Source organism: Ovis canadensis, chromosome 11, assembly GCF_042477335.2.
Source record: "Ovis canadensis isolate MfBH-ARS-UI-01 breed Bighorn chromosome 11, ARS-UI_OviCan_v2, whole genome shotgun sequence".
NCBI lineage: Eukaryota > Metazoa > Chordata > Mammalia > Artiodactyla > Bovidae > Ovis > Ovis canadensis.
In genome coordinates this window covers 49,102,078-49,173,334 of record NC_091255.1, presented here as the reverse complement: position 1 = coordinate 49,173,334, position 71,257 = coordinate 49,102,078, and the positions used below count along the sequence as shown (strand labels likewise).

General features: G+C 50.4%; 1 protein-coding gene across 1 annotated transcript; it reads left to right on the top strand.

Annotated features, from left to right (window-relative positions):
- Positions 1 to 50,544: 50,544 nt before the first annotated feature.
- TNS4 (tensin 4) lies at positions 50,545 to 70,231 on the top strand. The gene is made up of 12 exons (XM_069543428.1): positions 50,545 to 50,983; positions 57,482 to 57,905; positions 58,992 to 59,416; positions 61,913 to 61,999; positions 62,330 to 62,455; positions 63,868 to 63,960; positions 64,053 to 64,130; positions 65,313 to 65,384; positions 66,258 to 66,426; positions 67,218 to 67,286; positions 67,541 to 67,567; positions 68,020 to 70,231. The coding sequence occupies exons 1-12, from the start codon at positions 50,545 to 50,547 to the stop codon at positions 68,159 to 68,161; spliced, it is 2,151 nt and encodes a 716-aa protein (XP_069399529.1). The 3' UTR covers positions 68,162 to 70,231.
- The last annotated feature ends 1,026 nt before the right edge of the window (positions 70,232 to 71,257 follow it).

Here is a 71,257-nt window from a genome sequence, read left to right as displayed (position 1 = left end):
CGGTCCCCAACAGGCTGAGCCCACTTCTGACCACAGTTCCTTCCAGGAAAGGAGGTTTCAACCACCCTTCGAAGGTTCTTCCCAACCCCTGATTGGCTGGCCGAGCCAGTGCCTGGCACAGAAGAGGTCAAAAATGTTGGTGGAATCAATAGCGAATTTGGGGTCTTCCCACACCTTTGACTCATAAGTTTTCACTCTGCCCAAAAACCCCTGCGCTGCAGAGATATGCCCGGTCCGACGGGCCCTGCTATGGAAAGAGTGCTGGTCATAGAGGAAGGGTACGGGCACCCTTTCAGACTCGCTGCCCTGGGAGAGTCCCAGGCAGCAAATAGATGACCCTGCCTTCCAACGTCCACCCCCGCCCCACCCAGGCACCCGGTCAGAGCTGTCCGGCTCTGACGCGTGGGCTCCTCTGCAAATAGATGCTGTTTCCATGGGAACTGAAACCCCCATTTGTTTTTCCTCTCAGACACTCTGTAATTTCCAGCATGACCTGTGCAACGTCAGTATCGTAACCTCATGGCAAGCTGCTCTTCCGAGGGTGTATCCAGAGCAGGCAACTGAACTGACCCGAAGAGGTCACAACAAGCTCCCCCTGGCCAACCGCAACACACGAGAAGGGCCTCCCGTGATCATGGGCACCAGCCCCCACCCACCGCCCCGCTGCAGAGAGGCCCGCAGAGCAGGCAAAGCCAGAGACTAGTCCTTGATCTTCCTGAGGGAGGCCTGGGGTGTGGGGTGAGGGGGCACCGACGGTGACCCATTTCCAGTAAGAAGTGGGAGGGAAGAAAAAGGTCTCAGTCTGGCAGGCAGGGCCCTGGCGATGGGTAACAGATGATTTCTAGCTGCAGGGGGAGGGGAGGTTGCAGCAGTTGGATCATCAGCCTCTATTGTCTGAGCCTCTGAGGAAACAGTCACAGAGGCGAAAACAGAGCGGAAAAGGGGTCTCGGGGTGCTGAGAGGGTGGGGCTGACAGGTGGACGAGGCAGTGGGGAGCTGGACGAGAAGAGGATGGACAGGCCGCCTTTCTTGTAAAATGTTCTGCTGTCTGGCCCCCATTCCGCTCAGGCTCGGATCCTGAGGAGGCAGGTCCTTCCCCCATTGAGCCCTGAGAAGACTGCAGCCCCAGGTGGCCCCAGCACCTTGGCCACAGCCCCCGAGACACCCAGGGCCAAAGAACTCAGCTGAGCCCCCTCAGACTCCTGGTCCCTGGAGGCCAAGGCTGTGTCTCCTACCATCTGCAAGGGCAACAGGGAAAGTTCTCTCTGGGCCCCAGGGGCCCCTGGAAGAGGAGAATGAGCAAGGGCTGGAGTCTAGAAGCCTTTGAACTAGGCTCTTGACCTCACTCTCACTCCGAACACCCTCGTCAGCAAATGGGGCATAATAATAATAACGCCCACTCTCTCCCCTTCCAGGGCTGTGTTGTGGGCAAGGTGAGGAAACTTGGTGTGAAAGTGCTTGACACCCAGAGACCTTGTTATTATGGTTATTTTCACCTACGGGGAGAGTCTCACCCCACCCGGTTTCACCCCAGGCTTCCAGCCCACTGCCCACCCCTTCATGCAGAGCCCCCAGCCGCAGGCCAGGGAGCTCAGGCCTCATTCCCCGATTACTCAGTGGGGTCCACCAGGCAGGCCTCAGCCCCAGCCAGTGGCAGGAGTGCAGGGAGAGGGATGCTCGGAGGGAAACAGGATGTGGCCAGGCTAACAACTGCTTTCCGGGGACCCCGAGGCTCGGGGAGCCCAGCCCTCACCCTCCTGCCCTCCGCCGTGTGCACTTGTCAAAGCCACGCCAGCCCAGGACACCTCTTTGCTGCACTGTGCGGTGAGCGACAGCACTCAAACCACTGACCTGATTTCCTGCAAAAGGGAAAAGATAATAGGGCACTTCCACGTGGGCGGCACACACAATGGAAACTTTCTCTGTTTCCTTGACAGGAACCCAGCCCTGAGAGAGAGAGAGAGAGGCTGAAGTTTCTGTGTTTGGAGCTCCCTGCAGTCCCAGAGCCAGGTGTTTACCTGCGGCAGAGACCTGAGTTCCTGGAGCCCCTCGGCAAGGGGCCAGTGCCTCAACACCGTCTAAGACTCTATGAAGCCTCCGGAGGGGAGATAGGCTCCAGCAGGGTAGGGCCGTGGACCAGGCCCCTGCAGACCACCACCTCCCCCACCCCCACTCTGGCTCTGTGCTGGGCCCCCACAAAGGGATTCAGAAGAGCTCCATCTCCCCTCCCCAAAGGATCTCTCAGGTCCTGGGTAGACATGTTTGCTAAATGAACAAGTATCTCTAATCCTTGTACTTTCTCTACATCCAGGGTCCCATGGGCCTCAAAAGTATCTTGGGGCCAGATCCTGCCATCTGTAAGGACTGAGGTCTTCTCAGGGTAGGTTCTCACGGATGGGTAACTGTCCTTATCATCTATCAATCACCCTCATAGGCGACCGCCTCCCTCTGGGCCTGGGGCAGCACACAGAGGAGCTGCTAAGTGGACGGGCTGGTTACCCACCAACACGTGGTCGTAGAGAAGCATGGCATCAGAGCAGAAGGGACACCAGAGTTCACCAGCCAGCTCCTTCGGGACAAGCCTAAGGCCCGAAGTGTCCTTAGCCCTCACTCCCAGTTATCCACCCTCACTACTCAAGCTGCTGGTCCTGACCCGGGAGCTTATAAGAAACGCAGAGGACCAGCACCTTGGAATGATCAATTGCAGGCAGGGACAGACACAGACACCAGAAACCACTGCCATCACAGCCACCAGGTTCAGAGCCCCACGCCGCACCCTACATCCGTAATGGCGAGAAGACAAACGGGACGTCCTTCTCCCGGACCTGAAACCACAAGTTCGTGATCACTCGCAGCAGCATCTCAACAGAAAACTCCAGACTTCTGGGGGAGGAGGAGGAGGGCTGAAGGCGGAGAAAACAGGACTTGGGCACATTAGCACCACCTAAACCAGAGGACGCTGGGAAAGGAAGGCTGTACTTTCACATACTATCGAAGTGAAGAGAAAGTGTTAGTCACAAAGTCATGTCCAACTCTTTGCGACCTCATGGACTATAGCCCATGAGGCTCCTCTGTTCGTGGAATTCTCTAGCCAAGAGTGCTGGAGAGGCTTGCCATGCCCTTCTCCAGGGGATCTTCCCAGCCCAAGGATCAAACCCAGGTGTCCTGCATTGCAGGCAGATTCTTTACCATGTGGGCCACCAGGGAAGCCTCCTATCAAAGGAGGATAGAATGGAGACTGACTCCCCTGTATCTACAAGATTTTATATTTATATTTAAATGCAATCAGTGTTCCCCGCAGGACCTCTTTTCCTTACTGGCTTTGTCATTCCTGAATTCTTAGTCTGATTGGTCTCTCAATTGGCTGGCTTTGGTTTTCAAGATATTTTTATTCCAACAAGGACTCATAGAATTACATTCCATGATTTCTTTTATGTTTGATAATGTTTCTTTATAACCATTAGAAATAAAAGCAATTTTAAAGGGCTTCTTTAGTGGCTCAGACAATAAAGAATCTGCAATACAAAGGACTCTGGTTGGATCCCTGGGTGGGGAAGATCCCCTGGAGAAAGGCATGGCTACCCACTCCAACATTCTTGCCTAGACAATTCCATGGACAGAGAAGCCTGGCAGGCTATAGTCCATGAGATCGCAAAGAGTTAGACATGACTGAGCGACTAACACTTGTAACACTTGCCAGGTAAAAAATAAAAAGAAACGCAGATGCTCAGGCCCCAGGCCTTTAAATCTTTTGACAAGATCCCTAGTTGATCTCTCAGCCCAGGTGTGGGACTCCTAGGAGTTACGTTCTGCCCACAGAGCTGCAGAACCCAGGACAGGGTACAGCCAGCCCACCCAAGTCACCACTGCTTTCCTCTCCCAGCCAAGCGAGTCAGATGAGGTTGACATAGTTGTAACCTCAGCGGGTCCTAGCTGTCCGTGTGGAAGATGGGCAGGAAATGACAACTCCACCCCGGGCGTGGAGAACCTGCAGGCTCTCTCCTGCCTCTCACCCCACCTTCTTCCACCTTCCAGACTTTGCTCTTCTTAAATCAAGGCGCAGCCAAAGGAAAAAAAAAAGAAGGATGTTTTGGACTTCCCAGGAGGTCCAGTGGTTAAGACTCCATGCTTCCAATGTATGGGGCATGGGTTTAATCCCTGGTCAGGGAACTAAGATCCTGCACGCTGCGTGGTGTGGCCAAAAGACTTAAACAAATCAATCGAGGGACAGTGGTGGGCAGTGGACTACACGCATGTTGTCATCTGGCTTGACCTAAACTTTTAAGGACTTTTGGTTCACCTGCTTTCTAGCAGCTGATAATGAAGGGTTCCAGTTTCGCCTGCCCCTTGGCGTATGTCCCTTGGTTAGCCCTATTCCAGGCACCAGTGCATGCGTGCATGTATGTACACTCTGTCGTGTCCCACTCTTTGCAACCCCATGGACTGTAGCCCACCAGGCTCCTCTGTCCATGGGACTCTCCAGACAAGAATACTGAAGTAGGTTGCCATTTCCTTCTCCAGGGGGATGTTCCTGACACAGGGATCGAACCCATGTCTCTTGTGTCTCCTGCATTGGCAGGTGGATTCTTAACCAACTGAGCCACCAGGGAAGCCCTCCAGACCCCAGACTAGAGTCCACATTTGGGCCTCTGATCCCTGCAGGCAATCTGCACTCCAGCTGAGCCCCAACTGAGCCCCAGCCGACTTCAGGGAGGGGAGCTGTGTTGGGAAGAAGGCAGTTTGTCTGAACCGGAAAGCCATTGACAGCTATCAACACCCCTAGGGTGTGAATATCATTGATTCATTTATTGCTGTAACATCCTAGTGCGAATTAGCTGTTGGCTCTTCTTTAGTTGGCTGGCAGAGAGTGGGATGGGACATCTGGACTGTCTGAGTTTTGATAGAGGAAGCAGCCTCAGGAAGGAGAAAATACTGGTCCAGTTAGTTTCCAACCCTCTCGCCCTGCTCCATCAGGCCCCGCTCCATCCTAGGGCAAAGGATGCAGGGGAAGTCTCCACTCACCACAGACGTCTGCACCTGTGGGTGAAACTACCAGGTTCCTGTTTTATGCAGTCTCCTGGCCTGGGATTCTGAGGGTTCAGTGAGGAGGGGCGTTGCCTCCATCTAACCATGGGTCTCCCATCTCAGAGCACTGCTTTTAAGGCAGTCATCATATTTCCCATGAGGAGGGGAGAGAGAGGGGAGGAAAACTGACATTTAAGGGATTCATTATGGGTTGGTCACATGCTAACTGTGTAATCAGCAGCTCATTCAGGTCTCACAACACTGTGAGTTGGTACTGCTATTATTCCCATTTTACAGTCAAAGAAACTGAGGCTGGAAGAGGTTAATAATGTGCCCAAGGGCACCCAGCTGTTAAGTGGCTGAGCTAGGATTAGAATCAAGATGTTCCATCACTGGCCAGGTCCAGAGAGATGAGGCTGTGAATTGGTTTGCTCTTCTTCCAAGACCAGCTGATGGAGGTGGGGGCTCTAACACCTCGTCCTGAAGGCTCTCTTCCTCCTCTCTCTCCTCCTGAAGAAAGCTAGCAAAAGGAAAGGGAAGATGCCAAGCTAGCCCACGGAGCACAGGCTGGGGACCTGGATTCCTGCCCCTTTTCTGGGTCCAGTATTAGCCTGCATTAGCCTGGGGCCAGGGTTCCCTGGGCCCCTCATGTTAATTCCTGGCCTGTCACTCCCGCTAGGACTGTCACTTTCCAAGGCCTACCTGCCTCTGGTGCTCCAGCAGGCACAGACCTGGGGCAGGGGGAGGGTCCAGCTGGGCCTGGAAAGGGGCCAGGGCTCCCTCCAACCAGGACAAGTAGGCACAGGATGAGAAGGGACAGCGGCGGCCTCTCCAGGCTGAGTTGTCAGCAGCCTGGAATAGCTGATCCCCCCTCCCCTGAGCTACGCCAACCCTATATTTAGGAAACAAATATTTATTGAATATGTCATCACATTTTGCTATGAGCAGCGTTGCTGTGATGCTACGTCTCTTTGAGGAAACTAAAGCCCAGAGAGGTTGACCCCCACACACAAAGTCTCACGGTCAGTGAGGGTACTGAAGCTGACAGGCAAGCCCAGGCCTCTCTGGCCCTCTCCCTCTGGCCTGATACCAGCACCTTCACCCTTTAAAAGTAAGACTTGAGGATTTCCCCGGCGAGCCAGTGGTTAAGGTTTCACCTTCCAACGCAGGAAGTACAAGTTCTACCTCGGGTCAGGGAGCTAAGATTCCATGTGCCTTGTGGCCAAAAAGTCAAAACATAAAACAGCAATATTGTAAGAAATTTAATAGACTTTAAAATGGCCCTCATCAAGAAAAGAAAAAAATATATTTTTTAAAATCTAAAAAAAGAAAAAAAAATTTTTTTAATTAAAGTGAGGCTTGATTTTGGAGACCAGAAGCAGAGTCTCTGTGCTCCCAAGTCCTCCAGCCACTTGCCTGTGGTCAGTGCTGCTCTGGGCCTGACTGCTGCACTGCACTGAAGCCTGGAGGGTCTCACCACAGGGCAGGGGCAGCTGGGAAGGTATAAAGAACAGGCCAGCAGCTACCTTATTGTCCTTCCTCTGCTCAAAAGCCTCCCAAGGCTGTCTAGCACCTACTCAATGAATGCATACTTCCCACACAAGCCCTCCTCAATTACCTCCACAGTCTCAGTGGCCCCCAAGACTTTCAGCCAGTTCTCTTGTTTCACCAAAACTGGACTGATCTGTGTTTCCCCCAGGAGACCTGAATTTCCCTCTCCCTCCACCTCTGCACATGCTCTTTCTTCCCCCTGAAGCCCCCCTCCTTCCAGTCATCGCCACCTGTCAGAATCCCATATCTCCTGCGTGGCCCATTATAGACGTCACTTCCTCCAAGTACCCTTTTAATGTGAACTCGTCCCCTTCACAGGGATTTCGAACACCTCACTCCCCCAGGCTATTATGAGCTCCAGAGTGCAAAGTCCTGCCTTGTAGCTGTCACAGTGCCGGCTCTGGGCAGGGGCCTATCAGACCTGGTGAAACTGATCACAGAGCTCTCTCGGAAGCAGGCGTTGCATCTACAGAGGCCTGGGGTGGCTCAAAGTGAGACTCAGACTTCCTGGGGTGCAGGGTTTTCTTCAACAGGGCTCAACCCCTCTCCCAGGCTGCTTAAAGGTGCCAGCTCTGTCACCAGGAATCAGGAGAGATCTGGGAACAGCTTACGAAGCCAAGGAATGTCCCACCCACAGCATCTGGAGCCACTTCCTTCCTAGAAGGAGAAGAAAGGAGAAAGAGGAGATCCAACCTCCTCCGACAGGGGCGTGTGTGTGTGTGTGTGTGTGTGTGTGTGTGTGTGTAGAGCTGGGCTCCAGGTGGGAAAGGAGGCTGCCAGGAGACAATCGGGGGCCCTGGAGACCCCTTCTCCCTTCTCTGCTCCCTCCAGCCTCTCCTCTGTGAATCCCAGACTTTTGTCCTCCACCCCTTTTCTCTCTCTTTCCCCACCTCCACCTCCCCTATCTCTCACTCCTTCATCGCCATGACCACCATTCCCCTGGACTCCGCTGCAGAAAGACCACGCATGACTCTGAATTTCCGCCCCTTATCTCACCATCCCAGGCCTTCCTAACAGTCTGCCAACACCTCTCCACCCCTTCCCGCCTCCAGCTCTCCCCCTCCCTGAGCTCTCCCACCTCTTGACTGTGTTCCTGTGATTCCCTCAGCCCGCAGTGACTTTCCCCACCCCACCCCGTGCTCTCCATCTAACCCTGTGCATGACTTGCCTCTCCTCCAAGGTCCCCTCGGATGGCACTGCCTGGCTCCCAGGTCAGAATACATCGCCCTCTTCCCCAGGCTCCCACCCACCCAGTGCTCACTACACTCTGCCCTGGATAGAAATAGTATTATTAAAATAATAGTAATAAAAGCCTTTGTTTATCCACAAATCCTCTTCCCCTTCCATAGGAGAAAGCTGACCCTGGAAAGTGGTTCCTTCCTGGGGGAATTTCTCTCCCAATCCTCACGGCATTAACATAAGGCAGTACAGGGAATTCTCACCAACAGAACATGAGAGGAAGAGACTGTTAAGAAGTTGGTGCACCTTCTCAGTGGAGCCACATCTCTTCCCCATCCACTGCCTGGATGCCAGTGGCCAAAATGATACTGGAAGCCACATGTTAAAAAGGGCAGTGCTGACAGCAAGGTTCCGGGATGAGGCCCTCTGCCAATCTGGCATTTCTTAAGACCATTACAAGAGCAAGAAACAAATTTCTATCGTCTCTAACTCGACACATTCTGGGCTACCTGTTACACCAGTTAACCTATCCTGACCAATGCAAGTCACTGGCAATTTACTGAGAACTTACTATATGCCAGAAACAATAAATGCTTTCACAGTCATTGTCTCAGTTAATCCTCACAGCACTTCTACACGGGAGCTACAGTTAAGTCCCCATTTTATAGATAAGAAAACTGAGGCTTAGAAAGGTTAAGAAACTTGGTCATAGTTCCCCAGTTAATAAGCTGCATTCTAACCAGAACCAGAGTACAGAGCCATCGATGGTGAGTGTGGTACACAGCAGATATTGGGCCCTTGATTATTGTCACCGGGAAGGTCCAAGCGGGGTTCTGATCACACCTTCCCCCCTGCAGAGACAAACGTCACCCACACCAGATGATTTTAAATGTGATTGCCTTTTAGCTCCCATCTTCTGAACATGCAAGGTCCCACACAGAATGGAGGGCATATCACAGACATCACTCAGGTCATTTCAGAAGCCCTGCCAGGCAGGCATTTTGTTGACCTGGAATTGGGCTCTGGGAAGCTAAGGGACCTGCCCCAGTAGCCCCATGTGGAAAGAGCGAGGTCTGTTGAGCTCTCACCTCCACCCCCTGTTTCACGCCTCTGCCTTGTCAGGGGAGGGGTGCGGGGGGAGCAGCACGTGCGGTGTGTGCACGCTCATGTCCTGCGTGCATCCGTGTTTCACTGCCTTCCATCACTCAGTCTGGTTTTCATTTCTGCAGGGAGCGGGGGTGGAGTCTGAAAGAAGCGTGGCAGGAAAGAGAATTCCTCAGGCTGAGGGAGTAAAAGATCAGAAAACATCAGAGTCCGCAGAAACTGTAGCTGTCATGGCTAACCCGCTGGCTCCATCCAGGAGGAAAGGGGCCCAAAGAAACAGATTTGCTCAGTGAGTCGGGATTAAAATCTGCGCTTCTAAAACCCCACCAGTTCTCTTTGACCAAGCCCTCTGTTCTCCAAGCAGGAAGGAGCTAGAGCATGCACTGTTACAGGTCTCAGGGATCACCTCCTCCAGGCAGCCTTCCTTAGCCTCTCTACCACTCACCCACCACAGTGGGTGCAGTGGGCTTATTCACCCAGCAGACTGGAGAGGGCAGAAACAACTCTGCCATTGTCACTGGTGCCCCTCCAGACCTCATGAGACCTGACACATGGTAGGCGCTTGATAAATGTCTGTGGAACTCAATGTCCAAATGAATGTATGGACAAGCCACTTGATTATACCTGCAATTATACATAATAATAGCCTCCGTGCTTTCATTTCTCAAACCATATAGTCTCAATGGAACCCTGTGAGACCCCGCTGACAAAAAGAGTGGCATCAAGTGTATGCACATAAGCACACGTACCCAAACCGTGCATGTGTGTAGGTGTATAGAGACACACAGATCCCATCCCCTTCCTAGGCAGCAAGGAGGGTGCATGACATGCCATTTCCTGCTTTATCTGCAGAGACAGAGGCCTCCCCAACCCCAACACACACACACACACACACACACACACACACACACCTGGTCCTTCGCAAGTGTAGGGCCAGTTTTCCCTTTAGGCTATGAGTGTGTGGGCAATGGTTTCCAACTTTTTATGACCCCCGTGGACTGGGGCCCACCAGGCTCCTCTGTTCATGGGATTTTCTACACAAGAATACTGGCTGGAGTGGGTTGCCATTTCCTCCATCAGGGGATCTTCCTGACCCAGGGATCAAACCTACTTCTCCTGTGTCTCCTGCACTGCAGGAGGATTCTTGACCACTTGAGCCATTGGGAGAACCTCCCTCTAGGCTGCTGCTGCTGCTGCTAAGTCGCTTCAGTCGTGTCCGACTCTGTGCATGTGGGATGGGGGAGAGCAAAAGAAAGCCGGCTGTCCACAAGGGGGCATCCAGAGACCATTGACTCCATGTCTCAGACAGAGTTACTACTTAATTGGCCTCAGAGAGACCACAAGATCCACAGGAAAAACTGAGGAGCCTGCCTGGGGTCTTGTGCAGGAGCCCAGAGGGAGAGATGGTCAACCACTGGAGTAGCACGACGGAGAGATGGAAATGGAGGCTCAGTCGCTCAGTAACTGAAATGCTGATTATGGTCACGCTTCATATGTATTCAGTGTTTGTCTGATCCATGTTTGCACTGTCCCACGTGCAAACATTATTAACATGTAATAACTCATTTCATCTGCATCGCACCTCTGCAAGGTGCAATATTACTACAGCTTTTGTTTCTTAGATGATAAAACAAATGACTCAGAAAGATTAAGTAACAGAGTCAGAATTTGAACTCAGGACCTGTGGTTCATCACTGACTCTGCCAACTGCTCACTCAGCTCCCTGGGTGTCAGTTGGGCCTTCAGACCCCCTACTTCTAACCCAGGACTACTCACTGGGCTCCAGTCTCTGAGCTCTTTCTGGACGTTTCTGAAGGGCCTGGAGGCTGATTTCATAGGCAAGCATAACTTGTGGTCCTGAAGCTACCCCCTCATATGCTGTAAATTGTTGATGTTGAATTGGCATAACACCTCGGAAAGCAATAAAGCAATTCCTAGCAACACTCATAAAGCCGTTTTTCCCCCCTGGAACCCAATCATCTCATGCCTGGGAATTTATTCCAAGGAAATAATTCAAACGGAAGCCAAGTATTATCTGCATAAATCCGTGCACTGAAGTCTTTCTTTAAAGGTCAAAAACCGGGAACCAGACTGGGGAAGTGGTTTAGTAAACTGGGACGTCCACACAATGGGCAATCAAGCTGGAAAACCGCAGCTGTTAAGACTGTGACGGGAACAGGGAAAATGCTTTTACTATACAAGGCGTCACCATCACGCTCCCCCCGGACAAGCTAACTCAACAAAACATGCTTATCAGACAGGGAGAGAGAGAGAACTGTTCCTGTTAGAAATAGATTTTTAGCCTCCACTGCCCTCAATGACGTGGAAGAGAAGCTGAAATATAACAGCATCAAACAAAACAATCTTTGGCTTTGGAGTTTCCAAGGTCCCAGCAGCTGACAATCTACAGGATTTTCTGAGAGCAGTTTTCAGGATTGGTTATTAGTGACTTGCACATTTCACACAGTAATGTGATACAATTCTTCATATTAACTTCTGTAAAGATAACTGACAGGGGTTTTGTTTTCTGACTGAGCCCTAACAGATACAGTCCGTGGACTCAAAGATATCTCCCCGACATTGATGAAAAAAAAGGAAACTTCAAAATTAAAGTGCCCATCACTATGTCAACTTATGTGAATATACGTATTAGGATGGTGACAGGTATGGCTGGCCTTTTCCAAATTAAACTCAGTGCTCATTACCTATTGCTGCAAATTATCATGAAGCTGAAGGTCATGAATCCAGGTATAGCTTAGCTGAAGCCTTATTTTGGTGTCCGTCGTAGGTGCCAGTCAAGGTGTTGTCCAGGGTTGTAGTCGTCTCAAGGCTTCACTGGGGAGGGTCCACTTCCAAGCTCACTCACGTGGCCATTGGCAGGATCCAGTTCCTCGTGGGCTGTTGGACTGAAGGCCTCAATTTCCTGGCTGCCTGGTGGCTGGAAGCCGCCCTCAGTTCCTTGGCACACGGGTCTCTCTGCTGAGCAGCACCATCGTAACAACCGGCTTTGTCAGAGCAAATGAGAGGGAAGAGACATGGAGAGTGAGACACGAGCAAGATGGAAGTCAGAGTCTTCAGGGGCCTGGTCCAATGGTTAAGACTCCACGCTTCCAATGCAGAGGACACGGGTTCGGGAACTGAGATCCCACATGCCATGGGGTGTGCCAAAGAGTTTTTTTAAAAAAGAGTAGTATCCTCTCATGTTTGCTATATTCTATCTATTAGTAGCAAGTATATGGGTCCAGCCCACACTCAGAGGGAGGGGACCCTACAGGACATGTGGTATGCCTACCACATACTTGAACATTTATAGAATCTTCTCAATAACAAAAACAGTATTTTCAAACATTCCTTGTCTAATCTGATATTTTCTAAATTTGTCAGCAAATTCCCACACCCATTTCTCACCAGCCACAGTCCTCCCGTCCCCTGCCTGCAAGGAACCAAGGTTCACAGCTTCAGATCTAGCAGAAAGCCCCCCATCCCAGCCCACACTTCCACCTTGGTGGGGAGGGGGCAGCTGTAGGAGGAGAGGGGCAACCAGGCACTTCCGGAAGCCAAGTGTCAGAGGAGGGCAACCACCAGGGCTCCACCTTTGAAAAAGGCACACATGGGCCCTGCCCTGAGGCATTCGCGGGGCTTTTATTTTTCATTCTCATGACCTTTTTTTTTCATTCTTTTTTTTTTTTTTTTCCTTAACCAGCCCTACAAAGTTGGCCAGAAGTGGCTCATCTACTCTCCTGGGCTCAAATCACTCTTTTCTTTTCAAGCACACCAACCTTGTCTCTGCTCTTAGGCCAGACTCTCTCCCTCCTCACTGTATTCACTTGGGCTCTTTTCTCTCCAATCTCCCCAGCCTGCCCCCTAAACTTCACCAGCCTGACTCTTTCTTTACTGAGCCTTCAGCCTCAACTTGGACATACCTCCTTGTAGGGGCCTTGCCTGAGTCTCCAGACTAGGCCACTTCCCCTCCCTGGAGATTTCAGATTCAGACTAGGGATAGTCATTATTGGGTTGGCCAAAAAGTTCATTTGGGTTTTTTGTAATATGTTTGAAAAACACAAGGACGAACTTTTTGGCCAACCCAATACAACAAGCCCAGCAGGATTTTGTAAACAGTGCACTTTGGAGGAACTTGCCCACCCCTGTTATGAGCTCTCACAGAGCTTTCCTCCTACAGTCTCACTTGGCACACCTGGAATGGGTTAGAGGGTTCCCTGAAGACCAGCCACATAGCTCTCTTGTCGGAGCTGAAGGGGGCGTGGAGTGAATGAGTAAGTTGCTTCTAATATGGGCAGGCAAGGGGCTCAGCCTGGTTCTGGGGAGGCAGACACTTCAAGACATTTAGGTTCCACAGAGAACATCAGGATGCTAGGGGAGAATCACAGCCCAGGACCAGGAGACTTCTTCCAGAGCTCCTGCAGAAATCCAGGATCTTGGAGTTCCTGCGGGTGCCATGTGGGTTGCCCACAACCTCGCTGTTTAGGATTACAACTGGGAGCACGAGATTTGGGGTTGCCAGAGTTAGCAAATAAACATATAGATGCCTATTAAATTTGAATATCAGGTGAACAACTGATCATTTGTGGGAGACATATCTATTCTACGTGGCAACTCTGCCAAGTTGTGAATAGAGTCTGAGGCGCTGAGACTGGAGTCCATGATTGTTCCAAGGGATTTCTGGAGAAAAGAACAAATCCTAGGGCTCCAAACAGGCCAGGCCCCTCCCATGTTCTCAGAAAATGGCAGCAGTCAATCATTATTATAAGAGTTCAACTCTGGATGCAACCTAAATATCCTTCCAGGGGACTGTATTAGTCTCCTAGCACTGCTGTAACAAATACCACCAACTGGGTGGCTTAAAATAACAAATTCATTGTCTCACAATTCTGGAGGCTATAAGTCCAAAGTCAAGGTGTCAGCAAGGCCAGGCTTCCTCTGAGAATCTGAGTAGAATCCTCCCTTGCTCTTCCTGTTTCCAGTGCATGCTAAGTCACTTCAGTTCTGTCTGACTCTTTGCAAACCTATGAACTGTAAGCCACTGGGCTCCTCTGTCCATGGAAGGCTCCAGGCAGGAATACTGGAGTGGGTTGCGATGCCCTCCTCCAGGGCATCTTCCTGACCCCGCAGGGGTCTAACCTGCATCGCTTATGTTTCTTGGGGTGGCCGTCAGTCCTTGGTGTTCCTTGGCTGCGGCTGCCTCCCAACAGTCTCTGCCTCTTTCATCACGCGGCATCTTCCCTGCGTCTCTGCTCTTATCTTCTTGTAAGAACACCAGCTGTAGTGGATGAGGACCCACCCTAATGAAGTATGACTTCACCTGAACTCGTTAATTGCAAAGATCCTATTTCCAAATAAGGTCACATCCACAGATATCAGGGATCAGTGCTCCAACACATCTAGGGAAATGGATGAATTAAGAATGAATTAGGGAAGAATGTCCATTATGGATCTTTGATTTAAAAAAAAAAAAAGCAAGATGTAAGAAAAAAAACACACACACACACAGCATGATCCCCTTTTTGATCTTAAAAACAAAATGTATGTATAAGCCATTATGAATAGTTTTTACTTTTCGTTTATTCAGTCAACAAATAAACTCCCACCAGGGACAGAGCAGTGACTAAGGCAGGTCCCGTCCATGCCGTCCTAGAGCCTACAATTAAGTATGTAGCTCACCAGAAAGATGTCCATTTGTTTCTGTTTCCAAGTGACCTTGGAAGGACAAAGGGAAATATTTTTTATTTTTTCTGTAGCACTTGAAGTTTTGTAACAAGCATCTTGTTAATTTGTAGCTTTTAAAAGATGTTTCACTTCTTTTAATCCTAAAGACCAACCCTTTTTGGAAGCTTCTTTGTTACGTCTTCCTGAGCACTGCGGCTCCTGTCGCAGCTGGTACCATCATGAGCCAATGGCTGTTGGGCCAACCAGCCAGGCTTTCCGAGTGTGAGTAAGTGTGAACTAGTAGGAAAGTTGTACACAATCCAATCACGCTTTTATTAAAATTTTATTGAACTTGTAATTTTACGTTTACACGTGTTTCCTTAACATCTGTCTCTCCTATTGGATTCTGAACTTGGAGATGGTGGGGCCATATTTGTTTTGTCCACCATTGTATAACCAGCCTTCAGATCAGCAGTCAACATATACTAGCTACTCAGTAAAAGTGTGTTGAATGCATGAAAGAATATCAAACCTTGAATTGGCTCCTATCCGTCATCCAGTGTAACCCACTCGTTTTATAACTGGTAAAACTGAAGCCCAGAAAAGTCAAGCCACAGACCTAGTTGTGCTCTGCTCATTCACTCAGTTGTGTCTGACTCTTTGCAATCCCATGGACTGTAGCCCACCAGGCTCCTCTGTCCATGGGGATTCTCCAGGCAAGAATACTGGAGAGGGTTGCCATGCCCTCCTCCAGGGAATCTTCCCAACCCAGGGATCAAACCCAGGACTCCTGCACTGCAGGTGGATTCTTTACCATCTGAGCCACCAGGGAAGCCCAGTGATAGCCAAGCCTAGAAGAGCCTTATCACTCCCAATCCAGATTCTTACCTTAAAAAGAAAACAATAATAGCATGATATACATTTTTGTGCTGGAGGAGGGCATGGCAACCCACTTCAGTATTCTTGCCCGGAGATCCCATGGACAGTGGGGCTTGGCAGGCTACAGTCCATAGGGTGGCAAAGAGTCAGACATGACCAAAGCAACTTAGCATGCACGCACATACATTTGATAGTGAGATGAAAAGACATATAACCAATTAAGCATACAGAAGTACTATCTAATAATAACCAAAATTGTGAACCATTGTTTTCATCAAACTGTGCCTTTTCCCACTAGGGCTAAAAAGTCAACAGATGTTGAGGTCTGTGGGTGCTAGTAAATCACACCCCTCACTTCTCCAAGTTCTGATCCAATTGAGAAATAGTCACAGGAGACAAGTAGGGATTAAAATGTCAGCTTTATTGCTGGTCCAGATGGGTTGGAGGATGTGGCTGAGACCCAAGGCCCAAATGGGCTTCTTTCCTTCTCTCCTGATGTGACCTTACCCACCCACTCACAGCAGAGCAGCTGGACTATTGAAGTCTTCTCAAGCAGTGTTGGAACTGCCCTGGTACTCATTGTCGGGAGAAGGCAGGAGCAGAGAGCACACGCTGCTTGTAGTTCAGTCAGTCCCAGAGAGAGAGCCAGGAATGGGCTGAGCAAGGCACACTTGATACCTTTTCCTAACACCGCCAAATCAAGAGGTCAGTCCCCCCGTCCCAGTGAGGAACAGGAAGGGGCTGCCAAGAAAATTTAAAAGGATCTCCCCAGTACTTCCAAGAGGATGTCAGTTCCTGTTTTATGGGCTGATGGAGAATGAGGAGAAGAGAAAATTGTCCCCCTTCATGACAGCCTTCAATTTACTCAATACCTTTTCATAAAATCTAAAAACTTCTGTGTTCCAGGAAGCACTGAACTTGTACTTTAACTTGGTTAAAGCTTGTATGATTTGAAGGTGAATTTGCTGAATAAACAAACAAAACAGGAAATTAAACAGTTGGCAACTTAAACTAATAAAGGATGATTTTTTCCTTTATCAACAGGATGTCGGAGACAGGCAGTCCTGGGTCTGTGCGAAGCTCTGGACGCCATCCAGGACTGGGCTCCTTCTCTGTTTCCATTGCACCATCTTTACCAAGTAGTTTTTGCCCTCGTGCTTGTAGGGTTTCTTCTCCATCCATCTCTAGGCATCCTAGCCACATCCTAGGCGGGAAGCAGGGATAAGGACAAAGAGACAGCTAAATCTGTCCCTTTAATCAGGAAAATAATAGCTTTTCTGGAAACTCTTTTCACAGCATGTATGTTTTCATTTTATTGGTGGGAACTGTATCACTTGCCCCACTTCTCTGGCAGGGGGAGCCTTTACATTTAATTTCTTTTTTAAAATTAATTTATTTGCATTTAATTTCTAACTTGACAAAATTGCATTCTTTCAAATAAAGGAAGGATAAGAATGAATATTGGATGGCAGAACAAAGGTCATGAAATAATGACGAAAGAAAACATAGAAAATATTGTCAAAGAATTGCTTTTTTAATGAGATCTAAATGGGTGTGTGTGCGTTTACGTGTGTTTCATTTTTAGCTTTTGGCAAACATTCAAGAAAGAGATTAGTCCCTGTGCAGATATTTTCAGAGCATAAAATGATAGAAAATTTAGTCCATTTTACATAGTTAGCATAACCCTGATACCTAAACTTAACAAAGAGAAAACACACACTATAAATACATTCATTAACTAAGTGACTAAAACTGCATACCAAGCTAACTTGCAAGCTGACAAAAACCTCATATTTCCCCCATCTAGGTTTCTCCCTTGTTTTACTGAAGCACATCCTCAAATGACTTCCTAAGAAAAAGTATACGGGAAGTAAGCTCTGTTAGTCTTTCTGCGTCTACAAATGTCTTTGATCTGCCCTGGTACCTGATGGACAGTTTAGCTGGATATTGAATTCTAAACTGAAAGTCATTTTCCCTCCGAGCTTTGAAGATATTATTCTGTTCCACTGTGTTTTAGTATCCAGCACTGCTCATGAAAAATCAGATGCCTTTCTGATTTTCATGCCTTTGTAGGTGTCTCTTTTTCTCTCTCTCTGAAAATTTTAGTAAACCTCTTCCCATGTTCCTATATATTTTGAAACATCAAAATCTTGCATGTTCATTATGCTCTTAGTCTGGAAGATTTGAGGCTTTTTGGTCTGGGAAATTCTATTCAATTATTTATTGGAATATTATCTCCTACTTTCTCCCTTCTACCTAAAATACTTATTAATCAAACCTGGACTTCTCACATTTTTTTGCCTCTTTTCTCTAAAAATAATTATATTTCTTTCCTTCCTGCTTCGTTTTCTGACAGATTATCTTGACATTAACTTTCAATCTTTCCGCTGAACTTAAGTTACATTTTTTTTATACCAGGAACTTTTTTTTTCTCTAATTGTTCCTTTCTCATAGCACTGCTCATGTTTCATAGATATAGTGTCTTCTTGGATTCTCTTGTTAAATTCTCTTCTACCTATAAATTGTTTCTGTTTCCTTGGAGATCTCTTTTTCCAGTTTGTTTATCTTAGTTCTTTCTACTTCATATTTCAGGTTTCCTCAAATAGGTTTTGGCTTACAGCTGCCCATTCATAGTTAAGAATGAAGCAGTAGAAAAGTTTCCAGGAAGCTTTGTGTACATAGATAAGAAGAGCTGAATGGCAGGCTTTGTTTCAAAGTGAGTTGGTCTTTATGTTTGGGGACTTCTAAATGTCAGCCTGCAATGTGCTTTACTCTAGGATACCATCTTAAAACCAGCTATCCTATTCTTCCTCAGATAGTTTTATTTCTTTAAAGGAGACCCTCTATTTTACTGGGGAGGAGCAGTATAGGGGAGGGGCAGGGCAGAGCTATGCACTCTGCATACAAGGGTCAGAGAAGTTTATTGTCTCATTTATAGACTTTCAATTAGACCCCCAATTTCAGCTGTATATCCTCTTCTCACCCTCCTCTGCACCCCACATATTCACATCTCAAACTTCTTCAGTCTTCCATGGAAGGGTCAGCTCCCATCTGGGCTGCAGATCCTGCCATGTGCATTCAGCCTATAGCATCTTCCATCCTGCCTCCTTAGTCACGACTCTTCCATCAAACCACTCCTCCATAAATATGTGGAGACTTCTCTTGTTCACAGACAGCTTTCTCCCAGCTCTCTTCTTTGGGAAGATTTATATGTGTATTATTTATTTCTGAGACATTTTTGGAAGAAGAGGAGGAGATAAGCCCATATGCATTTGGTTGGCCATCACGAACTGAAAGTCCCACCTGCCTAGTAATCTGGGCTCATAAATGATGGGCATGGGACTGGGTTCTCTTTTACAATTTTAAATTTTTACAGTTTTGCTGAGAAGAATGCAAAGTCTTTCTAAGCAATGACACATTTACAAGAAATTCAAAAATATGCACAGAGATGCAAGGAAAACTTTTTTTTATTACATAACACATTTGAGCATGTGTTGATTAAAATATATTTTAAATGTGAAACGAAAATCAGATGTGTCCCTAAAGCACCTCCCAGAATCCTAAACATTTCATAGAAAATACTCAAGAAACCACTGGCCTAGTAAGAGCAGCATGGAATTGGGATTCAGATAAACTCGATACTGATCCTGACTCAACCATGGGTCCTCTCCAAACATTACTTTGCTCAATGGTACTTACCTCCTTAGATTACTGGGAGAATTAAATGAGACAGTATACATGCAGGGTATCTAGCACAGAACCTCAGAGGTTAAAGAGTCTGCCTCCAATGCGGGAGACCCAGGTTCGATCCCTGGGTTGGGAAGATCCCCTGGAGAAGGAAATGGCAATCCACTCCAGTATTCTTGCCTGGAGAATCCCATGGACGGAGAAGCCTAGTAGGTAACAGTCCAGGGGGGCCGCAAAGAGTTGGACACGACTGAGCGACTTCACCTTTCACCTTCACTTTCACTAAATGCTAAAGACTGTTTCTTTTCCCCACTTCATACTGAACTTCTCACCATGCGGCACGTCATTCTAGGCTACTTTCACCTCCCTCCTTCTCTGTATCTTTGAGCACCTGCCCAGTCTTCAATGTTCAGGTCAGACATTCCCACATTTACAAAGTCTTCCCCACCCTCCAGAAGGCTCACTGTTCTGTCTTCTGTACCCCTTCCAACCATAGCACTTGTTCACACCTCTAATCTCTCTGCAAACAAGAGAGCTGTGTGCACATCTGTCCCTCTGCTGGGGAAAGAGTCCCCAAAGGCAGCTTCCCACTCTTGTTCCTAAGATTCCCTCTGGCACCCACTGTGGCAGCTGGCACACAGTAGGCACTCAGTGAATGCTGGAATCTAACTGAATAGCAACTAACTAACCTGAATTAGGGACAGCCTGTAACAACCGCCAGGCTGAGATACAAAAACCAAGCCATGACCCAGATGGACAGATTCTAACTTGTACGCAACGCAAATACCTTGTTCCTTTGCTGTAGGAGTTCCTGAGCTGCTGTCATCATGAGCTCCACCCCAAGTCCTGCCACTTTGCCAAACACAAGTAAACATGTTCAACGCCGGGAGACAGCACTTTGGTTTGGCTCAGGCCTTTCCCCACCCCATGAGGCAGAATCAGGAGGACCAGACAGAGCTCACCTGGATTTATGGGAACCCACTGGGTGGGGATACGATTTCTCATCCTCCAGAATGACACATTTAGCTCTGGGGCTGGGTGAGGCAGGATGCTTTCTCTGTTATTCTCCTCTGCCTTCTTGGGCAGTAGATGACAGAATTAAATATTTGGGGCCCTGACCTCTCCCCTCTTCCTCCCAGGTAGGGTCAGGCCAGGAATCAAGCGAAACAGAGATACTACGCAGTCTGTATGAAGGTCCCTGTTCTGGGGCCTCACATAGACTGCCCGTATTGGGTGTCACTGGTGTCACAAACTATGAATGTAAAGCCCCTGTCCTCCAGGAGCCCCCAGTCTAATGGGAGACAGGATAGGGAGACACAGTATAGTCTCAGCTTTCAAGTCGCTCGCCAGCTAACATGGTCACCGCCACACTCAGGAAACATCTGGGCCAGAGTCGGGGACTGTGCAGGTGCACAAAAGCATCATCCAGAGTTAAGTAGATACAGCCCCAGTCATGGCACCTACTATGTGCCACGCGTTCAACATATGTATCGATGTTTCCAAACTGTGGTGATGGAGAAGAGTCTTGAGAGTCCTTTGGACAACAAGGAGATGAAACCAGAAAATCAATCCTGAATATTCATTGGAAGGACTGATGCTGAAGCTGCAGCTCCAATAACTTGGCCACCTGATGCAGAGAGCCAGTTCATTGGGAAAGACCCTGATGCTGGGAAAGATTGAAGGCAGGAAGAGAAGGGGGTGACAGAGGATGAGATGGCTGGATGGCATCTTTGACTCAATGGACACAAGTTTGAGCAAGCTGGTATCAAACCAAACTGCTATCTCGAGGAGATAACAAAGAACAAGAAAGCCTGGTGTGCTGCAGTCCATGCGGCCGCAAAGAGTCAGACACGACTTAGCGACTCAACAGCAATAACAACATCGTGTACATGGTCATCATGCAAGTGGTGTGGTCTCAAAACCGTGTTATCATCAGGGGTGGCAACCGAAAAATGACAATTTTGAAATGACTAGGTTTGTTTACTTGAATTCCTGAACCTGAACAAAAGGGCTTCACAGATCACAGCGATGCTTCTTCAGTCTCCTGGCTCCCACCCTCTTTCCCCTCACACATTGCAGCTGCTCCCGAACCTCCCTCTTCTCTTAGTCTTGCTCCTGCTCTTTCTTTCTCTCTCTGTCTTCCCAACTCTACACCACATTTGTCTAAGGAGTATTCTGACAAATCAGACGCCTCCTTGGCAGCTGAGAGAGGCAAAGAAATCAAGAAGATCAAACCAGAATTTCCCTCCAGTGGGCACAGGGAAGGGAATGCCCAGGAAAGAATGTGTCCTTGGGTGCTAAGTCGCTTCAGTCGTGTCTGACTCTTTGTGATCACATAGACCATAGGCTCCTCTGTTCATGGGATTTTCCAGGCAAGAAGACTGAAGTCGGTTGCCATGCCCTTCTCCAGGGTATCTTCCCAACCCAGGGATTGAACCTGCGTCTCTTGCAGCTCCTGTATTGCAGGCAGATTCTTTACCACTGAGCCAACAGAGAAGCCCTGGGAAAGAATACTCATACACCAATAATTTCCATCCTCCCATCTGGATATTGATTGACAGAAAGGTCCTTACTCTATAGACGAAAAAACTGAGTTTACAAGTAACACACACCCAACAGCAGGCCCTGGATCCATGGGAGAATAGGGACTTGAAACCACGCCTTCCGGCCTCTGGGCGAAGGGAGACGTGGTCGCTGAAAAGACAAGTATCAATTCGCGGGGTGCCCAGAGGCAAGGAGCCGGGTGACTCATGGCTTCGTGGAAGGAATCTCTAGGGTGAGGCAAACTTTTCTTCAGTACCTCAGGATACGTATGTGTTTGTGTCTGTGCGTCTGAGGAGTCAGTGAGGTGACCACAGGGAGTTCCCCTCAGCCGTGGTCCACAACCCACAGCTCCCAGCGTGGGAGGACATTCCACAAGGAGCCGCTCACCCCCGGAGCTTCAGGGAGAACTGGGAGGACGCTATGAGGAAGATACAGAGGAGGAGAGTAGGCCGAGGAGCTCTTGGGGGCCAGGCCGAGAGCATAATTCACCCACAGGTGTCTTGTTACAGAAAGTGAAGTTTCCATCTTTGACATCAGGCTGGTTTGGCACAGACAAGAAAACTGAGACCCAAAGAAGTTTCACCACCAGGCTGACACCCAGACCTGACTCCCACAACACCCTGCAGCCATCCTAGCTGCTGGGGAGGGGCAGACACATGTATACCCAACTCCCATGTCCCCCAAGTGAAAGTTGCTCAGTCGTGTTCAACTCTTTGTGACTGCATGGGTCATATAGAACATGAAATTCTCCAGGCCGGGATACTGGAGTGCGTAGCCTTTCCCTTCTTCAGGGGCTCTTCCCAACCCAAGAATCGAACCCAGGTCTCCTGCATTGCAGGCGGATTCTTTACCAGCTGAGCCACAAGCCCCCCACATCCCCCAACCCACCCAGAAACTGGGCCTCAGAAGGCCTTTGGCATCTCCCTCTTCTTCTCCTTCTGGGGCCACCAAATGACTCTAGACACGGACTCCTCAGGGTAGACCCAGGGACCTTGTCCCGCCAACTGTTTCCCAAACTCCGTGAATGAAGGAATGCAGGTGATGACCCCACTGGAATGAGGGCATGAACCCTGGGCAAGGGGACATCAGGGACCTCTTCCTGCTTTGCCACAAGCCAACACTCATGGCAGACTTCTTCCACTGCCCGGGAGGAAGTGGGAATATATCACTCAGTATAGAACCCCTAGGGGGTGAGGCAGGAAGATGGAGGGGCCTGAACAGTGGGAGAGCTCACCCCTTTCCTCCATGCCCACTGCCTTCAGCTGGATTACCTTTGACTTCATCTTATTCATCAACACTGATGGTAAGTTTCCATTTGAAGAAAGGGTCTGACATCCCACCTTCTTTCTTTTTTTTTTCTTTTTTTAAAGATTTATTTGTTGCTGTTGTTTAGTCACCAAGTTGTGTCTGACCCTTTGTGACCCCATGGACTGTAGCACGCCAGGCTTCCCTGTTCTTCACTATCTCCCGGAGTCTGCCCAAGTTCATGTTCATTGAATAAGTGTTCATCTCATCCTCTGTCATTCCCTTCTCCTGCCCTCAATCTTTCCCAGCATCAGGGTCTTTTCAAGTGAGTCGGCTCTTTGCACCAGGTGGCCAAAGTATCGGAGCTTCAGCTTCAGCATCAGTCCTTCCAATGAGTATTCAGAGTTGATTTCCTTTAAGAGTGACTAGTTTGATCTCCTTGTTGTCCAAAGGACTCTCAAGAGTCTTTGCCAGCACCACAGTTCAAAAGCATCATTTCTTCAGTGCTCTGCTTTCTTTATGGTCCAGCGCTCACATCTGTACATAATTACTGCATTTATCTATTTATATTTTATTTTTGGCTGTGCTGAGTCTTCATCATAACACTTGAGCTTTCTCTAGTTGCAGAGTGTGGAGGCTGTTCTTCAATGTGGTGGCTTCTCTTGTTGGGGAGCATGGGCTTTACGCATGTGGGCTTCCGTAGCTGTGGTGAAGGGGCTTAGTTGCTCCACAGCATGTAGGATCTTCCCGGGCCAGGAATCGAACAACTGTTCCTTGCATTGACAGGCAGATTCGTAACCACTAGACCACCAGGGAAGCCCCTACCTGCTTTCTTAGGAATACTTGTGGACAGGGTTTGTTTGCAAGCCTTTCCTCTTGTGTGTTTAAATCAGAATTTCCTTCTCCATTCAAAAAGTTCCTAGGTGGGGGGTGGGCATGGGCCAAGGGAGTTTGTTCACCTCTCTGCTCAGGTTCAGCTGCTCTTAACCTCAGTAGTATGGGAATCATGGCTTCTCCTTGAGGCCACCTCTCCTGGACACCTCTCTCCACTTAGTATCTGAACGTTCTCCAACCTCCTCTCTCATTTACCTACCCTGGTTTGACCCTGCCTGATTCAGATGCTACTACCAAGAGTTTTCCCCTCAGTCCTTCTAGAAGGGATTTTGGGGGGTATATTTCTGAGGTCCTCAAAAAAACAGGCCTCCCCTGTGCTCTCTGACCTTCCTACAGCCCCTTGAGCTTCCTTGGATTCCAAAAGGATGTTGCTTCACCTGCACATTGGAGCCTAAGGAGGACCCATCTCCCGGTTCTTTTTTTTTTAATTGGAAGATAACTGCTTTACAATATTGTGTTGGTTTCTGTCATACATCAACATGAATCAGCCGCAAGTATATGGGTCAGCCACACATATATACATATGTCCCTCCCATCTCCCACCCCATTCCACCCCTCTAGGTTGGCACAGAGCCGCCCCTGGACATGCATATTGGCGATTAATTGCCTACGTCTTCTCTTGTCACCTCTGCACAGCTGTTAAAGTCCACTGCCTTTTTCTAAGTCCTCTAGCTCCACTGTGGTACGCCTGGAAGCAAGACTTCAGTCCTTATTTCCTTTGAAGAAACAATTCAGCAAAGAGACCGAGATCGTGAAATGAGGGAACAGCATTTCTCAGTAGCAAAGTACATGTGGATGAGCATACGGACAAACTCAGAGTGAGCTGCTCACAATGGGGGCTTAAGTTGCTTATACAGGGGCAGTTTTCTGTCCTGGCCTGTCCTGACTGTCTCTGGCCAGTCATCTCAATTGTGCCCATATTTGTTCTGACTCAGTGTCCTTCTTGGTGTATGCGTGCATCTCTTGACCAAAATGAATTCCAGCATGAAGATTTCTGGGAGGTTGGTATGATATATTATGGGCTGGCGACTCCTCCCTCCTTTGATTCCTCTTGTAGACTGAGGATCTCTTCTGCAAATGTCAGGCTGAACTTTCACCTAATCAGGGCCCAGGGCTCCTGTTGGTACTTGTGTCAGCAGACCAGTTGCAGCTGCTCAGCCCAGGGCCTGTTTATCTCCCACATCACCATGATACTTCATCCAAAGACCAAGAGTGCTGGGGGAAGCTGGTGTCCTATTCCCCCAAACACCCCACCCTGTGTTCTGAGGGTTTGGGGTGGACTCCCAAAGGTAGTGAGACCCCAGCAAGGATTGGAGGCTGCTCAGCTCACAGCTCACTTTGGAAAATCTTTCCCTGGAAGGAAGGCAGGGGGCTGGACTGGATGATCCTGGGCCCTCCATCCTGAGAATCAGTGGTGGGGCTGCTCCGAGAGCTGGTCATCAGGCTCTTTTCCCTCCAAACTTCTTCCCTTTCTGGTGCAGGTCTGTTGACTGATATGTGAAACAGACCGCTGAGGCCAGGCAAGAGGCAGAGGAGGGAGCCTGAGGCAAACGAGACAGAGGGAAATCCAGCCCGAGATCAGAGACCTGAGCTCCATGTATCCCCAGCATATCCATGAATCCAGACCCCAACACCAGCCACAGCAGGAAGTGGTCCCTGGGGCTTTATGAACGAAATGAGTGGAGAAACACCTTGAAGCCTGTGAACAACCACCACAGCCCAGGGTCCAAACCCTGCTAGAACCACAGACAGTCCTTGGCACTAGGAGGATAGGTGAGGAGCAAGAAGTTGCAACCCCACAAACCCGCCCCACCACTCACCACCTCATACACTGGGAGGGTCCCTCAGAGCCTTTGTGGGGCAGTGGGGAGTTAACTGTCAAGAGGCCTCTGGGAAGGAAGCTCCTCAAGGCCTTGCCCCAGTTTAAGACAAAGAAACAGCTCTGCTCTCAGGGAGCCCCCACTCCAAGGGGGAGACCGAGGCCCTACTTGGGGTGTGGGTGGGGGGTCAGTCTTGCTCTTTAAGACACCTCAGGGCTTCTCCATGACTCCCTCCCCTAGGGCAGGGCAAGGCCAAGGGTGGAGACTCCTGAGTAAGAAGGGTTACCAAGGACTGCCCTTCCAAGGAAAGTGACTCAGAGGCAGGAAGACGGGAATGAGAAGCCCTCACCTGGCCTCATGGGCTTAGCTGCCAGACACCTGGGAGACCCCAGTGCCTTCGCACGCCGTCAGGTGCCACTACTCCCAAAAAAAGCACCTTTGAAGACAGGCACCCATGGGGCACAGTGGAGATTCCCAGGGCCAAGAGTCCTGCAAAGGCTGGTGGGGTCGGGGAGGAGGAATTAATGAATTCCTTGCCCAGAGCCCTGACTTCTTTCTGCCCGGAGCTCAAACGAGCTCAAACAGCATTTGCAGGAAAGCACCCGCTGCAGGTGCCCACTCTCCCTCTGGGCATGTGCCTTGGACACGTGCCAGCTGACTCTCCCAGAGCACCTGGCACTTCATGCTGGCTGGTCTGCTGCCAGCCTGTCCTCCCAGACAGACCGTGAACTGCCTGAAGGCAGAGCCCAGCCTGGCTCTAGCTCCCCAGGGTGCTTTGTGCAGAGCAGACTCATGGTGGGTGTTTAAAAGTGTTGACTGGACAAATGACCTACTAGGTACAGTATTTAAGGCTGATCACGTGCCCACACTTCTACCACCACCACACTGAATCTTCTACCCTCTTGGACCTACCACAACCTCAGAACTAGTCTTTCAGCTTTCTTTCTTGACCACTGCTCCCATCCTTCAGCTATAGCATAGCCAAAGGATCTTTCAAACCTGTGTCATCTTGTGTCTTTAAACACTTGCTTCCCACCGCTCTTGGAATAAGTCTAAAACATCTAACCCAGTCCGCAAGGGCTGGCCCCTGGCTACCTCTCCAGCCTCATCATTTTAAGCCCTAGTCCTTATGTACCATTGCTCCTACCTCTGGACCTTTGCACCCTGTTCCTTTCATTTGCCAGCTCTTTCTCTCTGCTTCACCTTCTTTCCCTGCCTATTTTCTATTGTCTTTGGATCTCAGATTAATTGTCTCCTTCTTGAAGAAGCCCTCCCTGATCTCCCAGAGGCAGTTTCTGCATTACATATTCTCAAGGCAACCACAGCTTTTCCTTCATAGCATCTTGCACCGTTTGTAATTATACATATGCAAGGTTCTTTGATCAATGTCTATTCCCCTCCTGCCCCAAAGTCCATCAGCAGGATGTACACCACTCTTCAGCCCCACTGAGGGACACACCTGACCTAGAAATGCTCTGCATCCCTGGAGGCTGAGATTTGGGGAGTACTTGGCCCAAGCAGAGACATTACTTTGCCAACAAAGGTCCGTCTAGTCAAGGCTATGGTTTTTCCAGTAGTCATGTATGGATGTGAGAGTTGGACTGTGAAGAAAGCTGAGCGCCGAAGAATTGATGCTTTTGAACTGTGGTGTTGGAGAAGACTCTTGAGAGTCCCTTGGACTGCAAGGAGATCCAACCAGTCCATTCTAAAGGAGATCAGTCCTGGGTGTTCTTTGGAAAGAATGATGCTAAAGCTGAAACTCCAGTACTTTGGCCACCTCATGCAAAGAGTTGACTCATTGGAAAAGACTTTGATGCTGGGAGGGATTGGGGGCAGGAGAAGGGGACGGCAGAGGATGAGATGGCTGGATGGCATCACCGACTCGATGGACGTGAGTTTGAGTGAACTCCGGGAGTTGGTGATGGACAGGGAGGACTGGCGTGCTGCAGTTCATGTGGTCGCAAAGAGTTGGACACGACTGAGCGACTGAACTGAGCTGAACGGGCCCAAGAGGTCAGCCGGCCCCACCCCATGCCAAAGGTGTGGAGAAGAGGAACTGGAGTCAGGGAGGCATGCATATTCACCGAAAGAGAAAGCTGAGGAATATTTAGAAAGGGAGATAAGGTGCTTAAAAAGCAGGAAATGAGATTCGGGGAGCTGTTGGCTTGAGGCAGGGCAGTTTTAGAAAGAAGGTTGCAGATCAAAGCCACAGGAAGTGGGCTGGTTTTTTCAGTAACGGAAGAATCAGATCAAAGCCACACTTTCCTGTCTGGGTGGGGTAGGCAATTCATTGACTTATTCATATGTATTCGTTCATTATCATAGATCATTCAACAAATATTGATGGAGCACCTTTTTCTGTGCCAGGCCCTGGGGCTACAGTGATGAATCACAGTGGATAGGACCCCTATCCTCCTGAATTTACAAGCATCCTGCTTAGCGTCCAGACCAGTTTTAAGCGGCAAACTTGCAGTCCGTTTAGTGAGTCATAGTCAGCATTAAAAAGAAAAAAATACAGAATGGAATGGAATGGGATAGGATAGGATGGGATGGAAAATATCACTGTACCCCACATAGTAAGGAAAAGCACTGTTTCAATTATATATGTATTTATATGAACTGGGTACCAGCATAAAATGTTTTTCTCACCATGGGTCATGATCAAAAATGTTTGTGAAATGCCAGTCTAAAATAAGCATTATTAAAATAATCCCATAAGCCCATAACTAAAGTCTGTGATAGGGAGCAGGCAGGACGGAGTGCAATGGAAAATAGAATAGTACTACCCGATCTGGTCTAGGCTGGAGAGGGGTGGTCAGGGAAGATTTCCCCGGGGAAGAAGATGCTGCAGGGAGGAGAAGGAGAAGGGGGGAGAGGAGGGGGAGAGGGAGAAGCTGACGAATAGGCTTATCTTGAGAAGCCCAGTGTAGGGCAGAGGTGAGACAGGCAGAGAGAACCACGTGGGCCATCTGGGAGGAAGGAGCGTGGGAAATTTAAGGGAAGGAAAGAAGGGAGCAGAGGGGAGGGTGGTGTGACATAAGGATGGAGAAGTAGGAAGCTGCCTTGTGGGGCTTTGCTGAAGAGCTTGGCCTCTGAAAGGCAATGCGAAGTCACTGATGGGTTTATTCATCCCTGTATTCAACAGCAGCTTGCCAGGTCATGCCTTGACCTGGCTGTCCTGGTGCTGCAGACACAAAGCCACCTGCAAGCCACTTCCAGGCCAGCTGGCAGTCAAGACAGGCAGGAAGTGGTCAAGGCAGACTCTCATCCAAATTCAAATTGACACCTTGGGCTGGGTTCCCCCATGGCAGACTCTATGACGAGAATGTGCATGTCAGGGTAGTCCAATGGTTAAGACGCCAAGCTTCCACTGCACGGGGCGTGGCTTTGATCCCTGGTCGGGGAACTGAGATCCTGCATCCCTCTGGGCACAGCCAAAATAAGAGAATGTGCATGTCATGCACCCTAGTGTTCACTGCAGCGCGATTTACAATAGTCAAGGCATGGAAACAACCTAAATGCTCATCGACAGAGAAATGTACCAAGCAGGTATGCTGTGCTGTGCTTAGTCACTCAGTCATGTCCGATTCTTAGTGACCCCGTGGACTGCAGCCTGCCAGGCTCCTCTGTCCATGGGGATTCTCCAGGCGAGAATACTGGAGTGGGTTGCCATGCCCTCCTCCAGGGGAATCTTCCCAACCCAGGGATCAAACCCAGGACTCCGCATTGCAGGAGGATTCTTTAGTGTCTGCGCCACCAGAGAGACCCAAAGAAGATGTAGTATATATATATATATATATATACACGTACTTTGTATGTACATGTATATATACTTTATATACATGTATATATATAGTACATATATATAATGAAATATTGCTCAGCCATTAAAAAAAAGAACAAAATAATGCCATTTGCAGCAACATGGACGGATCTAGAGGGTATCATACCAAGTGAAGTAAGTCAGACAGAGAAAGACAAATTTCATATGATATCACTCATATCTGGAATCTAAGTTTTAAAAAATGATACAAATGGACTTATTTATAAAACAGAAACCAACACAGATTTCGAAAACAGACTTTCGATTACCAAAGGGGAAACATGAGGGGGAGGGAAAACTTAGGAGTTTGGGATTAACATACACACACTATTATATATAAAATCACCAACAAGGACTTGCTGTATAGCACAGGGAATTCTACTCAATATTCTATAACAACCTATATTGGAAAAGAATCTGAAGAAGAATGAATTATGTATGTGTATAACTGAATCACTTTGCTGTACATCTGAACTAACACAACATTGCAAATCAACTATACTGCAATTTTAAAAAAAAAAGGGCATGCCAATCACTTTCTTGGGAGGTGACCCCAGGAAGGACTGATAGGAAAATGAAAAAGTGACACAGAGAAGGGGAGGAGCCAATAGAGGGGGGTTAACAAGCCCCTCCACCAGTGCCCTTCGGGAGACCACAAGGACCATACCTTCCTAAGGGAGAAGCACTATGGTTTTAATCATCCAGGTCTCATCTGTCACTGCTGAGGAGGCTCCTGGGGACATTCCTGGCCTGTCCCTCACACAGGCCAGGCCCACTTCTGCTGCAGAGAAAGCCATCTGGAAGAGCTAAGGGTTGCAGTGCCAAGGGGATATGGACAGGGCACTGACTGTTTCTGCCAAAATCAACCTGTACCTGTTCCAGAGTGTTCTGCAGTCCCTTAACTCATCTGCATTTGATTTAGGGTGATGACCTCAAAATCTCCCCAGTTTTAACTTTTCCTCTGGCCTCCAAACTCTTATATCAACCAACCATCACCCAGATGTCTCCCTTTGGATGTCCTACAAGCCCTTCAAATCATCCGATCCTAAACTTAATTCATATGACTCTCCATCCCCACCCGTAAACCTGCACCTCCAGTTTCCCTATTGAGATGAATGGAATCCCAGTCACCCAAGCCAGAAACCGACCCCCCCCCCACCACACCACCAACTGCCCACAATTAGCCCCTCAATCCTATCACTTCTTGGTCCTCTCCATCCCTCCCAGCCTGAGGATGCCTCACCCCTTTCACCCAGACCCCCATATTGGCACCCTGGCTACCTTTCACAACCCCATTGGGTCATCCTTACTGCAGCCCAGGCCAACTTTCCAAAACACAGATCTGGCTGGGTCTGTCCCCAATGGAAATCCTTGCTGCCTCCCCCACTGCCCTGAGGATGAAGTCAAACGTCTCTGTGAGGTATAAACGCTTTCACATCCCTCCTAGTCAGTCTCAAGTCCCACACCACCATGAATGCCACCCCAACTCATTCGCTCCAACTATTCTAAATTATTCCTAATTCCCTTGACACATATCCATTCCTTTGCACTCACCAAACCAACTCTCTAAACTCAACATCCTTTGCTTTGTCCATCTGGACTAATAATCCTTTCAGTCTCAGCTCAACTCTGCCTCCTCCAGAAAGCCCACCCTCATTTCCCCCGCAATCCCACTGTAACTTACACATCCTCCTTCAGAGCAAGAACATCATGAAATAGTGAAATCGTCATTGTTAACCACAGACCTGCTTCCCACATGAGCTCCTTGAGGGCAGGGAAATAAAATTTCATCTTTGTTTTCTCCAACTCTTAGCACGCAGACTGCTCCCAGAAAATCCCCCATAAATATTGGTCAGCCAACGAAATGACCAGGCTCAGGTGACATTACTGAACAGAAACTGGACTGTCTCCCGCCCTTGTGTCAACCCAGGTGACACAGACCTGTTAAGATGAAACAGCATGAAGTGGCCCTTCATCTCCCGACACAGGGCTGAACCTTGTCAGCAGGACCCAGACTTGTCACAACAGTGGGGACAGGGTGCACTGAGCCAGCCATACTCTCTCAGTACCAGAGGCAGGATCAGACCAACAGACAGGCTTTGAACCTGGCTAGAGCAAGGAGTTTCTGTCCCACCAGACACTACAAACAGTCTTGGCTTCGGGGCCTCTGAGCTCTACCTATGTGGGCCAAACGGCCAGTGAGCACTGGGGGATAGTTCTGCATTCTGGTGGGTGACTCAGGACAAGTTGCCTCCCCTCCCTGGGCCTCAATTTGCCCATCTGTAAAGTGGCAGCTTGAAACAGGTCCCACGTGCTGTGTACCAAGTCCCTTCAGTCGTGGCTGACTCTTTGCAACCCCATGGACTGTAGACCACCAGGCTCCTCTGTCCATGGTATTCTCCAGCAGGAATACTGGAGGGAGTTGCCATGCCCTTCTCCAGAGGATCTTCCTGACCCAGGGATCAAACCCATGTCTCCTGCAGCTCCTGCATTGCAGATGGGTTCTTTACCGCTGAGCCACTGTAGGAGGCCTGAAGCAGGTCCATTCCAACTCAAAAACACTGTGATTTGGGGAATTCCCTGGTGGTCCAGTGGTTAGGGTGTTGCACTTTAACTGCCAAGGGTACAGGTTCAATTAATTCCTGGTTAGAGAACTAAGATCTCACATGCTGTGTGGTCCGGCCAAAAATAATTTTTTTCAAAAAATATATATATACTATAATTTGGACTATAATCCCTCAAGAAACAAGTCTGAGGGCCAAGAAAAGGACCAGTGACATGATGTGGAAAGCACACAGTGTTCAGGGACGGCTGCCCTCTGCCCAGCCTCTGCCCAGCCTCTGCCCTTGGTCCCTGTGGCCCTAGGTGAGTCTCTTTGCCTTCCACAGTTTCCTTATCTGCAAAAGAGAGGAAAGGCAGACACTCCCCAAGGCTGCTGAGAGGAGAAATGTCGTGAAGGGCATAAAGCGTCTGCCACACTGCTAGACCCCTCACTGATGTCTCAAGAGATGTGGTCCCTTCCTCTGGTTCTAGAAGGTGCCTGTGGGTGTCGGGTATCTCCCAGTTCAGCCTGCAGAGCCCAAGACCAGCTCACCTCCTTCCCTCCCTGCCTCGCCCCCAGTCCCATCTGTGGCTTCCCTCACCACCAAGCTCAGCTCCTTGCCCACAGCTGGCAGAGGCCCCGAGTGGCCAGGTGAGTGTGGTCAGCCACAGACATGACCACCCCAGAGCCCAGACCAGAGTGGCAGGGCCTGGATCCACACCGAGGTCCCAGGCCTCCAAGCCCAGGATGCCTGTCACGAAACAGCAGACCCCTGCATGACAGGCTCACTGGCTCATTGCCCACCCATTATCCAGCCAACCTCCCTCTGTCCCCAGGTGACCCCAGCACATTCCTGTGGTTCGAGGTTTGCTGCTGGTGGTGACCAAAGTCTTGGCCCCCTCCCATCGGCAAATGGGGAGGGGTCTCCAGGGGCCAAATTCTTTTTCAAATGAGATTCCCGTGGTTTCCTCAGCCGAGGCGTCTGCGGAGCAGAGAACAAACAATGTGGAATTAAATTTCTCTGGAAAATAGGCCCCGCAAGTGAAGATCTAAGCGTCTCCTTGGGCATGGGGCCGAATTCGCCTGGTGCCAGGCTGGACTCCCACTGCCTTCCAGGCCCCACGGTTGAGCAACCCCAGCTCCCAAGGCCATGCGCCCCTGCCCCCACCAGCAGCTGCCCCATCCTGTGTGACCTCAGAACTGTCACCAGAGAAGGGCTCCGGCTTCTGCAGGGTCCAGCGGGGGACCCCTGACCAGAGACAACTGGGAACCCCGAAACAAGAGCGTCCTCCCCAGATAGGGCCACACCAGCTGTGTCTGCTGCCGGCACCACCACGGGGTGGAATTTTGGGATCAGGTTGCAAAGACAAGGGGAGGTGGCGAGACTGGCTGTCTCCCTGGGTCCCCAGGCCCCAACAGCATACTCTAGAGTGACAGACCCCAAGAGTCACAGAGGAAAAATAAACAAAGAGGCAGAAGACCCAGCTGACTTGCCCCAACCACCAGCCAATTACCGTCTTGGATCCTGGCAGAAAGCCCCCTGTGCATGTGGTCTATCCATGCAATGGGATATTATTCAGCCATAGAAATGCGTGAAGTGCTGCCTCCTGCCACCACATGGATGAACCTTGAAATCATTAAGCTAATTGAAAGAAACCAGTCACAAAAGACCACATAGTGTATGATTCCATTTATAACAAATATCCAAAATAGGTGAATCCATACAGACAGAGCAGTTTAGTGGTTGCCAGACACTGGGGGAGGGAGGAATAGGGAGTGGCTGCTTAATCAGTCTGGAAGTTTCCTTTTGGGGTAATGAAAGTGTTCTGGAAATAGAGGGTGTGACTGCACAACATTGTGAATATATCAAATGTCACTCATGGTACACTTCATATGTACTTTAACACACTAAAAGGAGACAAGAAAGGCCCTTGCCCTGGGTCCCCAGCTGCAGAGCAAGCCTGCTCTGGCCACCCCGGGGAAGGAGGAGTCAGAAGGTCCCAGTGGATGTTCCCATCAGAACCATGGCCTCCCTTCTAGACCACACTTGGCACACTGAGAACAATCGCATTTTCTGCCTAAACTGCCCTGAGATTTCTCCAGGTTCCCTTTCCCAAAGGCAAACCACACCCTGGGCCCCAGGAGCAGGCAAGGGACAGCTGTTTGCAAAGGAGTTAATGGAATTTAGCTCATCCAGCCAAGGCTCCCCACCCCTCCCGGTGCTGGATGGAGCCAGGAATGGCAAGAAAAGAGGACTCAGACCACAGACCAGGGGCTGGAACCCAGGGGCCAGCCCTCTGAGGACAGCTACCTGCTGGCACAGAATTCCAAGTCATCAGAGAATTACAAGTTTGACCCTGGCCTTCAAGGTCATTATGAAGGTATATATGTCAAGATAGATGGGTAGACAGTATTTGATTAACAGTCTGTAAGCTTGACTTTCGGCTTTGGAATATTTAGATTGTGGTATTCATCGTCTGTATTTGTCTTCTGTTGCTGTATAACAATTGACCGCAGACTGAGTGGCAAAAACACCCATTGATTAACTCACAGCTCAGCAGCCAGGAGTCTGTGTGGATTCGACTGGGTTCTCTGCCTCCACAAAGCCAAAATCAACATAAGCTCTTATCGGGAGGTTCTGGGGAAGAACCCACTCCCAGACCTGTTCCAATTGTTGGCAGAATCCAGCTCCATGTGGTCGTAGGACTGAGGATCCCATTTCCCTGCTGGCTGTCAGCCAAGAGATGCTCTTGAGTGAAATCCTTCATGTGCTTTGAATCTCCCCAACTTCCTCCAAAATCACTGCAGATGGTGACTGCAGCCATGAAATTAAAAGACGCTTACTCCTTGGAAGAAAAGTTATGACCAACCTAGATAGCATATTGAGAAGCAGAGACATTACTTTGCCAACAAGGGTCCGTCAAGCCAAGGCTATGGTTTTTCCAGTGGTCATGTATGGATGTGAGAGTTGGACTGTGAAGAAGGCTGAGTGACGAAGGATTGATGCTTTTGAGCTGTGGTGTTGGAGAAGACTCTTGAGAGTCCCTTGGACTGCAAGGAGATCCAACCAGTCCATTCTGAAGGAGATCAGCCCTGGGATTTCTTTGGAAGGAATGATGCTAAAGCTGAAACTCCAGTACTTTGGCCACCTCATGCAAAGGGTTGACTCATTGGAAAAGACTCTGATGCTGGAAGGGATTGGGGGCAGGAGGAGAAGGGGACGACCGAGGATGAGATGGCTGGATGGCATCACTCACTCGATGGACGTGAGTCTGAGTGAACTCCAGGAGATGGTGATGGACAGGGAGGCCTGGTGTGCTGCGATTCATGGGGTCACAAAGAGTTGGACACGACTAAGTGACTGAACTGAACCAGAAAGGAGAAAACACTCTCCTTATAAACAGCTCATCTAATTTGGTCAGACCCATCTAATTAATCTCTGTATTTTAAGGCCAACTGACTTGGGGCTTTATATCTGCACAGTTCCTTCATGGAAGACCTAGACTGGTATTTGACTGAGTAACCATGGGATATTAAAAAGCAGAGACATTACTTTGCCAGCAAAGGTCTGTCTAGTCAAAGATATGGTTTTTCCAGTAGTCATGTATGGATGTGAGAGTTGGCCTATAAAGAAAACTGAGCACCGAAGAATTGATTCTTCTGAACTGTGGTGTTCGAGAAGACTTTGGAGAGTCCCTTGGACTGCAAGGAGATCAAACAAATCAATCCTAAAGGAAATTAGTCCTGAATATTCATTGGAAGGATTGATGCTAAAGCTGAAACTACAATACTTTGGCCACCTGATGGGAAGAACTGACTCATTGGAAAAGACCCTGATGCTCGGAAAGATTGAAGGCAGGAGGAGAAGGGGAAGACAGAGGATGAGATGGTTGGATGTCATCACCAACTCGATGGACATGAGTTTGGGCAAGCTCCAGGAGTTGGTGATGAACAGAGAGGCCTGACATGTGGCAGTCCATGGGGTCGAAAAGAGTCGGACACGACTGAGTGGCTGAACTGAACTGAACCGAACCAGGGGATGGGGTCTTGGGATAGGGGCATGTTCAGAATTCTGCCTACCACTGCCTCCATTTGAAATCTTCCCCCGGGCCTTGAAAATGTTAGAGGTGCCTATTCCAGCCACACATGTCCAGCTCTTTCTACCTCAGGATTTAACTCACCGGAACTTTGCTTAACCTAGAGCAAGCATGGCCCACGTCTGTGGTCCGAATATGATCCTTTCTCCTTCAAGGACCTGATGAAATGCTACCTCCCCCATGAAATCTTTAACTAGAGCCTCAGGCAGAACTAATCTCCCCCAGAGAGCCCTTTAGGGCTTCCCTGATTGCTCAGCGCATAATCCACCCACCATGCAGGAGATACAGGTTCAATCCTGGAGTCAGAAAGATCTGAAGAAGAAACGGCAACCCACTCCAGTTTTCTTGCCTGAAAAGTCCCATAGACAGAGGAATCTGGTGGGCTACAGTCCAAAGGAACACAAAGAGTCAGATGCAACTGAGCGACTAAGTATGTATGCACAGAGAGGACTTTGCTAGTACCTCTCTCCTATGGCACATCTCAGCCTGCCTAGGGCTCTCAGCTGAGAGCTCTAGTCCTCTAGTCAGCCAGAAGACCAGGAGCCACCTGGGCAGGGCCCATCAGACATTGCCACTGCGCCAGGCCAGGGAGGGACCCAGAGAGATGAATCAATGCCAACCCTGCCTTGGAGGACCCCTCACAGCAGGACCAACAAACCTAGCGTGTCCATCACTATCCATACCTTCCAAATATCCTGCAGTGTGCACACACTCACAGGTGAGGAAACTGGGCCACAGGGACATCCCTGAATTTTCCCAGAATCTCATGGCCCATCTATGGAAGACACTGGGAGTCCCCCTCCACAGACTAAACTTGTAATTCCCACAGTAAAAAATCTTAAAGAATTCAAGGGACCTCCCTGGTGGCCTAATGGTTAAGTTTCCATGTTCCCAATGCGAGGGGTACAGGTATGATCCCCAATCAGGGAACTAAGTTCCCACATGCCAGATGACACAGTCAAAAGACTTTTTTTTCTTTTTTAATTTTTTTTTAAAAAATCTTAATGAATTTGGGAATTCTTTAAGTGGTTATGACCCTGTATTTTCACAGCCACGGGCCCATGTTCAGTCCCTAATGGGGGAACTAAAATCCCACAAGCCTTGCAGTGCTGGAAAAAAAAAAATTCAAGCCTCCTGACTTCTCATTTGGGGTCAGACACTGTTAATTGGGCTGCCACCTGCGGTACCCACTCCAGTGTTTCTGTGGCTTCACGTATAAAGATTGTCTTTCTCACACAGGTGCAATGGGCGTAGGCTCTGCTCCTTGTAGTTCTACAGGGACTCAAGCCCCTTCCAGCCCACTGTAGGGAGAGCCTTGCCATCCTCCCCTGGGTCCTCCACACGCAGCCACGGGACAGGAAAGAGAGTGAGGTCAGACCAGGATGTGGCATGGTTTACATTTCTTCAGCTACATTCCACTGACCAGAACTCAGCCCATGGCTCTGCCTGCCTGCAGGGGAGATTGGAGCTGCAGTGTCACTGTGTGCCCAGGAAGGAAAGGAACTGGATTTGAAGGACACAGGGGTGTTGCCCTGAATGCCGCGCCCTTTGGCCGCGCGTGGCTCCAAAGGTGCTGTATGTCAAAGGCTGCCTGGTGCTGTCAGTGACCACAGAGCTAAGCTCAAGAAGACAGAGTGGGCACGCCAGTAGGAACCAGGGGGTTAGGAGAGCACAGAGCGTTCTCTCATTAGTCACCTGCTAGGCTCAGCAGGAGGCCTTGCTCATCTGATGAGCTCACCTTGGGCCTACAGCTATGTAGGATCACCAGCAGCAGCCCCCTCCTCCCCGAGCTGGCCAGGGCTCCCTTCTCCAGGCCAGGCCCTGGACAGATGGTCCAGAAGCTTGGTCGTTGCTACCCTGGCCAGGAGTGGGACACAGGCATTGATGTCCCCAGGAGTAACCCTGCTCTGCTCGCCCCCAGGAAGATGGGCAGGCCTGAGGTTGGCGAGCTCCCAGACTGTCTGGGTTTGGATACTGATGGCACTAGTGGTAAACAATCCACCTGCAATGTAGGAGACACAGGAGATGTGGGTTCAAACCCTGGTTCGGGAAGGTCCTGTGGAGGAGGGCATGGCAACCCACTCCAGTATTCTTGCCTGGAGAATCCCATGGACAGAGGAGTCTGGCGGGCTGTAGTACATGGGGTTGCCAAGAGTTGGACACAACCGAGGGACTAAGCATGCACGTCTGCTTTAACCCTAAGGAGTAAGAATCACCAAATTGTGTCCCAAAGTCAAGGACAAAATATTTGGTCTAGAGAAGACACGTGACTTATCTCTGGTCAGACTGATGCAGACTCTGTCTGTCGCAAGAGAGGAAAGGGTGGGAAAGGAAAAGCGTGTTATGATCAGAAGCTTGTTCACACCTACTCTGGGGCCCACCCAGGGTGCTCCCCAGAGAGCAATGTAGAGCAGATGCCAAGGTCCCAGTCCCAGGCCCCAAGAAGACAGGTATTCCTGAGACCGCAGGACCCGGGGCAATGGGGCTGGGGCTGGGGCTGCAGTAACCACTCTGCCTCTGTGGGCATTGGAAGGAGGCCCAGGAAAGCAAGGACCTAAGTGTCTTACTAGCCACTCTAACTCTCTTATTATCCCCTCCCAGCCCAAGCCTCAGCTTACCTAACCACCTACCCCCACAGGGTAACAGACTGATCCATAGGTATGTGGGAAGAAAATCTTAGAATTCAACATACATGCATCCACATGTATTTCTATCTAAAAAGAAAGAAAAGAATTCAGCTCTGCTAATATTTAACATACAAATTGGCCCAGGCATCCCAACTCAGTCTGTTTTGGCCAATCATGTCCCCCACATTAGTCAATGTCTGGTAGGAGGCATGTCCACCAGGCAGAGAACTTGAGGACAGCATCCTCACTCGATTGCTCAACTTCTGACCTATTGTGACATGTTGCCATTCACATAAGCTCAGTTCAGTGGAATGCACAGATTGTAATGTCTGATTCAAACTAAACTGGGACTTCCCTGGAGGTCCAGTGGAAGGGCTTCTCACTTCCACTGCAGGGGGCACAGCTTCAATCCTTGGTCAGGGAACTAGATCCTCCCCCAAGCTGCAACTAAAATATTGCATGCAGCAGGCAACAAAGATTGAAGATCCCACGTGCTGCAACTAAGACCTGGTGTAGCCAAATAAACAAAAATTTCAAAAAAAAAAAAAAATTTTTTTTAAAAAAGGACAAGTGGCCTAAAAAGATTTCTGTGAAGAAACAGCAAGAAAACAGGAGCACTTCCCGCTCATCCCAGGATATGATTTCATTTGACATTTCAGGAAGGAGAGACAAGGGTTGTGCGTTGAGTGCTCCAGTGAAGATTTCCAAAAGTGAAATCTCTTTTCATGAGGACAAAGGTGAAGTTTAAACAGTTGTTAAGGAAGTAATTTTTTTTTGGAAGGACTATAGTATGAGAGAACATTTAGAAGTAAAGTTGGAAAGTGTTCCCATTGTTACTTGATTTTATTGCCGAAAACCTCATGTGTTCCCAAGATCTTTCACATCCATCCTTCAAAGAAAACAAAAAAGGAATTTTTATCTTGCTTTAAAATGAGTTTGAGTGGGTTTAAAATCCATTTGTGAAAGTATTAAAATGCAACATATTCCAATTTCTTTGCACGAAGAACTGATTGACATGAGAGAGGATGGAAATTTGAAAGTCAATTTTGAACAAAACCTTTGCATAATTGGTGGATGGCATTGAAAACTGAAAAATGAATGTCACGGTTTAACGAGCAGAGCCCACAATGCACCTCGTCCGTCTGGATCTAGGTATCTTCATGAAGCCTTCTTTTCAGCTGTGACAGCCTTTAAAACTGAATATTGAAATAAACTGAATTTAGTACCAGACATTCAAGTCACTCTCCCTCAAAGTGTGAAACTAGGATTTTCAAAAATAAAGAAGAATATTCAATGGCGTCGCTCCCATGGAGAGCAAAAAGAGATTTTAGGCCATTATGAAATGAAATGTCATAAAAATTATTTTAAAACTGTTTGTTTATTACCTCTTTCATTTCTAGTTATGTGGCTTTATAATGTGCATATAATAATATGCATAATGTCTAGCTTCTTCATATGTGTATAGTGTACATATTTCATAATATATATTTTATAATGTTTATGCTAATGTATTTTTATGCATATACTTTATGTTTATAATTTATTAAGTTCTATGAAAATAATTTATAAACAAATAGACATCAGGGAGGCCTGCTCAACATTTTTCACTGATGACATATGAATAATAAAATTTGAGTTCAGGGTGATGGCAGCACCCAAGGGGCCCAATCTAGCTCCGACACCACAGCTAATTGGCAATAGAGACTGAATGTAAATTCGAGCATCCAGAGTGCCAGGTATGGCCTTTTTCTTGCTCTGCTCTTTCCGGCCCTTCACGCAGAGCCTGGTTTAGCTACTCTAGTTACCAAAATCTTACTATTGTCTCTGTTGAGAAGTCCTTCCTCCTATTCATTTCAGTCTTGCCTGCTGCAAATAAAGCCTGGAATGTTCTGGAGGCTAGGTCGCTTTTCTGTCCCCACTGTAGCAAAGAACAGCCCTCTTAAATCTTTGGCACCTGTCTTGACCCCAGAGAAGAGACAGTCCCAGAGAAAAGTAAGGCCTGCTCCTCAGCTACCCTCTCAAGGGATTCAGCACCTCCCTGAAGCAAGACCTTTCTCAGGCACAAAGCTGCTCACGGCTTTCCCTCCCTGCTCCTGATCTGCTTTAAAGCATTTCCTGTGTCTCCATTGTCTGCAACAGAAAAGTCAGATTGCTTAGGGCCACTGCCATGCCCTTGACCCCCTGGACCAACCTACCTGCAACACTCAGCAGCAAGAAACAGAAACCACACTAGCTAAGTTAAGCAGAAAGGAATGTCATGCAGGTAATGCCATGCTGATAAACTCATCAGAAGGGCTAGAGGAACAGGCTGCACCTGCAGGAATGACTCCAAAGACAAACTTGGGACCCACCCTAAGAAGCAACCACCTCCTCTGATACCATCAGGAAGGTAAGGAATCCGGAGCCACCCAAGAAGGCCTGTTGGTTTCAAGAGCTATCACCTAACTGATTCAGGGGTCAGGAGGCCACTTGAACAACAACTTTTCTGCACCCACAAAGCTGGACGCTGGATGCTAGAAGGGAACTGCCCCCTAAATCAGTGCCTCCATAACCATGCTGTGCGACGAGTCATGTTTCCATGTCCGTTTGATTGACACACCTGTTTCCTAAATAAAACTCCAGCAGCAACGGAGTCTGAGGAACACAGCGGTCAGTGTCCAGCCTCTCCAGCTAAGCAAGGCTCACTAGGAGAAGAATGGGAGAGGTGATGCTGTATATACATCGTCTCTCCAGGTTTTTCTCCCAGCATTCATCACACCCTCACCCTCAGTTCCAGCTACAGAGAACACCCCAAAGGTCTAGGAACACCCCAGGTTTCTCACCTCTCCTTCCTCGCCCAGGTTACTCACCATCCCCCTCCACTTTGAATGTCCTTCTGAGTCTGAGATGTTTTCTCTGGCTCCAGGAGTCAGGGGTTACTATAGCCTGCAACTGTCAGACAGAAATATAATCAAGTCACATATGTCATTCTAAACTTTCTAGCCGGCACACATAGAGATTGAATAATGGCTACCCTCAAAACATCAAGTCTTACTCCTAGAACTTTCCAATGTTACCTTATTTGGAAAAAGGATCTTTGTCGATATAATTAAGGATTTCACAGACAGATTACCCCGGGTTATCAAGGGAGGACCCTAAATGCTATCATAAGGGTCTTTATCAGTTCATTTCAGTTGCTCAGTCATGTCCGACTCTTTGTGACCCCATGAATTGCAGCACACAAGGCCTCCCTGTCCATCACCAACTCCCAGAGTTCACTCAGACTCATGTCCATCGAGTCAGTGACGCCATCCAGCCATCTCATCCTCGGTCGTCCCCTTCTCCTCCTGCCCCCAATCCCTCCCAGCATCAAAGTCTTTTCCAATGAGTCAACTCTTCGCATGAGGTGGCCAAAGTACTGGAGTTTCAGCTTTAGCATCATTCCTTCCGAAGAAATCCCAGGGCTGATCTCCTTCAGAATGGACTGGTTGGATCTCCTTGCAGTCCAAGGGACTCTCAAGAGTCTTCTCCAACACCACAGTTCAAAAGCATCAATTCTTCGGTGCTCAGCCTTCTTCACAGTCCAACTCTCACATCCATACATGACCACAGGAAAAACCATAGCCTTGACTTGACAGACCCTTGTTGGCAAAGTAATGTCTCTGCTTTTCAATATGCTATCTAGGTTGGTCATAACTTTTCTTCCAAGGAGTAAGCATCTTTTAATTTCATGGCTGCAGTTACCATCTGCAGTGATTTTGGAGCACAAAAAGATGAAGTCTGACACTATTTCCACTGTTTCCCCATCTATTTCCCATGAAGTGATAGGACCAGATGCTATGATCTTAGTTTTCTGAATGTTGAGCTTTAAGCCAACTTTTTCAGTCTCCTCTTTCACTTTCATCAAGAGGCTTTTTAGTTCCTCTTCACTTTCTGCCATAAGGGTGGTGTCATCTGCATATCTGAGGTTATTGATATTTCTCCCAGCAATCTTGATTCCAGCTTGTGTTTCCTCCAGCCCAGCGTTTCTCATAATGTACTCTGCATAGAAGTTAAATAAGCAGGGTGACAATATACAGCCGTGTTTATAAAACAGAGGCAAAAGACACAGACTTCCCTGGTGGTCCAGTGGTTAAGAATCCACCTGCCTAGTCAACGAAGATCCCACATGTCTCAGAGCAACTAAGCGCAGGAGCCACAACGACTGCGCGTGCACTCTAGGGCCCATGAACCACAACTCCTGAAGCCCACACACCCTAGGGCTGGTGCCAGCACAGACGAAAGAAGCCACCACACTAAGAAATCCTGCCCCACAACTAGAGAAGAGCCGTTGCTCTGCAACCAGAGAAAGCCCATGTGCAGCAATGGAGACCCAGTGCAGCAGCCCCAAAAGATATCGCAGCCAGAGAAGAAAGCAAAGACAAGACACGGCAGAGACTGAAGAACGTGACCATAGCCCAGGCATTCCAGGGCAGCCACTAGCAGTTGCAAGAAGCAAGGAACCAGTTCTTCCCAACGACCCAAAACCCAGCCTCTGGTCTCCAGAATGTGAATGACTACCTTTTGATGTTTTAAGCCACTTGGTTTGTGGAAATTTGTTACAACAGCCTTTGGAAACTAATAAGTGAAGTGAAGTGAAAGTCACTCAGTCATGTGCGACTCTTTGCAACCCCATGGACTATACACTCCATAGAATTCTCTAGGCCAGAATACTGGAGTGGGTAGCCTTTCCCTTCTCCAGGGGATCTTCTCAACCCAGGGATCAAACTCAGGTCTCCCACATTGCAGGCGGATTCTTTACCAGCTGAGCCACAAGGGAAGCCATGGAAACTGATAAAGTACATCTCAAAAAGTGAAAAGAAACAGGTCAAATTAACTTTGCAGTTTATTTTATTTACCCCAACATCTACAAAAGATTATCAACGTGTTATCAAGAGAAAAAGCACTAATGAGATATTTACGTTCTTCAAACTAAGTCTTTGACATCTAAATTGTATTTCCCATCAATGTATGTGTGTTCAGTCACGTCTGACTCTTTGAGACCCCATGGATTGTAGCCCACCAGGGCCCCTCTGTCCATGGAATTTTTTCTAGGCAAGAATACTGGAGTGGGTTGCCATTACCTACTCCAGGGGATCTTCCCAACCCAGGAAAACCACATCTCTTGCATCTCCTGCTTTGGCAGGTGAATTCTTTACCACCAGTGCCACCTGGGAAGCCCTTCACACTAATGACCTGTCTCAGTATAGACTGGGCACATTCTTCATCCACACGTGACTAAAGGTTACCATAGAGGATGGTGCATTTCCCCTCCTTTGTAGGGCTCTAGGCAAGCAGCAGCCTAGAATTTGGGGCCTTATTTGCCTGAGTCTCCCTTCCCTTGGACTGCAGGGAGATCCAACCAGTCTATCCTAAAGGAAATCAGTGCTGAATGTTCACTTCAGTGAACTGATAGCCGTGACTGGGCTATGGTCACGTCAGGCTATCAGGACTGATGCTGAAGCTGAAACTCCAATACTTTGGCCAGCTGATGCGAAGAACTGACTCATTGGAAAAGACCCTGATGCTGGGAAAGTTTGAGGGTAGGAGGAGAAGGGGAAGACAGAGGATGAGATGGTTGGATGGAATCACCGCCTCAGTGGACATGAGTTTGAGTAAGCTCTGGGAGTTGGTGATGGACAGGAAGGCCTGGTGTGCAGCAGCCCATGGGGTAGCAAAGAATCAAACATGATTGAGCGACTCAACTGAACTGAACTGATTTTCTATGCTTCCACAGAGCATGCATAGACTGTATGCTCCGAGCGGACAGGAATCTTGTCCCATTCATCTTGGTATCCCAGTGCCTAACATCAAAGCAGTCAATAAATGTATTTTGAATGAATGTGTATTTTGAATGGATTCTTGAAAATAAATCTTAAAAAGCCCTGTAGGAAACTACATTTTTTGTTTGATTGGTTTTCCATCTTCTTTAGTGAGTAGAGTTCAGGAGCAGCCAGGAAAATGCTGTATGTTGAGGTTGGAAAGAAATGCTGCGATTTTTTTTGCTGTGTCTACTAATAATCTTCCAAAACTGAAAGCATCAGGCCCAGATGGGTTTACTGGTGAATTCTACCAAACATTTAAGGGAGAAATTATACCAGTTCTCTATAGTCTCCTTCAGAAGCTAGAAGCAAAGAGAATACTAGCTAATCGGAGGCCAACGTCACCCAAACATCAAAACCAGACCTAGACTTTACAAGAAAACCACAGATCAATATCTTTCACAAGCATCGACGCAAACATCCTCAACAAAATACTAGCACATTGAGTCCTACCATGTATGAAAAATTATACAGCACAGCCAAGTGGGATGTATCCCAGGTATGCAAGGTTGGTTCAGTATTCAAAAATCAGTTAATGTACTCCATCACATCAACAAGTTAACAAGAATCACATGGTCATATCCATACATGCAGAAAGGCTGATGATGTCAGAGGAGCAGGGTGGTAGCAGAGTGAGGTGGGGGATTAGGCAGAGGCAGGAAGGTGTAGGGGCACAAGGTCTATGAGGAGGCTGAGGCTGGAATCTGTGCTCCTGAGACTGGCTTAAGGTAAAGGGAACAGCCAAATGTGAAACACGAAGGTCAAATCTGCCAAGAAAGACTGTAACCCTCAGGCACAGGGTCATAAGGCTTGGGCTCCCAGGCCTGAAGAACCACTGCTAAAACTGCCCTTGGTGCCAGCCCCCAGGAACACAGCCAGGGCCAATGTCAAGACCACTCCAACCCTGGCCTGATGCTCCACTCCCACCCCATAACCTGTACCTTCCCCCTGAGAATCTCAGCAGCTGCCTGCCCATGAATAAGGCTGCTGTGGGCAGTGCATGTTGGCTTGCAGCTGCACACACCCCAAGGGAGGGGCATCATTTTCTTCATTCAAAGACACAACTGCTCAGCAAGCCATGGGCTGCTGGCTGCGTGAACATCCAGAGACGCCTTTCAGAGTCTTTCAGTGATCACCTTTCACTGCTACGCTCAGCTGTGCTTCCTGGCCTCCCTCGACACAGGCCATGATGCCTCCATGAAGCCACAGAACATCAAAGACTTTAAGGCCAGAAGCCCTTCTACTGAGCATCACAGGGGCCCTGGGCAGACCTCCCACCCACCCACCCCTAAGATAAGCCCCTGCTGGGATCACCCTGAGTCCCTGGGCTGGAGAGTGTGCCAGCTCCCTAGCTTCGGACCAAACTGCCCAGAGGGGACTCGGCTTTACCACAGTGCCCCTCCCCCACAAAGCCTGGATGCCCCCTCGCCACACTCTGGGATCCCTGACACAGAACAGGAAGTGAGCTGGAGCCAGGGAGAGGGGCTGTCTGGACTTTTGGACTTTCTGCCATCACTCCACATGGAACTTCCACCAGACGTGCCCAGGGATAGTCCATGAATGAATAAATAAAGACCACTGCGGCGCTGAGCCCCCTCTCAAAGCCCTCCAGACATGCAGAGCCTCTTCTCGTTGAGTCAGAAGCCTATTCCCAGACTAAGATAAAAAGACAAGATCTGTGCCCAGCGTGAGTCCCAGCAGGCCCCTACCCGGTACCTGTCGCAGTATGACCCAGCTCAGAGAGCACAGAAGGGGCCTGTGGGAAGGGTCTCCTGCCCCTAGGCATCCTGCTCCCCAAAAGCCAAGGCTTCGCTCTCTGCTAGCTCTGCCAACCAACCCTCTGTCCCTTCCCTGGCTGGCACTCAGGTGACGGGAACGCGTACAGCTCACTTGGTTCCAAGAAGCCCCTGTCCAAGCAGAGGTTCCCCTGGGCACTCAGCACCCAGGGAGGAAAGAGGATGCTTAAGAGCTTCTCTCACACATTCACACACCAGGCTCCAGTGCCCACCAAGGCCAGGCTTCCCTTCCCTGCCTGTGCCAGCCCCACCTGAGCTGGTCCAGACAGGCGGGTGGGGCCTGTGGGCTGTCAGGCCACGTGTAGGGCTGGCGGGGAGGAGGGAGGGCGGGCTTGGCCGGCTGCTCTTAAGGCGGGGCTGGAGGTGAAGGGCACCTCCCTTTACTCCTCACCTGGGCTCTGACCAACCGCCTCACTTCGTCTGTCCCAGGAGCCAAGAGTGAAGGCAGGAGCGTCTTGCTCATCCTGGACAACAGGTAGGTGCCTTTACTCTTCAAGGAGAAAAGAGGAAGCTCAGCCCCTTCAGCCAGCCCTTGTCCCCAGTTTTCCTCCTCTCCTGGGGCTCAGAGTGAAGGTGGAGACAGATAAGATGGTCCCAGGACTATAGACTCAAGTTCTGCACTTTGAGGGAACTAAATCTGTAGCCCTCAGTGTACAGATGAGAGAACTAAGGTCTGGGGAGGGGAAAGGGTTTGCCCAGGGTCCTGAGACGTGGGAAGGGAATGGACTCAGAACCTAGCCTCCTGCCTGCCAGCCCAGAGCCCTTGGGGCCTGGCCATCAGTGTCCCCCTACCCCGTGCTGGGTCATACAGAGGCCACTAGGAATCCTGGGGTGGGAGGGAGAGGGTGGGCAGAGCACGGGTAGGGAAAGGCCTTCACCAGCCCTGCAGGTCCCTGTCTACTGTCCCAGGTCTGCTTCACCAGGTCTGGGTGAGGACCAGGGGACGATCAGAAGCCAGTCTTCCAGCAGTGGGGTGGGGAGGGGATTGGGCTAGTGAGGTGAGGCACTCTGGGGGATACTTGTCCCCCACTCTGCCACCCTCTCCCTCCACTCCCCTGGGCTTGTAGGAGGGAAAGAGTGAGTCAGAAGAAGAAGCTGGCAATGAAACTGACAAGGGGATTTGCCCAGGAATCAGGATCCCCCTGCCTCCAGAGCCCTTGAGAACAAAGAAGGAGATTTGAGTCCCATGGGTGAGCAGGACCTATAAATAAGACTGAGCTGGCTGGAGCCCTCCATACCCACTACAGCCCCCCAACAGGCACACTCAGAGTGCTGAGCCCAGGGATCCTCCCTTCACCTTTCGAGCAGGAAGGAAAGAGCTAGAGACGTGTGCTGGTGGGGACAGAAGAAAGAGTGTCCAGGAATAAAGGGGTGAGACCAGCCCCTGCCCTCGGAGGTCTGGTGGTGCTTTGGGGAGTGTCAAAAGTGAGAGGACTTAAAGAAAATCCCAAGGGGCTGCCTAAACTTTGCTCAATCTCAGGCCTGTCCCACTGGGTTCTAGAATCCCAGAAGGGGCAGAGAGAGGTGAAATGGATCTTAAATCTATGAAACAGTGGCTTGGAGTGTGGGACTGGGAGCCAAGATCACCTGGGTTCAAATCCCAGTTCTGCTATAGGTGCTGTGAGTTGTATGACCTCAGGAAAGTCCCTTAACCTCTCCAGCCTCACTGTAAGAGTACTTTCTTTAAAGAACCATTGAGAAAACAAAATGAGTATATTTTAAATGTTTGTTACAATAGCATTCCCATTATACAGGTGGGACAACTGAAGCCCAGAGAAGAAAGGACACTTGCCCAGGGTGGCATAAAAGCAGATTCCAAATCAGTAGGCAGCCATCCTGGATCCTAGTCCTGGGGAAGGAACCAAGTACCCAGTGGACTCCCCAGAGACCATAACCCCAGGTCCTCTTTGAAGCACAGCCAGAAAACCTTCAGGGTGTGCAGAGATCCTGCCCTGACAAACCCAGGGCTCCTGGAGCCAAAGCTCCATGTCCTTAGCTGCCCCTAGAAAGGCGCGTGAAGGCCCGTTCCTTGTTCCCTTTCACTGCCATTTATAGACACGCTTCCCGAGCCTAACATGTGCCTGCCCCCTCCAGGATCTGGCCAAAGAGAAGTCTGGCAGCAGGTCTAGCAGGAGCTTTGGGCAACTCACAGTCCCTCTCTGGACCTCAGGTGTTTCTCTGCATTTGAACTCCATGTGATATAAGGAGTTAAGGGTCTAAAGTCCAGGCCTGAGTTTAAAACCCAGTTCTACCACTTTTCTGGATGTGTGGCCGACACAGATTTCTTAACCTGGCTGAATCTCAGTATCTTCATCTGTAAAATGGACTGGTAATAGGGGTGCAGTACTTCCTAGGGTTATGAGAGAATTAGAAGAGTTGTCATAGGGAAAGTCAGTGCCTGACACATGGTGAGTTCTCAGTCAATGGGAGCTATTATTATTTATTATTATGAAGGCATTATATTCTATATAAGCCCTGATTTCTAAGTAGTATTTAGAATTGTCCGATAGCTTTCACAAGCAGTGTCTCACTGGTTCCACACCACCACCTGGGAGGATATATAGCAGGAATTCTTATTCCCATCTCACAGTTGAGGAAACCGAGGGTCAGAGTGACTCCTTAAGGAATTGTTTGAACTGGGGTTTGAATTCAAATCTCCAGACTCCGAAGTCTGCATTCATTTCGTTTGTCCCAGACTGGTCTCAATGACTTTTCCAAGACTGAGGTCTAACTCTAAAGCAGAATGTAACAGAGGTATTTTGGAAAAAGAGAAAAGCGGAGTTGGGGAGTGCTAGGGGCAGGAGGAAGGTGAGGCTCAGGGCAGGCCATTGTAGCACAACCAGCATGTCCCAGCTCCTTACAGTTTTCTTGGCAGCCTCTGTTTTGGAACCTCTTACCTCCTGTAAGAAACTGCTATCATGTAGCATTACGGCTAAACAACGGGAAGAACTTCCCACAGTCAGGAAGCTTGGGACATCTCTTTCCCTGATGAGCCCCCAGGGAGCGAATATCATCTGATGATGTCACTCCTAAGCTCTAAACTATTCTGTGGCTCTCCATTGCCCTCAGGGTTGAGTCCGCACTACCAAACCCAGCCTGCAAGGCTCTGCAGGGTCTGGCCAGCCTGCCTCCCCAACCCCAACCTCCCCTCCATTCACGCTAGGTTCTCTCTGTTTCCCAGATGCTCAGTAACGTCTTGTGATCTCCTCAGTCCATCAGGCCTTGAATACACCTGCTTCCTCACCCCTACCTGGTGTGCCCAGCCAGCTCCTGTTGTTCGTCCGTGTCTCCCTTTCTCCCTTTACTTGCCCCTTCCTCCAGGAAGTCCTCCCTGGCCTCCCCCACTCCCTGGCCTCCCCCTCTCCCCTTCCCTGTGCCCACTGAGTCCCTTCTGCCTCCCCTCCTCCCCGATGATACTGTTGTGATTGCTCACCTGCTTGCCTGTCTGTTTCACCAACTGACCCACGCTGAGTAGCAGCTAAATGAGGGGGCCCTGACATCACACAGCTGGGGTCCAATCCTACTCTGACACCCGTTGGCCTGACGACCTTGGGCAAGTTACTTACCTCTTTGTGTCTCAGTTCTCCCATTATAAAATGGGATAATAATAGCATCTACTTCATAGGGTTGTTATGAGGATTTTAAAAGATTTTTTACACCAGAGCCTAGGTACATATAATTACTCAATGAATATTAGCTGTGCTGTGCTGTGCTAAGTCACTTTAGCTGTGTCTGACTCTTTGTGACCCCATGAACTGTAGCCTGCCAGGCTCCTCTGTCCATGGGATTTTCCAGGCAATAGTGCTGGAGTGGATTGCCATTTCCTTCTCCAGGGGATCTTCCCAAACCAGGGATTGAACGCTGGTCTCCGCAATTGTAGACAGACACTTTACCGTCTGAGCCACCAGGGAAGTCCTCTCATTCCATAGATGAGGAAACTGAGGCACAGAGAAGTTAATTAACTTCCCCAATGTTGCACAGCTAGTAACTGGTAGAGCCAGGATGCAAACCCCAGGCAGTCTGGCTCCAGCAGCCATGCTTTTAAATGAGTGAATACATATGCCTTTGTTTAGGGGCAGGGGAGGCAGAGGTTTCATCTACAGAAATTACTCAGTTCCCACTCCCGGCTTCTTTCAGGTCCCAGGAGCTCCCAGTTGGCAAGTGACAACTGTGGGATGTGAGTCTGGCTGGAAGCCAGAGGTAAACTGCCAAGTCACTGCCCTCAACATGTCACAGGTGATGTCCAGCCCCCTGCTGGCAGGAAGCCCCACAGTCGGCTTGGCTCCCTGTGAGGAACCCAGGAGGGCCCTGCACCCAGCCCCCAGCCCCAGCCTGCCGCCGCAGTGTCCCTACTACACCACGGAAGGCTGGAGAGCTCAGGCCCTGATGGCCCCCATGCCCTGCAAGGGGCCCCCTGGCAGGCTCCAGCCAGCCCCACAGGCTGGAGCCAATGCCAGCTGCCTCCTGCAGGCCCCAGGGGAGCAGGTCTCAGGGGCTCGGGAGGACCTTGACTCCTACATTGACTTCTCACTGGAGAGCCTCAACCAGATGATTCTGGAGTTGGACCCCACCTTCCAGCTGCTCCCTCCAGGGCCTGGTGGCCCCGAGGCCCAGCCCACCCAGAGCACTACCTTGAGAAAGAAGAAAGAAGAGCCTGAAGCCTTGGGTAAGAAACTGGGGCACAGTGCTGGGAAGAGGACTTGGGGACCAGTCCTTATGAGGAAGGGGTTTTCTATCAAATCAGAGGAACACAGAACAATGTCCTGTTGGGGAGTGCTGTGCATCTCTAAACAAGTGTCTTAACCTCTCTGTTTCCTCTGCTCTATACAAGGGATAAATATAAGTAGTCCTCACTGTCCAATTCCATTTGGTTCTTGAGTTTGGAAAGTGATGGATACCTGTTTTATGTAATTTCTCAAAGAATTAAAATAAGCTAATAGAGGTAAGAATACTATACAATGCCATGCATATAAATAAGAGCTTGATAAACGTGTGGTCCCTGAATCTTAGTCTTCTGGGGTATCTCTCTTTAGGTTCTAACTTGGTCCCCTGAAATTTTTATAGGAATAGTATTTTCACCTCCCCAGTAACAATGGATGTAAATAACTTCAAGTATAGACATAGTAAAATAATTAGAACACGAGGAATTTTTGAGTATTTATTACTTTTGTTTTTAATATGTCATTACATTGTAAATGTATATAGTTTACTCTTTAGTAATGCCTAAAGCATCAAACTACATTAACTTACAATGTTTACATCATTTAGCAACCAGCTGAAAAAAATCTTGAAAATTTAACAATCAGCTTTTTTGAGCTAGTTCAAGCCAACTCCAAGATAGCACCACGTCCACAATTGTCCAGAAATCTCTGCATCTGGCTTTAGTTTCCCAAAGAGTTTCAAGTATACATTGAGGATGAGGATCACAGAGCAGCAGCCCCATTAGACAGGCTGGAAGACTGAGGCCTCCAGGGGTTTAAACAATCAGTGTAGGCTAGGGGATACAGGGAGGATTAGAGATGGGATCCAGGAGAAATTCTGCTTATTGAGCATTTATCATTCTATCCAGGCACTTGTGTGTTGAGCAGTTAATAATTGAGCCTTTGATGATAATAATTTGATCCCTCCAATCCACCTCCATGAGACAAATATTTTATCCTCATTTTAAAAATGAAAAGACTTGGTTGATGGACTTGAGTGAGAAGCCAGTGTAGCTTAATCACTGGGGTCAGGCAAACCTTACACAAGCTGCTTATATTTCTTTGTGTCTCAGATTCTTCTTCTGTAAAATAGAGATGAGTTTTCACCTCAAAGGGTATTGCAAGGATTAAAAGGAATAACATTTGATGGGTGTTTATCACAAATCCTGGGACACTATAGGTCATGATCAGTGGTGGCTGTTTATAGTCAACATTGGAGTTACATTTAGGACCAGCTCCAGGACAGTGTCAGACCCTGGGGTGGAGGTGAGTCCAGCACCCAGGTCCTCTGGCACTTGGGTTCCTGGCCTCAAGCCTGCTTTCTGCTCCTGCCCCCGGAGCATTGCCTGTCAGGCCTGTTAAAAGAACCACCTCCATCCCTCAACAGTCTTTTGCTTCTTAAGGCCAGTCATGGGCATGTCTCTGCAGGAAAGATAACTTGGGCCTAATTATCACTGACAAGAGCAAGCCCAGGACTTTAATGCTCATGCCCCAAGGCAGGGCTTCCATGCATTCAAGGCCAACTAGGGTGAGAGCAGTCTCTGGGTAGCGTGCACATGTTTGGGGTTAGGGTGTTGACAAGAGGGCCCTTCCTCCAAGGGAGGGATGGGCAGTAATCAGCCCTTTCAGATGCCCTAGGCACAACCTGCTCTTGTGAGGATGTGACCACCAGACTCTTGGCAGCAGGGGGCGCCAGAGGGCAGCAGTGGTCCCAGGGTCCTGATGAAGCCACCTAGCTCCCCTTGAGGAGAAGGCAATGGCACCCTACTCCAGTACTCTTGCCTGGAAAATCCCATGGACGGAGGAGCCTGGTAGGCTGCAGCCCATGGGGTCACTAAGAGTCGGACACAACTGAGCAACTTCACTTTCACTTTTCACTTTTATGCATTGGAGAAGGAAATGGCAACCCACTCCAGTGTTCTTGCCTGGAGAATCCCAAGGACGATGGAGCCTGATGGGCTGCCATCTATGGGGTCGCACAGAGTCGGACACGACTGAAGCGACTTAGCGGCAGCTCTCCTTGATGGAATTTCTAAAACTCCTCTCCTCTTACCTCTGCCTGAACACCAGTGATGCCTGGGAGCTCACTACCTCCTAGGATATCCAGAGGGTCAGCTCTCTGTTGGAAGTTCTTTGCCATCACAAGAATAGTAAGAGCCTGCCTGTCACTGTGGTGAGCGCACCTCTCTCCCCAAACCCTCCCCTCAGACCACTGCTCCTGGTGACAAAGCTGTCACCAGCCCACAGCCCCTCAGTGAGTCTTCACCCAGCCAAATGTACCCAGTGTGTAGGGCCCCTCTGTTTGCACGCCCACTCTTCCTACTTTTGGCGTGTTGAGTGGAAGAGGTTCTGTAATTGTGATGCTAGCAGATGTTCACAGCTTCTCTTTGTCCCAACTTGGCAGAATCAAAAGTTAAACGTTGGCTATCCTATATCGATCCCTCCCTTAAAAATGTATAGAGGGATTTTTGTAAGCATGATCCCAGTGTCTACCCTGGGAAGAAAATAGTGGAAACCTCATTTACAGATGAGAAGACTGAAGCTCTGGGAGAGGAAGTGATGGTCACAGTCACACAGCTAGTGAGTGGTAGGTCAGCTCAAAGCCCAGGCCTCTGGGCTCCAAAGTCCATATTCTAACTTTTCTTTCTTCCTCAGAGCAAGTTTTCTGCCCTCCGGGGCTTCACTGAGTTTACACCGCACCCCCCTCCTCCAGTTTCTCTGCTTCTGCCTCTTGCTGACCTTCCTTCAGATTAACCAGAGGTGCGCCAGGGGTGGCGTGGTAGTGGGGAGCAGGCATGTATCCACCACCCCCAGGGACACAGCTTCTAGAAGCAAACACCATATCCCCTCCTCTGCCAGCCCTCCCCATCTTTGGAACAGGCCTCCATTTTATTTTCCAGAATTTCTGCCAGGCAAGGCAGTTTGCCAATCCTGAGTGAAGGGTGTTTAATAACCGTCTGTCCGCCCCCCACCCACACAGGCCCCCCTCCACCCACCCGGCCTGGTACCGGCGCCTGCATCCACCCAGCACTGCTCAGACTTGCCCCACGGGCCTGTAAACAGCAACTGCACGCAGGTGATGGGGCGGGGGCCCTGCCACCCCAGCCACATCCACCTCGAGGCCAGGCTACAGCAGCAGGAGTGACTCACAGCTCCAGGGCTCCTCCTTCCCTTCCTGCTCGAGTCTGCTTGCTCTTTCTCGGTCCCTCGGCTAGGCCTTTGGTCTCTTCACCAGGCCGGGAGACCCTCCCCAAAGCCACTGAGCACCTACTTAAGGGCAAGGCCTTGGCAAAGGGTCCCGAGGAGTCGGTCTCCGTGGAAGAGCTCCAGAGAGCGCACAGAAGCAGGGATCAGTTTCCTCGACCCTTTCTGTAACATTATTCATGTAGTTGTTTGGCTGCTCCTAGTTGCAGCATGCTGGACCTTCGATCTCCACTGCGGCATATGGGATCTTTAACTGTGGCCTGTGGGATCTAGGGCCCTGCATCGTGAGCGTGGAGTCTTAGCTACTGGACCACCAGGGGAATCCCTCCTCAACCCTTCTGAGCCTTGACTTCTCATCTGACATGGAATTAAGAATGTTTCCTACCTCAGTCAAGTTGCCATGAGGGTTAAGTGGGCTAACACAGGTAATATGCCTGTGGCAGTGCTAGCCCACAATGCTCAGTAAATACCAGCCTTTGTTTTAAAAGGTGCAATAAATCTTAGCTCTACCCTTACATTTCTCCGAGCCTCAGTTTCCTGCACTGTAACAGCAGCGCCTGCTGGCACTGGGCATAAGGGCAGTCTTGAGGTTTGAGAGGATTATGAGTATAAGCACTGTGAAAGTGAAAGTGTTAGTCACTCAGCCGTGTCTGATTCTTTGTGAACCCATGGACCACCAGGCTCCTCTGTCCATGGAATTCTCTAGGCAAGAATATTGGAGTGGGCACCCATTCCCTTCTCCAGGGGATCTTCCTAACCCAGGGATCGAACCCGGGTCTCCTTCATTGCAGGCAGATTTCTTACCACCTGAGCCACCAGGGAAGCCCATAAATACTATAAAAACCTATTAAAAAAAAAAAAAAAAGTCGTGCTTGCCAACCTTGCAGAAGAATCTACCCCATTCCAAAACTTCCCTTACAGAGCCCACAATACATTGTACCAAATATTCTCTCTCCCTCATCAGTGAGACCCCCACCTTAGCCAGAGTATTAGCCAGCTGGCCAATACTGCCCCTCAAAAGCAGGCAGGCAGGAGAAGCTCTTTGAAGCCCACCATGGGCCAGGTTCCAGGCTCCATTCATCAGTGTATCTCATCCTCACCAGAATCTTGGGAGGTAGGTTTTAGATCCTCACTTTACAGATGAGGAAACTGAGGCTCAGAGCAGTTAGGAAAATTACCTGATGATTCTTGGCGGGAAAGTGGTAAAGCCTAGATTCACACCTAGGTTTGTTTGTCGACAAAGCCAGGCCTGTTCCTCCACCCCCTGGAACAGCATGCCCAGGTTGACCTGCCAGCCTCCCCCCTCCATCTGATGCAATCCTCCACCCCTACCCAGCCCAAGCAGGCTCCGACAGAGGCAGTAACCATGAGCAGGGCCAAAAGTTCCTGGCCCAGAGCGGGCTGGGGTGGGCAGGGACTTCCAGGGTGGTGAGGGGGGATAGTGCATGTGCCAGAGCCCAGGGGGGTGGGAGGCTGGCAGATGGGAGTTAAGGGTACGGTTTCCCACTGACTCTGCCCTAGTCTTCATCTTGGGAAGCCAGAGGTAGGACTCACGACCCTCTAGAAGGGAGCAGCTCAGTGAGCCCCTTCGTTCATTTCCTTTCCCAGAACAGCACGAAGAACAGCTCCCCTCCCCCAAGTCAGGAGGAGAGGGTGCCCTACTCCAGGGAGGAACAAGAGTCCTAGGTGCCCCCAGTAGGAATGAAAGAGCATCAGAGTGAGTCAGCAGCCTCAGGTGCTAAGAGTCTACAGCTCAGTAAGGCAGGCAAGCCCTGCCCCCAGGGAGTTCTCGCGCGCAACTGAACCCTAACGCTGACTTGTCAAACTCCAAGGTGCACCCAGCTCCCCTGGGATGTTGCTAAAATGCAGATTCTGATTCAGTAGGCCTAGGGTAGAGCCGGAGATTCTGCACAGTCTCCCAGCTCCCTGGTGAAGGGGTGCTGCAGAGCCGGTGCACAGCGGTGCAGTCCAGTGCACAGTGAAAACACCTAGGGAACTAAGCTAACACCCTGAGGCCTGGGCCCACCCCTGGAGGTTCTGATCTAATTGGCACCAGATGGAGCCTGAGCTTTAGGACTTTTTGAAGCTCATCTGGTAATTCTAGCGTGCAACCAAGCTTGAGAATCCCTGCCTCCGTTGCAGGCACAGACATAGAAACCGCTTTCACCGGCCTGAGTAATAGCGACATCTCAAGATGTGACCGGTGCAGTCATTCCAGCTGGGGCGTGGAACACACAAGAAAGAGAGGATCTCTCAGTTTTACTATGTGCCAGACGCTGGGCTGTGCCAGCTCCATTCATCTCAGTTCAGCCTTCCTGTAACACCAAGAGGCTGGGTATAGCCACCCAATTCTACAGGCCTGGAAACTGAGGCTCTAGGTGGTCAAGCTACTTGGCCAGGCTCTCAGAGGGCAAGGGGCAGAGCCAGATTTGAAACCCAGGTCTGTCTGACTCCAGAGCCCGTGTTCATGTCACAGTCCCTCTCCACCCACGGGCAGTTGTCACAGAGAGGGTGACATTGAAACTGGTCCCTGAAGGTGAAGCTGGAGGCTGACCCTGATTCCAACAGACATCTCCCTGGGCCTCAGTTTCCTCATCTGTATAAGAAAGCGTGGTGGTCCAGTGGTTAAGACTCCACACTTCCACTGCAGGTTACATGGGCTTGATCCCTGGTTGGGGCATTAAGATCCTACATGCCATGGGGCACAGCCACAAATTTAAAATATATGCGTGCTAAGTCGCTTCAGTCATGTCTCACTCTTTGTGACCCCAAGGACTGTAGCCTGCCAGCTTCTCTGTCCACAGGATTCCCCAGGCAAGAATACGGGAGTGGGTTGTGCCCTCCTCCAGGGGATCTTCCCAACCCAAGGGCTGAACCCACGTCGCTTAATGTCTCCTGCATTGGCAGGAAGGTTCTTTACCACAAGCACCATCTAGGAAACCCACATATACATGGGCTTCCCTGGTACCTCAGACTGTAAAGAATCTGCCTGCAATTCAGAACACCTGGACACAGCAACCACTCCAGTGTTCTTGCCTGGAGAAGTTCCCATGGACTGTAGCCCACGAGGCTCCTCTGGTGGGCTACAGTTCATGGGGTCGCAAAGAGTCAGACACAACTGAATGACTAAGCAGAGCACAGCTCAGCTCATCACTCTCTAAGAAAGAAGAGACCAGATGGTCTTGAGGACTCCTCCAGCATCCTTGTTCTGAGAGTCCAAGCTCCCTGGTTTCACCAATGCTCTGCTTCTCTCCCCAAAGATATAAAGTACATCGAGGTGACCTCCACCAGGTCAAGGTGCCACGATGGCCCGCGGAGCTGCTGCAGCCCATCTGTCACCCCACCCTTCGGCTCCCCACGCACTGGCGGCCTCCTCCTTTCCAGAGACCTCCCCCGAGAGACTCGAAGCAGCAGCGAGAGCCTCATCTTCTCCGGGAGCCAGGGCAGGGGGCACCAGCACCCCGCTCCCCTCTCAACAGCTCCCTCCTCTCACCCCCCAACATCTCCCAGCATCTCCATTCCTGGCATGGGGAGTAAGGCCTCAGGCCCCCATGGCTTGGGCTCCCCACTGGTGGCTTCCCCAAGCTTGGAGAAGGGACTGGGGGGCCAGGGCCCACAACTGAGCAGCAGAGTCTCCATGCTGTCAGGCAGCCCAGCGTCTGATGTCAGCTATGTGTTTGGAAGGTAGGTAACTCCCACTACAGCTTCTGATGTTGCCTTCATCACACACACACACACACACACACACACACACACACACACACACCCTAAATCAGACATCCCGCTCTTTCTGAGCAAAATCTGGGACTGTACCAAAAATAAAAATGAATGTTCTCTTTCATGCCATTTGGCTCTCAAGCTTTCCTCAAGCATTTAGAATATCATTCAATATAGGAAAATCTTGACTTCTATTTACCTCCTGGGAAAAGAACTACTGCATTAATGAGGCTCACCTGTATCCTGTCCAGCCCTCCTACAGCCCATCTGTAGGAAGATTGAAAAAAAAAAAAAAAAACACCTAAAACACAGAATATAAACAGAATCGAGGGTCTGGGAAAAGCTTCCTTCATCTTTGTTCCTGGCAAAACTTAGCAGGAAGGAAGCAAACCTGGTGGGGCATTATTTACAATCACCCCAGCCCAGATCTCTGTAGGCTTCTGAGTAGAGCCACACACTCACCCATCTTGCCCTGGAAGACCAAACCACAGGACCTCTGTCCCCCATACCAACTCCAAAGCCACTGTGCCCAGGCAGTCCCTGGCAAGGAGACTGGGATTCCACAGCCATGCGTTGGCATGGGCCTCTGAGCTCAGGGAGAAGCCTGGCTGGCTGCAGAGCTGGCCTCTTTCTCTTCCTCCAGCTGGCGAGTTCCCTCTGCATCAGTCATGGACATAGTCCAGCTCAGGTCCAGCCTGTGTGCCGGACTCTTGGGAACGCTTGGGGTTGGGGGGTAGGGAGGATGGCTGGTATGACAACTCAGTTGGATCACCTGGAAGTCAGAGGGAACAGAGTCCCTTGCAGGGGGCACCCCACTGGCTACTTTAATTGACCACAGACCCTACATTGCAGGTACACTCCTATATCCTTCAGCATCCCTTAGGGCTCAGATGGGCTCTGGGGATGGGGTGGGGGCAGATGGGTGAAGTGTACAGTTCTCTGACCAAAGCCAAGGGCACCTACATCACTAAATTCCAGAGCCCAGCTCTGGCCCCAGACAGTCCATTCCCACCTCCTAACACTCTGCCTTTCTGCTGCTCTCTCCCCTCACAGCAGCCAGTCCCTCCTCCACTCCAGCATCTCCAGCCATCAGTCATCTTCTAGATCCTTGGAAAGCCCCACCAGCTCTTCCTCCAGCCTCCACAGCCTTGGTCCAGTGTCCCTGTATACAAGAACCAGTGACCTCCAGGTCCCCAGCAATGGCACCCCAAGCATGGGCCAGCCCAGAGCAACCCACTCCCCACCACTGGCCAAAGAACATGCCAGCAGCTGCCCACCATCCATCACTAACTCCATGGTGGACATACCCATCGTGCTGATCAACGGTTTCCCAGAGCCAGGATCTCCCCCATCCCAAAGGATCCCAGGACCCCAGGACTTTGTCCACCCTGGGGCTACTTCTTCCAGCACTCCCTGTCCAGCCACCAGGAGCCACAGCCAGACCCTGCCAGAAGCCCCTCCCACCGTATCCCCGGAGGGTAAGTTGTAAACCAATCAATACCTCACGCTTTGTAAGGTTTGGCTAGTGGAGAACAGGCAAAGCACCAATGTGTTTCCTCAAGAGCGGGTCAATACATTGATTAAGTACCTACTGTGTGCCAAGCACTGTGCCACTTAATAGGGACACAGTCTAGAAAGAGAGGGGGAAAACCCAAAGGGTTACTGCAGAGTAGGATAAACACAGAAGTAAAGAGATTTCCTGAGTCTTGTGAAGCTACAGAGGGAGTGAGCCTTTTTACCTGGAGAAGTGGGGAACCCAAAAAGTGGATCAAAAGTTCATGGCCAGAGCAGGAGAGGAAGGGCTGCCCCAGCAGAGGGAACAGCCAGGCCAGAGGTACGAAGGTATGGAAGCACATGGCATGTTTAGGAAATGACTGGGATGTTGGGTGCAGGGTGAGGTCATTGGGAGTAATTTGGGGCCAGATTGGGAAAGACCATGAACACCAAGCTGAAGAGTAAACTTTACCCTTTAGGGACCAGGAGACCCACAGTTCAGTTCAGTTCAGTCACTCAGTCATGTCCAACTCTTTGCGACCCCATGAACTGAAGCACGCCAGGCCTCCCTGTCCATCACCAACTCCCAGAGTTCACCCAAATTCTTGTCCATCGAGTCAGTGATGCCATCCAGCCATCTCATCCTCTGTCGTCCCCTTCTCCTCCTGCCCCCGACCCCTCCCGGCATCAGAGTCTTTTCCAATGAGTCAACTCTTTGCTTGAGGTGGCCAAACTATTGGAATTTCAGCTTTAGCATCAGTCCTTCCAAAGAACACCCAGGACTGATCTCCCCTCAGAGACTCTCAAACCGGAGAGTGATGGACTCAGAGGCACATGCTCAATCCATCACTCTGGCAGCTGTGCGGCAGATGAATTGCAGGGCCTGGCCTGGCAGAGAGAGCAGTTTTTATTTGGTTCTGTTTGGGTTTTCATCACGAAGTGGTCCAGGGCGAGGCAGAGGGTGGAGGAGAGTGGACAGAGCCAGGAGACCCTCAGGATATGGAAGCAGCAGGCTGGGTGACTAACCCGGGAGAGGGAGAGTCAATCCTAACTCTGACGTTGGCAGATGACGAACACAGACAGGGGCAGGACAGGGTAACGGAGACAATGCATTCCAATTCAGACAGCTAAAAACCACAAAACAGCAACCACCCTCCTCCCTGTAGTCAGGAACTGCAGGCATCCAAAAAGAACAAAGCCAACCAGAGCCCAAAGCAGTAAACACAGGCTAACCATTAGCACCCTGGGGTACCTCTCTCCCAGGAGCAGAGCCCCCCCCACTGAGCCCCATGGACAGGAGGCCTGCTTGCCTGTGGCTCAGTCATCTCCTTCCCGGGCTCTCAGCCCTCACATGGCCACAGACATCAAGGTACTCCTGGGGGGCTGTGAAATGCTCACTCTAGCCCGCTGCTCACTCCCGCCCACGAAGCCATGTCAATGAGAACAAGAGAAAATGAGGTGACAAGTATGCCTTTGAACATTTTCCTAGGACAAATCGTTTGCAGATATCAGTACATGTTTTATGATGAGTTATTCTCAACTGGCAGTAACACACCTTTTCAAGATGCCGAAACCGAGAACCACTGCTCTCCACCTTTGTTGTCGTTCAGCCACTATGTCGAGTCCACCTCTTTGTGACCCCATGAGTCTCAGCCAGGCTTCCTTGTCCTTCATTGTCTCCCAGAGTTTGCTCAAACTCATATCCATTGAGTCGGTGATGCCATCCAACCATTAAGGACCCAGGGAAATGGTGAGGCAGGGGGCATTTTCACATCTCAAAGAGCACATTTATTTGGCCTGGTGATATCCCCATCCAGTGTTGGTGATTCCTGGATAATCACACATTATCCCTGGGATCTTAGCAAATTCCACAAACTATTCTCGACAAGATTCAGTTTCATTTCCGAGTTGTTGGAGCATTACAGACCCTCACAGGATTTTTGGTTCACTCACTTACCTCTGGGTTTCAGGAGGGAAAGAGCCGTCTCAGATCAGAATCCGACTCCATCTCTGGACTCCTGGATGCTCTTCTGCCCAGATCTGCTGTCTTCCTTTCCTTTCTCCTTTTCTTCATTTTCTTTTGTAAACTGAATATGCCCCCCACCACCAAGAAATTCATAGGATTATTAAAGGGGAAGAAAAATGTGAAGTCAAGCAAATGATGCATCTCAGAGTCTTTTATTTATCCCCTGTTTCTGTCTCTACTGCATAATATTCCATTTGAGAAACTGTTTCTCATTGAATTGAGTTTTTAATCTATTTGTTTGTGATCCGTTACCAAGGATACAAGGGTAGACTCCTAGATGGCACAAAGCCCTGGGATTCTTCTGATAGACTTTGCCCCTTTAGGGAGCTGGAGATATAATGGAATAGGGATAGAGGAGGATGGGTTGAATGGGACCACTGGGTAGAGAAAGGGGAGGGTCTCTCAGTTCCCCTCTATCCGGCCTACAGGGTTCTCCTTCCCTGTCTGTCTCCAGGTCCTGCCAGCGACATGCAGCCCACCATGAAGTTTGTGATGGACACATCTAAATACTGGTTTAAGCCAAGCATCTCCCGAGAGCAAGGTAAAATGAAGCCCCGATTCAGGGACTGAGCGACCCAGGAGTCAGGTCAGGGTCCCGGCACCCTGTATTGGGCAGGTGGGGCCCTGGGTTCATGTAGAGGAGGGGAATGGAATGGCAAATTGCAAGTCCAGGGAAGGGGGTGTGCTGTGAACCCCATGACCCAAGGAAATAAAGACTGTAGCAGGAACGGCGGAGGTTAGACAACAGAAAGGACTTCCTGGGGCCCAAAGGCAATTCTGTACCATCTGCTCTATGAGGACCCAGTTGGGCTGAGGAAGGGAGGGTATCCTGGTGGGGTGGTGACTGTCTCTGACTCAAGGATTGTTCCAGCCATCGAGCTGCTGAGAAAGGAGGAGCCGGGGGCTTTCATCGTGCGGGACAGTTCTTCATACCGGGGCTCCTTCGGCCTTGCCCTGAAGGTGCAGGAGGCCCCCACACCTGCCCAGAGCCGACCAGGTAGGCTGTCTGTGTATTCGATCAAGGCCTCTTAGAGGCACCTGGGTGTGGTGGGTTCCAGCCCCAGCTCTGCCGCTCACTTGCAGGGTGACCTTGGGCCATTCCCATAATGACTCTTGGGAGGACGTACCTTGGTCTCCCAGCACTGAGGCTCCCCAGGTCCCCAGACTCCTTGCTCTACCCTCCGGTGGGAAGAAGAGGAGGGTCCCAGCCCCACTCCAGCCTGCTCTCTTCTGGTATCCACTCTGTCCAGACCGGCTTTCTCACAAAGGAATGTAATGTAGTCATAACGTGTGAAAATGAGACCCTTTTGGTTTGGTCTGTTTTTCTCAAATAAGAAGTAACCAGTAACATTTTATAACAAGCTCGTAAAGTTTGATTTTTTTTCTCCATGAATTCAATTTATTTTTATTAAGTAAATACTGGGTTTTATGAGCTTCCCCAGTGGCTCAGTGGTAAAGAATCTACCTGCAATGCAGGAGACGTAGAGACCTGTGTTCAATCCCTGGGTTGGGAAGATCCCCTGGAATAGGAAATGGCAACCCACTCCCAGTATTCTTGCCTGAAAAATTCCACAGACAGAGGAGCCTAGTGGGCTACAGTCCATGGGGTCGAAAAGAGTTGGAAACAACGGGGTGACTAAACAGCAATGGCGTGTGCGCTAGCTTAGCCCCTGTGGTCTTGCACACACCCTACCCCAGATGCTGTCCAAGGCACCAGTGAAACCTCATTGAGGACAGAGACAGGAACAGACCATTGCATTGCAGGGTTCCTGGGCCACAGCCCTTCATCGAAGGCCCGGGACTGTAGCTCTTACACAAGGAAAGGATAAGGGAACTGACAACTCTCAGAGGGAGTTAATGACCTCTGAGCCAGCAAGTAATAGAGCAAGAGGATAAAAACCCCAAGTCCACATTCTCTACACCACACCTCTCTGTTCAAATAAGAAAGTGACCTCCAGGCAGTGTTAGTTATCAAGGAAGCCCTGCCAAGGAGTCCAAAGAAAGCAGGAAGCTTCGGGCTGGTGGAGAAGAGGCCAGGGGCGTGGTCCCCCCTCCCAAGGCCAGCCTGGCGCCAGCAGGGGCCATCTGATGGAGAATAACAACACCTGGGAGGGAGTAAGTAGGGGGAGCGGGAGACCCAGCCCAGGAGTTATTGAAACCAAGGGCAAGGTCTCCTGAAAAAAGGATAGCACGTGTGCACACTAAGTCACTCAGTTGTGTCCTACTGGACACGGAAGGCTTTGAGCAAAAATGTTGTTGGCACCTCCTTCATGGGAGACCTTGAGGATAGGATACCTACCTGCAGTCCCACGCAGAGGCAGGGGGATGGACAAGTTAACCTCTGGATGGACTGGGAGAGGCGGGTCAGGAAACAGGTTGCGCTTCCACCCACACGCTTTCTCCGACCAGGCGAGGACAGCAGTGGCCTCATCCGCCACTTCCTCATCGAGTCTTCCGCCAAAGGGGTGCATCTCAAAGGAGCGGACGAGGAGCCCTACTTCGGTGAGCTGAGACTTCCCAGCCCTCAGGCCCCTTCCAGGCAGGGTGGGTGGCCTGGGGAAGGCGCCTGATGCGCGGCTTCTGCTTCCTCACAGGGAGCCTGTCTGCCTTCGTGTGCCAGCACTCCATCATGGCCCTGGCCCTGCCCTGCAGACTCATCATCCCGCAGAAAGGTGGGCTGGGCTCCGCGCCTGTTCCTCCTCAGGCGTCACCTCTCAGCTTACTTAGGGGTCATGCTAGTGTCCCAGGGAAGAGTGCATGCTCTGGAGTCTGTCCACATCCCCACCTCCTAGCTATGAGCATCTGAGAAGGTCAACCTCACTGAGCCTCTGTTTCCTCATCTATGAAATGGGCACAGTTAGCATCACACCTACTTCTAGGCTGGGTGGGGGGTGAAATGGAAAAGCTCAGGCAAGGCTTTCGGCACAAGGCCTGGTGCTGAGTTGATGTTTGAGACGTAGAAGCTCTGTTTCGGAGAGGAGAAAATAAGCATAAATCTGCCCACTCGGCCAGGTTTGGTTTTTACTTCCAGGTCCAACATTTACTGGGTGTCCCCTCCTCCATTCACATCTCACTCCAACCCTGTGAAGTAGCCATTGCTGTTGCTGGCCCCATTTCACAGATAAGAAAGGGAAGGATCGAATCTGAACCCAAGTCTCCCTTACTGTCTTGTTCCAAAGTGTTCAGGGAGCTAACAGAGCACAAAGGTACAGACAGCTCTTTCATGAAACTCAAGGAACAAGATTATGAGAACAAAGAAATGATCAATGGGTGAAACTTGGGGAGAAAGAAAGATAAACAAGGAAGATTCGAGGCATTAAGTAACTTCCCCAAGGGCACAGAGTCAAACCTCCAGCCCAAGTCAGGGAGCCCTCTCCAGAGCTTACAGCCCAGCACACACCAGGTGCCCCCACCTCTCAGGGTGTGCAGGAGAGCTGGGGGGGGTGCGGTTCAGGGAGAGGAGTCAAGGCCAAGGGAGCCCCAGGTGTGGTGGTGGCGAGAGCCTCCCTGCTTTCTACAAAAAAAAAAAAAAAAAAAAGCCTAGGTTTGGGGCAGGGTCTGAAAGAAGCAGGAGGTCAGGGGCCTCTGAGGCCAGGTCACTGCTGCAGTCCAGGGGCTGGAGGCGGGAGGGGCGAGAAGGGATCGAAAAGCTTGCCAGGTAGGCTTTAGGGGAGCCCAGGGCAGCTCCGATTGCCTAATTACAGGAATCACACCTGGTTTCTCAGCCAAGTCACTTGCTGAAGGTGGGGGCGGAGGTGGGACCCATGTGAAGGGCTGAATGAAGCCTGTTCCTAGGATGGGGGTCCACTGACTGCGCCCCACCCCTGGGGGCCTGTTCCTCTGCTTTGGCTCAGAATTGGGAGGTGGAGACGGAGCCTCGGACCCCTCTGCAGATGGCCAGGCCTCCTGTATGAAGAAATCTGCGGGTGAGTGGGGGGCAGGGTGGGGGGAAGGCTTGGCTGGGCCCCGCCCCAGGGCACCTCCCAGCCCTGTGCAGGCACACGCAGGTCCACACGTGTTTCCCATTGCAGCTTTATTTCTCCATCTTTAACAAGGTGCCACATTCTTCCCTCTGCCTGTAAACCAGGAGATGAGAGGCTGAGGGCAGCAGGCCAGGAGGAAGAGGGGCAGGAGAGGAGGGGCGGGCGTGGTGAGGCTTAGAGCCCATCCTGCATACAGGGAGCACACGTAGATGAGCTAGGTTCTCTCTGAGTCTGAAGGGCCTGGCCCCAGAGAGGGTATCCTCCGTGGAGTGTCAGGTCTGGGTCCTGGGGTGGTTTATATGGGAAGAGTCACTTTTCATCACATCCAAGGGCCAGGCACGGGTCAGCACTTGGGTGACAGCTCCTGTTCTGTGCCCCAAGCACAAAGGCCCCCTCCGCATTCCTGTCTCCTCTCTCTTCTCTCAGCAAGGAGCCAGGGCCCTGGGGTTGGGGCTGGGAGGTAGGGGTGGGGGCAGCACCAGCCATGGGACAGAAGGAAGGTTTGCCTGGACGCCCCTATACACAGGGCAACATCCCCTCCTTGCCTCCTGCTGGAGGGCCAGAGGCCAGAGCAAAGCAAATAACAGACGACCCCAAAGTCCTCTGGGGTTAGCCCCAGATTTCAGTCACCCACACAGTCCCTACCCACCCACCTGATGGCTCAAAGAGGAAGCCTGTTAGATTCCCCGAACAGGATGGCACCCCTATCCCCCAGTTCTGGGCAGAGGGACAGCAGGGCCTTGGTGACGTCCACTCACCCAGTGGATTCTGGCAGGGCCCCAAAGTAGTATCTGTACCCGCTCCCCGACCCCTCAGGTTGCCATGCCCTGTACCTGAGCTCTGTGAGCGTGGAGACCCTGAGCGGCGCCCTGGCAGTGGAGAAGGCCATCTCGGCCACCTTGGAGAGGGATGTCCTCCCCACGCCCACCGTGGTCCACTTCAAAGTCACCGAGCAGGGTATCACCCTGACTGACGTCCAGAGGAAGTAAGGGACTTCCCTTGTCCTGGGGCTGCAGGGCTGGGCAGGGTGAGCTGGAGGGGGATGGCTGAGGTGGCTGTGGAGCAGTGGCGTAACTGGAGTTCAGGCTCCTGAAACCAATGAGGTCAGTGATGTGCTGAGTGACTCCAGACAAGTTCTCTGCCTTCTCTGGGCCTCAGTGCAATGAATTCCTTCTGAAGCCCCACTTCATCGTGACTGATGGATTTGGAATTAACAACAGTCATTGGCCACTGATTAAATCTGTATCCACTGATGCAACAGCTCCTGTAGGCCAGACTCTGGCTGACCAGTGAGATTGCTCCTTCCCAGCCTCAGGGATTCAGTCCAGCAAGATCCTGGCCCTGGGCTGGAGGAATAAGAGATGACCAGCCATAACTGCGTGCTTAGTTGCTTCAGTTATGTCCGACTCTTTGTGACCCCATGGACTGTAGCCCACCAGGCTCGTCTGTCCGTGGGCTTCTCCAGACAAGAATACTGGAGTGGGTTGCCATGCCCTCCTCCAGCAATTTCTACCCTCAAATCATTAAATGACATAGTGGGCGATTGGGTGGGTTGGTAGAAAAGCCCAATACATAGGACACAAGGCAGATGACCTTCATGAAAGGAGAGAAATACAAACATGTGCCCAGGTCCAGCAGTGGAAAGGTCACAGCGGGCTGTCAGGGGTCATGCAACTAGGAGGCTCTTGGAGGACAGGAAGCTGGAGATAACGGAGGTGGGCCAGGACACTGCAACAGGCTCTCACCAGCTCCCCTTCCCTTCTCGCCTCCTCCCAGGGTGTTTTTCCGGCGCCATTACCCCCTTGCCACCCTCCGATTCTGTGGCATGGATCCTGAGCAACGGAAGTAAGTTCAAGTCTGGGCCAGACTGAAAAGGCCAGCCAGGGTCTAGCTGCCCGCTGACTCTGGGACTGGGGTCCCAGACAGAGCCTCTGAAGCTCAAGGGATGAGGAGCAACAGAATGAAGGGAGGGGAGCACAGGGGATAGAGGAAACACAGCTGGCCATTATCAGCTCCTCCCACCCCGCGGGGCTCAGCCGGAGTTCTGTAAAATGGAGCGGAGAATCGGTACCAGGACTGTCTTTGTTCCTCTCCCACAGGTGGCAGAAATACTGCAAGCCCTCTCGGTAAGGCCTTCCAGTCCACTCAGTCAATCACCATGAGAGGTCTCCCTGGGGCAGGGCCCGGACCCAACACGGGGAGGGAGTCAGGGAAGGAGGGAGGCCCCACGCTGACCTTAAGAGCCCATGGGCCCTGGCCCTCTGGGAGCCACCAGTCTGAATGAGGTGGGCAGGAGCCTGGGAGCCCCGTCTTCTAGGGGAGGCACAGGCTTTAGTCTGGAGGGACCCTCCAGTCTGCTGGGGAATACACAGGTCCTGTCCTCAGGGGCCCCCATTCCAAAGGAGAGAAACCCAGATCTTAAACTCAGGGATCTCCCAGTCTGACGGAGGAGGCACGTCCTCCCCCTAGGAGAGCTCCCATCATGACAAGGTGCTGGGCTGGGGAAGGGCTGAGTTTCCCAGCTCCCAGTCTCCTGCCTCCCTGGGCTCTCCTCACCCCGGCTCTCCTCTCCCATCAGGATCTTTGGGTTTGTGGCCAAGAGCCAGACTGAGTCCCAGGAGAATGTGTGCCACCTCTTTGCGGAGTATGACACGCTCCAGCCAGCCTCGCAGGTCATCAGTCTGGTGGGTGCTCTGCTGCAGGGGCCAGAAAGGATGTAGGGGAGGGAGCTTCCTGTGTGCCTTCCCAGACATCCCAAGGGGCTTGCTCAGGATCCTCCCTCTGCCCTGAGCAAGAAGCCTCTTACCACACTGATGGACCAATCCACTGGACTGGAGGAGAACGGTACCAGGTTGAAACCCTTGAACTCACTATGACCTTCACAGCGACCTTCGTCCAGACCCCCTTCCCTCCCGGGGTTCAGTCTCTTCAGCCTTAAAGGAGCAGGACTTTCCTGGTGGTCCAGTGGTTAAGAATCTGCCTGCCAATGCAGGGGACAGGGGTTCAACCCCTGGTCAGGGAAGATTTCACATGCCGTGGAGAAACTAAATCCGTGCTCTGCACCTACTGAGCCCACGCTTTAGAGGCTGTGCTCTGCAACAAGAGAGGCCACCACAGTGAGACGCTCACTCACTGCAACTAGAGAGTAACCCCTGCTCGCCACAACTAGAGAAAGCCTGTGCACAGCAATGAAGACCCAGTGCAGCCAAAGACAAATAAATAAATGTTTTAAAAGGATACTTAGAAAAAAACAAAAGGAGGCAACAGTTAGGATCAGCTGTTCGTCTCGCACATCTGTGGATATCTTGACAAGCTCTCTGTGATTCTGAAGCAGACCCATATCTGAGACCCCCACATGAAAATAACCTCTGAAGACTCCTGACTCTGTCAGTCTGGACACTACCAACACAGCAGCTTGAGCTAGAGACCTGTGACCCTTGTTTCATGGCAAACAGTAGGTGCTGGGTAGGGACCCAGGGGCCGTGGCCAAAGGCTGGCCTGAAAGCAGGTGGTTGGCAAGGACTGAGGACCAAAGGGAGCCTCCCTGGTGATTCAACAGTAAAGAATCCACCTACAATGCAGGAGACGCAGGTTCGATTCCTGGGTCAGGAAGACTCCCTGAAGGAAGGCATGGCAATCCACTCCAGTATCCTTGCCTGGAGAATCCCATGGACAGAGGAGCCTAGTGGGCTACAGTCCATAGGGTCGCAAAGAATCAGACACGACTGAAGCAAGTTAGCACACAAGCACGCATGCACAAGGACCAAAGGAGGGATGGACTGACTCTCTTTCCCTCATCTGTTCCTTTCCCCATTTCTTTGACAGCTTCTTGAGCTGCTCTTCCCAGGACAGAGCTAGATCCGCCTGTCCTGGATTGCCATGGTTGTTCGGCAGGTAAGCACGTGGGAACTTGCCCTCATGGTCAAAAAAGATGATCCAGCTGTCCTTAAGATCTTGAAGTCTAGTCCCCTCCATTGAAAATGAGCATCAGTTCCATCTCTTCTTTCAACTTCTCATAAGCAAGTGTGTCAAGGCTGCCCTAGGGCTACTTGTGTCACCCAGACCCGGAGGTGGGGACAGTGAGAGCCCCTGCTCACTAGAATAGACACGAGGGCCAGCTCTCTGGTTCTGCCTCAGCCCCAGCCTTGCTAGTCCTACACACACGCGCGCACACACACACACACACACACACACGCACACACGCACACACTGCCCTGTACGGTGCTGGGGCGGCAACTGGCCTCATAGCCACATGAGGGCAGCAGAGAGTCAAGAATGCAAACAGGCAGCTACCCGCCCCCCACCCCAACCAAGAGGCTTGGGGAAGTGGGCGGTCTTTCCCGCCCCACCTCCACCAAGACCCTCAAGAAGTTGGAACTGTTTGTCTAGCAGACCTGGGGACCTAAGGAAACCACACTATGAGAATGCAAGACGAGGCTCAAGGAAGAAGCCCACTTTTGCTCTATGAAAGACCGGTGCCTGCCCCCGCCCAGCTGGGGGCCCTGCCAGAGAATCATTATCTTTGGCCAAAGTTGGGCCTGAAGGGCTATTATTTCAACCCAGGAAACCAAACCAGACTGAAGCGGTCCTGGGCTGGCAGGACTGGCTGAGACTAGCCCACCCAGCCTGTGGTCAGGCACTGCCCCACCCTGGAGACTACAGAATCTGGACAAGGTTCTCAAGGTCACAGTGCCCAAGTTCTCAAGGTCACAGAGCACCCCTCTGCCCCATATATCTGTGGATGCCTTGTAGCTCCCCTCATGGAAAATAAAGTGTCTGTCTTTGCCCAAGAATTGGTCCTGAGACATTCAGGGCTGTCCACTCAGAGATGGAAACCTGAGCAAAAAAGGGGACCTGGCTGGGCCGATGGCAGCTGGTCTGAGAGATAACCACGTGTGCCACACCCCTCTCGCAGCCCCTAGCCGTGGCAGGACAGCCTCCACCAGCTTCCACTTCATAAACCTTTGCTTAAACTCTTCTGTGTCCCCCCATGTGTCCGACACACCCGTTTTCCTTCTTCCCAACCTCTTTCCTGCCACTGTGGCAGGAAGATAGGAAGCCCGGGCTCTCTTGTGCATGCCAGGGCCTGAGGTGAGTACATGTGACATCCCTGCCAGCTTCCAGGGTCTCACTCGGGCTTCCAAAGGGTGGAGAGAGGCAGGTGAAACGTGGACAGCTCAAGTCTGGAAGAGTCCGTGAATCCAGATGAGCCCCAAGCTACTAGCCCAACTCTGGCGACCTGAACAATGGCCCATCATTCATCCTGGTTCTGTCTCAGTCCTGGGGTAATGCCCCACTCCCAGCCCTCTCCAGGCCTGCTGCAGCTAGGGATTCAAGATGGGCAGGCCATAACAAGTGGTACAAGAGGGGCTGCAGGGGCACCCCTTTCCTGCAGAGCCTTGGAAAGGGGCGAGCCGCTGGTTCTGCTCAGGCTATGTGACCCGTGGCAAAGGCTGCCTGGAGGAAGTGAAGAGACCTCCCAATGCACTTGAACCACCCACCATTGAGGAGCCCCTGCTGCCCCTTCCACTGCCCAACTGTGGTTCCAGAAGGGCCTCCTCTCAGCCCCTTCCCTGGCCACAGACTGAGTCCACAGGAGGTAACGACTTCTACTGCATTTATGTAGTTTATCTTTCCTCCAGGAAGATTTAATAGAGCACTTGACTTTTGCTGATGGGCAGAGCCGCCAGCCCAGCAAGAGAAGAAGGGAGGAGGGACAACCACCAAGGCAGGAATCGGGAAGGGAGGGGTCTTTATACCCAGGCAAGGATATCCAGTTTTCTCTGCAGCAGGTTCCAGGCCTTCCAGTCCTGGGT

Coding starts and splice junctions, on each gene's coding strand:
- TNS4 (XM_069543428.1), top strand. CDS start 50,545: ATGTCACAGGTGATGTCCAGCCCCCTGCTGGCAGGAAGCCCCACAGTC. Junction 63,961..64,052: donor GGACGAGGAGCCCTACTTCG/GTGAGCTGAGAC, acceptor GCTTCCTCACAG/GGAGCCTGTCTGCCTTCGTG. Junction 67,287..67,540: donor ATGGATCCTGAGCAACGGAA/GTAAGTTCAAGT, acceptor CCTCTCCCACAG/GTGGCAGAAATACTGCAAGC.